The following is a 72,089-nucleotide window of genomic DNA, read 5'->3' as shown; positions in this document are numbered from 1 at the left end:
CTTAAAAACCCGCTTAGAACGAAATGCCTTCAGAGCACTTAAAAACCCACTTGCAACGAAATGACTCCAGAGCACTTAAAAACCCGCTTGCAAAGAAATGACTCCAGAGCACTTAAAAACCCGCTTGCAACGAAATGACTCCAGAGCACTTAAAAACCCGCTTGCAACGAAATGACTCCAGAGCACTTAACAACCCGCTTGCAACGAAATGACTCCAGAGCACTTAAAAACCCGCTTGCAAAGAAATGACTCCAGAGCACTTAAAAAACCTGCTCTCAGTGAAATGTCTGAGAAGTATGTAAAAACCCGCTTGAAACGAAATGACTCCAGAGCACTTAAAAACCCGCTTGCAACGAAATGACTCCAGAGCACTTAAACACCCGCTTGCAACGAAATGACTCCAGAGCACTTAAAAACCCGCTTGCAACGAAATGACTCCAGAGCACTTAAAAACCCGCTTGCAACGAAATGACTCCAGAGCACTTAAAAACCCGCTTGCAACGAAATGACTCCAGAGCACTTAAAAACCCGCTTGCAACGAAATGACTCCAGAGCACTTAAAAACCCGCTTGCAACGAAATGACTCCAGAGTACTTAAAAACCCGCTTGCAACGAAATGACTCCAGAGCACTTAAAAACCCGCTTGCAACGAAATGACTCCAGAACACTTAAAAACCCGCTTGCAACGAAATGACTCCAGAGCACTAAAAAACCCGCTTGCAACGAAATGACTCCAGAGCACTTAAAAACCCGCTGGCAACGAAATTACTCCAGAGCACTTAAAAACCCGCTTGCAACGAAATGACTCCAGAGCACTTAAAAACCCGCTTGCAACGAAATGACTCCAGAGCACTTAAAAAACCTGCTCTCATTGAAATGTCTGAGAAGTATGTAAAAACCCGCTTGCAACGAAATGACTCCAGAGCACTTAAAAACCCGCTTGCAACGAAATGACTCCAGAGCACTTAAATACCCGCTTGCAACGAAATGACTCCAGAGTACTTAAAAACCCGCTTGCAACAAAATGACTCCAGAGCACTTAAAAACCTGCTTGCAACGAAATGACTCCAGAGCACTTAAAAAACCCGCTTCCAGTGAAATGTCTGAGAAGTATGTAAAAACCCGCTTGCAACGAAATGACTCCAGAGCACTTAAAAACCCGCTTGCAACGAAATGACTCCAGAGCACTTAAATACCCGCTTGCAACGAAATGACTCCAGAGTACTTAAAAACCCGCTTGCAACGAAATGACTCCAGAGCACTTAAAAAACCCGCTTCCAGTGAAATGTCTGAGAAGTATGTAAAAACCCGCTTGCAACGAAATGACTCGAGAGCATGTAAAAAACGATGCAACGAAATGACTCCAGAGTACTTAAAAACCCGCTTGCAACGAAATGCCTACAGAGCACTTAAAAAACCCGCTTCCAGTGAAATGTCTGAGAAGTATGTTAAAACCCGCTTGCAACGAAATGACTCGAGAGCATGTAAAAAACGCTTGCAACAAAATGACTCCAGAGCACTTAAAAACCCGCTTGCAACGAAATGACTCCAGAGCACGTAAAAACCCTCTTGCAACGAAATGACTCCAGAGCACTTAAAAACCCGCTTACAACGAAATGCCTTCAGAGCACTTAAAAACCCCCTTGCAACGAAATGACTCCAGAGCACTTAAAAACCCGCTTGCAACGAAATGACTCCAGAGCACTTAAACACCCGCTTGGAACGAAATGACTCCAGAGCACTTAAAAACCAGCTTGCAACGAAATGACTCCAGAGTACTTAAAAACCCGCTTGCAACGAAATGACTCCAGAGCACTTAAAAAACCCGCTTCCAGTGAAATGTCTGAGAAGTATGTAAAAACCCGCTTGCAACGAAATGACTCCAGAGCACTTAAAAAACTCGTTTCCAGTTAAATGTCAGAGAAGTATGTAAAAACCCGCTTGCAACGAAATGACTCGAGAGCATGTAAAAAACAATGCAACGAAATGACTCCAGAGTACTTAAAAACCCGCTTGCAACGAAATGCCTACAGAGCACTTAAAAAACCCGCTTCCAGTGAAATGTCTGAGAAGTATGTAAAAACCCGCTTGCAACGAAATGACTCCAGAATACGTAAAAAACCGCTTGCAACGAAAAGACTCCAGAGCACTTAAAAACCCGCTTACAACGAAATGCCTTCAGAGCACTTAAAAACCCGCTTGCAATGAAATGACTCCAGAGTACTTAAAAACCCGCTTGCAACGAAATGACTCCAGAGCACTTAAAAACCCGCTTGCAACGAAATGAATCCAGAACACATAAAAACCCGCATGCAACGAAATGACTCCAGAGCACTTAAAAATCCGCTTGCAACGAAATGACTCCTGAGCACTTAAACACCCGCTTGCAACGAAATTACTCCAGAGCACTTAAAAACCCGCTTGAAACGAAATGACTCCAGAGCACTTAAACACCGGCTTGCAACGAAATGACTCCAGAGCACTTAAAAACCCGCTTGCAACGAAATGACTCCAGAGCACTTAAAAAACAAGCTTCCAGTGAAATGTCTGAGAAGTATGTAAAAACCCGCTTGCAACGAAATGACTCCAGAGCATGTAAAAAACGCTTGCAACGAAATGACCTCAGAGGACTTAAAAACCCGCTTGCAACGAAATGCCTACAGAGCACTTAAAAAACCCGCTTCCAGTGAAATGTCTGAGAAGTATGTAAAAACCCGCTTGCAACGAAATGACTCCAGAACACGTAAAAACCCGCTTGCAACGAAATGACTCCAGAGCACTTAAAAACACGCTTACAACGAAATGCCTTCAGAGCACTTAAAAACCCGCGTGCAACGAAATGACTCCAGAGTACTTAAAAACCCGCTTGCAACGAAATGACTCCAGAGCACTTAAAAACCCGCTTGCAACGAAATGAATCCAGAACACATAAAAACCCGCATGCAACGAAATGACTCCAGAGCACTTAAAAATCCGCTTCCAGTGAAATGTCAGAGAAGTATGTAAAAACCCGCTTGCAACGAAATGACTCCAGAGCATGTAAAAACCCGCTTGCAACGAAATGACTCCAGAGCACTTAAAAACCCGCTTACAACGAAATGCCTTCAGAGCACTTAAAAACCCGCTTGCAACGAAATGACTCCAGAGCACTTAAAAACCCGCTTGCAACGAAATGAATCCAGAACACATAAAAACCCGCTTGCAACAAAATGACTCCAGAGCACTTAAAAACCCGCTTGTAACGAAATGACTCCAGAGCACTTAAAAACCCGCTTGCAACGAAATGACTCCAGAACACTTAAAAACCCGCTTGCAACGAAATGACTCCAGAGCACTTAAAAACCCGCTTGCAACGAAATGACTCCAGAGCACTTAAAAACCCGCTTGCAACGAAATGATTCCAGAGCACTTAAAAACAGGCTTGCAACGAAATGACTCCAGAGCACTTAAAAACCTGCTTGCAACGAAATGACTCCAGAGCACTTAAAAAACCTGCTCTCAGTGAAATGTCTGAGAAGTATGTAAAAACCCGCTTGCAACGAAATGACTCCAGAGCACTTAAAATCCCGCTTGCAACGAAATGACTCCAGAGCACTTAAACACCCGCTTGAAACGAAATGACTCCAGAGCACTTAAAAACCCGCTTGCAACGAAATGACTCCAGAGTACTTAAAAACCCGCTTGCAACGAAATGACTCCAGAGCACTTAAAAACCAGCTTGCAACGAAATGAATCCAGAACACTTAAATACCCGCTTGCAACGAAATGACTCCAGAGCACTTAAAAACCCGCTTGCAACGAAGTGACTCCAGAAGACTTAAAAACCCGCTTGCAACGAAATGACTCCAGAGCACTTAAAAACCCGCTTGCAACGAAATGACTCCAGAGCACTTAAAAACCCGCTTGCAACGAAATGACTCCAGAGCACGTAAAAACCAGCTTGCAACGAAATGACTCCAGAGCACTTAAAAACCCGCTTGCAACGAAATGACTCCAGAGTACTTAAAAACCCGCTTGCAACGAAATGACTCCAGAGCACTTAAAAACCCGCTTGCAACGAAATGACTCCAGAGTACTTAAAAACCCGCTTGCAACGAAATGACAACCAGAGCACTTAAAAAACCCGCTTCCAGTGAAATGTCTGAGAAGTATGTAAAAACCCGCTTGCAACGAAATGACTCCAGAGCACGTAAAAACCAGCTTGCAACGAAATGACTCCAGAGCACTTAAAAACCCGCTTGCAACGAAATGACTCCAGAGTACTTAAAAACCCGCTTGCAACAAAATGACTCCAGAGCACTTAAAAACCTGCTTTCAACGAAATGACTCCAGAACACTTAAATACCCGCTTGCAACGAAATGACTCCAGAGCACTTAAACACCCGCTTGCAACGAAATGACTCCAGAGCACTTAAAAACCCGCTTGCAACGAAATGACTCCAGAGCACTTAAAAACCCGCTTGCAACGAAATTACTCCAGAGCACTTAAAAACCCGCTTGCAACGAAATGACTGCAGAGTACTTAAAAAACCGCTTGCAACGAAATGACTCCAGAGCACTTAAAAAACCCGCTTCCAGTGAAATGTCTGAGAAGTATGTAAAAACCCGCTTGCAACGAAATGACTCCAGAGCACTTAAAAAATTCGTTTCCACTTAAATGTCAGAGAAGTATGTAAAAACCCGCTTGCAACGAAATGACTCGAGAGCATGTAAAAAACGCTGCAACGAAATGACTCCAGAGCACTTAAAAACCCGCTTACAACGAAATGACTCCAGAGCACGTAAAAAACCACTTGCAAAGAAATGACTCCAGAGCACTTAAAAACCCGCTTACAACTAAATGCCTTCAGAGCACTTAAAAACCCCCTTGCAACGAAATGACTCCAGAGCACTTAAAAATCCGCTTGCAACGAAATGACTCCAGAGCACTTAAAAACCAGCTTGCAACGAAATGAATCCAGAACACTTAAATACCCGCTTGCAACGAAATGACTCCAGAGCACTTAAAAACCCGCTTGCAACGAAGTGACTCCAGAAGACTTAAAAACCCGCTTGCAACGAAATGACTCCAGAGCACTTAAAAACCCGCTTGCAACGAAATGACTCCAGAGCACTGAAAAACCCGCTTGCAACGAAAAGACTCCAGAACAGGTAAAAACCCGCTTGCAACGAAATGACTCCAAAGAACTTCCAAACCCGCTTACAACGAAATGCCTTCAGAGCACTTAAAAACCTGCTTGCAACGAAATGACTCCAGAGCACTTAAAAACCCGCTTGCAACGAAATGACTCCAGAGCACTTAAACACCCGCTTGCAACGAAATGACTCCAGAGCACTTAAAAACCCGCTTGCAACGAAATGACTCCAGAGCACTTAAACACCCGCTTGCAAGGAAATGACTCCAGAGCACTTAAACACCCGCTTGAAACGAATTGACTCCAGAGCACTTAAAAACCCGCTTGGAACGAAATGACTCCAGAGTACTTAAAAACCCGCTTGCAACGAAATGACTCCAGAGTACTTAAAAAACCCGCTTCCAGTGAAATGTCTGAGAAGCATGTAAAAACCCGCTTGCAATGAAATGACTCCAGAGCACATAAAAACCCGCTTGCAACGAAATGAATCCAGAGCACTTAAAATACTCGCTTCCAGTTAAATGTCAGAGAAATATGTAAAAACCCGCTTGCAACGAAATGACTCCAGAGCACGTAAAAACACACTTGCAACGAAATGACTCCAGAGTACTTACAAACCCGCTTGCAACGAAATGCCTACAGAGCACTTAAAAAACCCGCTTCCAGTGAAATGTCTGAGAAGTATGTAAAAACCCGCTTGCAACGAAATGACTCCAGAACACTTAAAAACCCGCTTGCAACGAAATGACTCCAGAACACTTAAAAACCCGCTTGCAACGAAATGACTCCAGAGCACTTAAAAACCCGCTTGCAACGAAATGACTCCAGAGCACTTAAAAACCCGCTTGCAACGAAATGACTCCAGAGCACTTAAAAACCCGCTTGCAACGAAATGACTCCAGAGCACTTAAAAACCCACTTGCAACGAAATGACTCCAGAGCAATTAAAAACCCGCTTGCAACGAAATGACTCCAGAGCACTTAAAAACCCGCTTACAACGAAATGCTTTCAGAGCACTTAAAAACCCTCTTGCAACGAAATGACTCCAGAGCACTTAAAAAACCTGCTTCCAGTGAAATGTCTGAGAAGTATGTAAAAACCCGCTTGCAACGAAATGACTCCAGAACACGTAAAAACCCGCTTGCAACGAAATGACTCCAGAGAACTTCAAAACCCGCTTACAACGAAATGCCTTCAGAGCACTTAAAAACCCGCTTGCAACGAAATGCCTTCAGAGCACTTAAAAACCCGCTTGCAACGAAATGACTCCAGAGTACTTACAAACCCGCTTGCAACGAAATGCCTACAGAGCACTTAAAAAACCCGCTTCCAGTGAAATGTCTGAGAAGTATGTAAAAACCCGCTTGCAAAGAAATGACTCCAGAGCACTTAAAAACCCGCTTGCAACGAAATGACTCCAGAACACTTAAAAAATCCGCTTGCAACGAAATGACTCCAGAGCACTTAAAAACCCGCTTGCAACGAAATGACTCCAGAGCACTTAAAAACCCGCTTGCAAAGAAATGACTCCAGAGCACTTAAAAAACCGCTTGCAACGAAATGAATCCAGAGCACTTAAAAACCCGCTTACAACGAAATGCTTTCAGAGCACTTAAAAACCCTCTTGCAACGAAATGACTCCAGAGCACTTAAAAAACCTGCTTCCAGTGAAATGTCTGAGAAGTATGTAAAAACCCGCTTGCAACGAAATGACTCCAGAACACGTAAAAACCCGCTTGCAACGAAATGACTCCAGAGAACTTCAAAACCCGCTTACAACGAAATGCCTTCAGAGCACTTAAAAACCCGCTTGCAACGAAATGACTCCAGAGCACTTAAAAACCCGCTTGCAACCAAATGACTCCAGAGCACTTAAAAACCCGCTTGCAACGAAATGACTCCAGAGCACTTAAACACCCGCTTGCAACGAAAGGACTCCAGAGCAGTTAAAAACCTGCTTGGAACGAAATGACTCCAGAGTACTTAAAAACCAGTTTGCAACGAAATGACTCCAGAGCACTTAAAAAACCCGCTTCCAGTGAAATGTCTGAGAAGCATGTAAAAACCCGCTTGTAATGAAATGACTCCAGAGCACATAAAAACCCGCTTGCAATGAAATGAATCCAGAGCACTTAAAATACTCGCTTCCAGTTAAATGTCAGAGAAATATGTAAAAACCCGCTTGCAACGAAATGACTCCAGAACACGTAAAAACCCGCTTGCAACGAAATGACTCCAGAGCACTTAAAAACCTGCTTGCAAAGAAATGACTTCAGAGTCCTTAAAAACCCGCTTGCAACAAAGTGCCTACAGAGCACTTAAAAAACCCGCTTCCAGTGAAATGTCTGAGAAGTATGTAAAAACCCGCTTGCAACGAAATGACTCCAGAACACATAAAAACACGCTTGCAACGAAAAGACTCCAGAGCACTAAAAAACCCGCTTGCAACGACATGACTCCAGAGCACTTAAAAACCCGCTTGCAACGAAATGACTCCAGAGCACTTAAAAAACCTGCTTCCAGTTAAATGTCAAAGAAGTATGTAAAAACCCGCTTGCAACGAAATGACTCCAGAGCACGTAAAAACCCGCTTGCAACGAAATGACTCCAGAGTACTTAAAAACCCGCTTGATACGAAATGCCTCCAGAGCACTTAAAAAACCCGCTTTCAGTGAAATGTCTGAGAAGTATGTAAAAACCCGCTTGCAACGAAATGACTCCAGAACACGTAAAAACCCGCTTGCAACGAAATGACTCCAGAGCACTTCAAAACCCGCTTACAACGAAATGACTTCAGAGCACTTAAAAACCCGCTTGCAACGAAATGACTCCAGAGCACTTAAAAACCCGTTTGCCACGAAATGACTCCAGAGCACTTAAAAACCCGCTTGCAACGAAATGACTCCAGAACACTTAAAAACCCGCTTGCAACGAAATGACTCCAGAGCACTTAAAAACCCGCTTAGAACGAAATGCCTTCAGAGCACTTAAAAACCCACTTGCAACGAAATGACTCCAGAGCACTTAAAAACCCGCTTGCAAAGAAATGACTCCAGAGCACTTAAAAACCCGCTTGCAACGAAATGACTCCAGAGCACTTAAAAACCCGCTTGCAACGAAATGACTCCAGAGCACTTAAAAACCCGCTTGCAACGAAATGACTCCAGAGCACTTAAAAACCCGCTTGCAAAGAAATGACTCCAGAGCACTTAAAAAACCTGCTCTCAGTGAAATGTCTGAGAAGTATGTAAAAACCCGCTTGCAACGAAATGACTCCAGAGCACTTAAAAACCCGCTTGCAACGAAATGACTCCAGAGCACTTAAACACCCGCTTGCAACGAAATGACTCCAGAGCACTTAAAAACCCGCTTGCAACGAAATGACTCCAGAGCACTTAAAAACTCGCTTGCAACGAAATGACTCCAGAGCACTTAAAAACCCGCTTGCAACGAAATGACTCCAGAGCACTTAAAAACCCGCTTGCAACGAAATGACTCCAGAGCACTTAAAAACCCGCTTGCAACGAAATGACTCCAGAGCACTTAAAAACCTGCTTGCAACGAAATGACTCCAGAGCACTTAAAAAACCCGCTTCCAGTGAAATGTCTGAGAAGTATGTAAAAACCCGCTTGCAACGAAATGACTCCAGAGCACTTAAAAACCCGCTTGCAACGAAATGACTCCAGAGCACTTAAATACCCGCTTGCAACGAAATGACTCCAGAGTACTTAAAAACCCGCTTGCAACGAAATGACTCCAGAGCACTTAAAAAACCCGCTTCCAGTGAAATGTCTGAGAAGTATGTAAAAACCCGATTGCAACGAAATGACTCGAGAGCATGTAAAAAACGATGCAACGAAATGACTCCAGAGTACTTAAAAACCCGCTTGCAACGAAATGCCTACAGAGCACTTAAAAAACCCGCTTCCAGTGAAATGTCTGAGAAGTATGTAAAAACCCGCTTGCAACGAAATGACTCCAGAGCACGTAAAAACCCACTTGCAACGAAATGACTCCAGAGCACTTAAAAACCCGCTTACAACGAAATGCCTTCAGAGCACTTAAAAACCCCCTTGCAACGAAATGACTCCAGAGCACTTAAAAACCCGCTTGCAACGAAATGACTCCAGAGCACTTAAACACCCGCTTGGAACGAAATGACTCCAGAGCACTTAAAAACCAGCTTGCAACGAAATGACTCCAGAGTACTTAAAAACCCGCTTGCAACGAAATGACTCCAGAGCACTTAAAAAACCCGCTTCCAGTGAAATGTCTGAGAAGTATGTAAAAACCCGCTTGCAACGAAATGACTCCAGAGCACTTAAAAAACTCGTTTCCAGTTAAATGTCAGAGAAGTATGTAAAAACCCGCTTGCAACGAAATGACTCGAGAGCATGTAAAAAACGATGCAACGAAATGACTCCAGAGTACTTAAAAACCCGCTTGCAACGAAATGCCTACAGAGCACTTAAAAAACCCGCTTCCAGTGAAATGTCTGAGAAGTATGTAAAAACCCGCTTGCAACGAAATGACTCCAGAATACGTAAAAACCCGCTTGCAACGAAAAGACTCCAGAGCACTTAAAAACCCGCTTACAACGAAATGCCTTCAGAGCACTTAAAAACCCGCTTGCAACGAAATGACTCCAGAGTACTTAAAAACCCGCTTGCAACGAAATGACTCCAGAGCACTTAAAAACCGCTTGCAACGAAATGAATCCAGAACACATAAAAACCCGCATGCAACGAAATGACTCCAGAGCACTTAAAAACCCGCTTGCAACGAAATGACTCCTGAGCACTTAAACACCCGCTTGCAACGAAATTACTCCAGATCACTTAAAAACCCGCTTGAAACGAAATGACTCCAGAGCACTTAAACACCGGCTTGCAACGAAATGACTCCAGAGCACTTAAAAACCCGCTTGCAACGAAATGACTCCAGAGCATGTAAAAAACGCTTGCAACGAAATGACTCCAGAGGACTTAAAAACCCGCTTGCAACGAAATGCCTACAGAGCACTTAAAAAACCCGCTTCCAGTGAAATGTCTGAGAAGTATGTAAAAACCCGCTTGCAACGAAATGACTCCAGAACACGTAAAAACCCGCTTGCAACAAAATGACTCCAAAGCACTTAAAAACCCGCTTGCAACGAAATGACTCCAGAGCACTTAAACACCCGCTTGCAACGAAATGACTCCAGAGCACTTAAAAACCCGCTTGCAACGAAATGGCTCCAGAGCACTTAAAAACCCGCTTGCAACGAAATGACTCCAGAGCACTTAAAAACCCGCTTGCAACGAAATGACTCCAGAGCACTTAAAAACCCGCTTGCAACGAAATGACTCCAGAGCACTTAAAAACCAGCTTGCAACGAAATGAATCCAGAACACTTAAATACCCGCTTGCAACGAAATGACTCCAGAGCACTTAAAAACCCGCTTGCAACGAAGTGACTCCAGAAGACTTAAAAACCCGCTTGCAACGAAATGACTCCAGAGCACTTAAAAACCCGCTTGCAACGAAATGACTCCAGAGCACTGAAAAACCCGCTTGCAACGAAATGACTCCAGAACAGGTAAAAACCCGCTTGCAACGAAATGACTCCAAAGAACTTCCAAACCCGCTTACAACGAAATGCCTTCAGAGCACTTAAAAACCTGCTTGCAACGAAATGACTCCAGAGCACTTAAAAACCCGCTTGCAACGAAATGACTCCAGAGCACTTAAACACCCGCTTGCAACGAAATGACTCCAGAGCACTTAAAAACCCGCTTGCAACGAAATGACTCCAGAGCACTTAAACACCCGCTTGCAAGGAAATGACTCCAGAGCACTTAAACACCCGCTTGAAACGAATTGACTCCAGAGCACTTAAAAACCCGCTTGGAACGAAATGACTCCAGAGTACTTAAAAACCCGCTTGCAACGAAATGACTCCAGAGTACTTAAAAAACCCGCTTCCAGTGAAATGTCTGAGAAGCATGTAAAAACCCGCTTGCAATGAAATGACTCCAGAGCACATAAAAACCCGCTTGCAACGAAATGAATCCAGAGCACTTAAAATACTCGCTTCCAGTTAAATGTCAGAGAAATATGTAAAAACCCGCTTGCAACGAAATGACTCCAGAGCACGTAAAAACACACTTGCAACGAAATGACTCCAGAGTACTTACAAACCCGCTTGCAACGAAATGCCTACAGAGCACTTAAAAAACCCGCTTCCAGTGAAATGTCTGAGAAGTATGTAAAAACCCGCTTGCAACGAAATGACTCCAGAACACTTAAAAACCCGCTTGCAACGAAATGACTCCAGAACACTTAAAAACCCGCTTGCAACGAAATGACTCCAGAGCACTTAAAAACCCGCTTGCAACGAAATGACTCCAGAGCACTTAAAAACCCGCTTGCAACGAAATGACTCCAGAGCACTTAAAAACCCGCTTGCAACGAAATGACTCCAGAGCACTTAAAAACCCACTTGCAACGAAATGACTCCAGAGCAATTAAAAACCCGCTTGCAACGAAATGACTCCAGAGCACTTAAAAACCCGCTTACAACGAAATGCTTTCAGAGCACTGAAAAACCCTCTTGCAACGAAATGACTCCAGAGCACTTAAAAAACCTGCTTCCAGTGAAATGTCTGAGAAGTATGTAAAAACCCGCTTGCAACGAAATGACTCCAGAACACGTAAAAACCCGCTTGCAACGAAATGACTCCAGAGAACTTCAAAACCCGCTTACAACGAAATGCCTTCAGAGCACTTAAAAACCCGCTTGCAACGAAATGCCTTCAGAGCACTTAAAAACCCGCTTGCAACGAAATGACTCCAGAGTACTTACAAACCCGCTTGCAACGAAATGCCTACAGAGCACTTAAAAAACCCGCTTCCAGTGAAATGTCTGAGAAGTATGTAAAAACCCGCTTGCAAAGAAATGACTCCAGAGCACTTAAAAACCCGCTTGCAACGAAATGACTCCAGAACACTTAAAAAATCCGCTTGCAACGAAATGACTCCAGAGCACTTAAAAACCCGCTTGCAACGAAATGACTCCCGAGCACTTAAAAACCCGCTTGCAACGAAATGACTCCAGAGCACTTAAAAAACCGCTTGCAACGAAATGAATCCAGAGCACTTAAAAACCCGCTTGCAACGAAATGACTCCAGAGCACTTAAAAACGCGCTTGCAACGAAATGACTCCAGAGCACTTAAAAACCCGCTTACAACGAAATGCTTTCAGAGCACTTAAAAACCCTCTTGCAACGAAATGACTCCAGAGCACTTAAAAAACCTGCTTCCAGTGAAATGTCTGAGAAGTATGTAAAAACCCGCTTGCAACGAAATGACTCCAGAACACGTAAAAACCCGCTTGCAACGAAATGACTCCAGAGAACTTCAAAACCCGCTTACAACGAAATGCCTTCAGAGCACTTAAAAACCCGCTTGCAACGAAATGACTCCAGAGCACTTAAAAACCCGCTTGCAACCAAATGACTCCAGAGCACTTAAAAACCCGCTTGCAACGAAATGACTCCAGAGCACTTAAACACCCGCTTGCAACGAAAGGACTCCAGAGCAGTTAAAAACCTGCTTGGAACGAAATGACTCCAGAGTACTTAAAAACCAGTTTGCAACGAAATGACTCCAGAGCACTTAAAAAACCCGCTTCCAGTGAAATGTCTGAGAAGCATGTAAAAACCCGCTTGTAATGAAATGACTCCAGAGCACATAAAAACCCGCTTGCAATGAAATGAATCCAGAGCACTTAAAATACTCGCTTCCAGTTAAATGTCAGAGAAATATGTAAAAACCCGCTTGCAACGAAATGACTCCAGAACACGTAAAAACCCGCTTGCAACGAAATGACTCCAGAGCACTTAAAAACCTGCTTGCAAAGAAATGACTTCAGAGTACTTAAAAACCCGCTTGCAACAAAGTGCCTACAGAGCACTTAAAAAACCCGCTTCCAGTGAAATGTCTGAGAAGTATGTAAAAACCCGCTTGCAATGAAATGACTCCAGAACACATAAAAACCCGCTTGCAACGAAAAGACTCCAGAGCACTAAAAAACCCGTTTGCAACAAAATGACTCCAGAGCACTTAAAAACCCGCTTGCAACGAAATGACTCCAGAGCACTTAAAAAACCTGCTTCCAGTTAAATGTCAGAGAAGTATGTAAAAACCCGCTTGCAACGAAATGACTCCAGAGCACGTAAAAACCTGCTTGCAACGAAATGACTCCAGAGTACTTAAAAACCCGCTTGATACGAAATGCCTCCAGAGCACTTAAAAAACCCGCTTTCAGTGAAATGTCTGAGAAGTATGTAAAAACCCGCTTGCAACGAAATGACTCCAGAACACGTAAAAACCCGCTTGCAACGAAATGACTCCAGAGCACTTCAAAACCCGCTTACAACGAAATGCCTTCAGAGCACTTAAAAACCCGCTTGCAACGAAATGACTCCAGAGCACTTAAAAACCCGTTTGCCACGAAATGACTCCAGAGCACTTAAAAACCCGCTTGCAACGAAATGACTCCAGAACACTTAAAAACCCGCTTGCAACGAAATGACTCCAGAGCACTTAAACACCCGCTTGCAACGAAATGACTCCAGAGCACTTAAAAACCCGCTTGCAACGAAATGACTCCAGAGCACTTAAAAACCCGCTTGCAACGAAATGACTCCAGAGCACTTAAAAACCCGCTTGCAACGAAATGACTCCCGAGCACTTAAAAACCCGCTTGCAACGAAATGACTCCAGAGCACTTAAAAACCAGCTTGCAACGAAATGAATCCAGAACACTTAAATACCCGCTTGCAACGAAATGACTCCAGAGCACTTAAAAACCCGCTTGCAACGAAGTGACTCCAGAAGACTTAAAAACCCGCTTGCAACGAAATGACTCCAGAGCACTTAAAAACCCGCTTGCAACGAAATGACTCCAGAGCACTGAAAAACCCGCTTGCAACGAAATGACTCCAGAACAGGTAAAAACCCGCTTGCAACGAAATGACTCCAAAGAACTTCCAAACCCGCTTACAACGAAATGCCTTCAGAGCACTTAAAAACCTGCTTGCAACGAAATGACTCCAGAGCACTTAAAAACCCGCTTGCAACGAAATGACTCCAGAGCACTTAAACACCCGCTTGCAACGAAATGACTCCAGAGCACTTAAAAACCCGCTTGCAACGAAATGACTCCAGAGCACTTAAACACCCGCTTGCAAGGAAATGACTCCAGAGCACTTAAACACCCGCTTGAAACGAATTGACTCCAGAGCACTTAAAAACCCGCTTGGAACGAAATGACTCCAGAGTACTTAAAAACCCGCTTGCAACGAAATGACTCCAGAGTACTTAAAAAACCCGCTTCCAGTGAAATGTCTGAGAAGCATGTAAAAACCCGCTTGCAATGAAATGACTCCAGAGCACATAAAAACCCGCTTGCAACGAAATGAATCCAGAGCACTTAAAATACTCGCTTCCAGTTAAATGTCAGAGAAATATGTAAAAACCCGCTTGCAACGAAATGACTCCAGAGCACGTAAAAACACACTTGCAACGAAATGACTCCAGAGTACTTACAAACCCGCTTGCAACGAAATGCCTACAGAGCACTTAAAAAACCCGCTTCCAGTGAAATGTCTGAGAAGTATGTAAAAACCCGTTTGCAACGAAATGACTCCAGAACACTTAAAAACCCGCTTGCAACGAAATGACTCCAGAACACTTAAAAACCCGCTTGCAACGAAATGACTCCAGAGCACTTAAAAACCCGCTTGCAACGAAATGACTCCAGAGCACTTAAAAACCCGCTTGCAACGAAATGACTCCAGAGCACTTAAAAACCCGCTTGCAACGAAATGACTCCAGAGCACTTAAAAACCCACTTGCAACGAAATGACTCCAGAGCAATTAAAAACCCGCTTGCAACGAAATGACTCCAGAGCACTTAAAAACCCGCTTACAACGAAATGCTTTCAGAGCACTGAAAAACCCTCTTGCAACGAAATGACTCCAGAGCACTTAAAAAACCTGCTTCCAGTGAAATGTCTGAGAAGTATGTAAAAACCCGCTTGCAACGAAATAACTCCAGAACACGTAAAAACCCGCTTGCAACGAAATGACTCCAGAGAACTTCAAAACCCGCTTACAACGAAATGCCTTCAGAGCACTTAAAAACCCGCTTGCAACGAAATGCCTTCAGAGCACTTAAAAACCCGCTTGCAACGAAATGACTCCAGAGTACTTACAAACCCGCTTGCAACGAAATGCCTACAGAGCACTTAAAAAACCCGCTTCCAGTGAAATGTCTGAGAAGTATGTAAAAACCCGCTTGCAAAGAAATGACTCCAGAGCACTTAAAAACCCGCTTGCAACGAAATGACTCCAGAACACTTAAAAAATCCGCTTGCAACGAAATGACTCCAGAGCACTTAAAAACCCGCTTGCAACGAAATGACTCCAGAGCACTTAAAAACCCGCTTGCAACGAAATGACTCCAGAGCACTTAAAAAACCGCTTGCAACGAAATGAATCCAGAGCACTTAAAAACCCGCTTGCAACGAAATGACTCCAGAGCACTTAAAAACGCGCTTGCAACGAAATGACTCCAGAGCACTTAAAAACCCGCTTACAACGAAATGCTTTCAGAGCACTTAAAAACCCTCTTGCAACGAAATGACTCCAGAGCACTTAAAAAACCTGCTTCCAGTGAAATGTCTGAGAAGTATGTAAAAACCCGCTTGCAACGAAATGACTCCAGAACACGTAAAAACCCGCTTGCAACGAAATGACTCCAGAGAACTTCAAAACCCGCTTACAACGAAATGCCTTCAGAGCACTTAAAAACCCGCTTGCAACGAAATGACTCCAGAGCACTTAAAAACCCGCTTGCAACCAAATGACTCCAGAGCACTTAAAAACCCGCTTGCAACGAAATGACTCCAGAGCACTTAAACACCCGCTTGCAACGAAAGGACTCCAGAGCAGTTAAAAACCTGCTTGGAACGAAATGACTCCAGAGTACTTAAAAACCAGTTTGCAACGAAATGACTCCAGAGCACTTAAAAAACCCGCTTCCAGTGAAATGTCTGAGAAGTATGTAAAAACCCGCTTGCAATGAAATGACTCCAGAACACATAAAAACCCGCTTGCAACGAAAAGACTCCAGAGCACTAAAAAACCCGTTTGCAACGAAATGACTCCAGAGCACTTAAAAACCCGCTTGCAACGAAATGACTCCAGAGCACTTAAAAAACCTGCTTCCAGTTAAATGTCAGAGAAGTATGTAAAAACCCGCTTGCAACGAAATGACTCCAGAGCACGTAAAAACCCGCTTGCAACGAAATGACTCCAGAGTACTTAAAAACCCGCTTGATACGAAATGCCTCCAGAGCACTTAAAAAACCCGCTTTCAGTGAAATGTCTGAGAAGTATGTAAAAACCCGCTTGCAACGAAATGACTCCAGAACACGTAAAAACCCGCTTGCAACGAAATGACTCCAGAGCACTTCAAAACCCGCTTACAACGAAATGCCTTCAGAGCACTTAAAAACCCGCTTGCAACGAAATGACTCCAGAGCACTTAAAAACCCGTTTGCCACGAAATGACTCCAGAGCACTTAAAAACCCGCTTGCAACGAAATGACTCCAGAACACTTAAAAACCCGCTTGCAACGAAATGACTCCAGAGCACTTAAAAACCCGCTTAGAAAGAAATGCCTTCAGAGCACTTAAAAACCCACTTGCAACGAAATGACTCCAGAGCACTTAAAAACCCGCTTGCAAAGAAATGACTCCAGAGCACTTAAAAACCCGCTTGCAACGAAATGACTCCAGAGCACTTAAAAACCAGCTTGCAACGAAATGACTCCAGAGCACTTAAAAACCCGCTTGCAACGAAATGACTCCAGAGCACTTAAAAACCCGCTTGCAAAGAAATGACTCCAGAGCACTTAAAAAACCTGCTCTCAGTGAAATGTCTGAGAAGTATGTAAAAACCCGCTTGCAACGAAATGACTCCAGAGCACTTAAAAACCCGCTTGCAACGAAATGACTCCAGAGCACTTAAACACCCGCTTGCAACGAAATGACTCCAGAGCACTTAAAAACCCGCTTGCAACGAAATGACTCCAGAGCACTTAAAAACTCGCTTGCAACGAAATGACTCCAGAGCACTTAAAAACCCGCTTGCAACGAAATGACTCCAGAGCACTTAAAAACCCGCTTGCAACGAAATGACTCCAGAGCACTTAAAAACCCGCTTGCAACGAAATGACTCCAGAGTACTTAAAAACCCGCTTGCAACGAAATGACTCCAGAGCACTTAAAAACCCGCTTGCAACGAAATGACTCCAGAACACTTAAAAACCCGCTTGCAACGAAATGACTCCAGAGCACTAAAAAACCCGCTTGCAACGAAATGACTCCAGAGCACTTAAAAACCCGCTGGCAACGAAATTACTCCAGAGCACTTAAAAACCCGCTTGCAACGAAATGACTCCAGAGCACTTAAAAACCCGCTTGCAACGAAATGACTCCAGAGCACTTAAAAAACCTGCTCTCATTGAAATGTCTGAGAAGTATGTAAAAACCCGCTTGCAACGAAATGACTCCAGAGCACTTAAAAACCCGCTTGCAACGAAATGACTCCAGAGCACTTAAATACCCGCTTGCAACGAAATGACTCCAGAGTACTTAAAAACCCGCTTGCAACAAAATGACTCCAGAGCACTTAAAAACCTGCTTGCAACGAAATGACTCCAGAGCACTTAAAAAACCCGCTTCCAGTGAAATGTCTGAGAAGTATGTAAAAACCCGCTTGCAACAAAATGACTCCAGAGCACTTAAAAACCCGCTTGCAACGAAATGACTCCAGAGCACTTAAATACCCGCTTGCAACGAAATGACTCCAGAGTACTTAAAAACCCGCTTGCAACGAAATGACTCCAGAGCACTTAAAAAACCCGCTTCCAGTGAAATGTCTGAGAAGTATGTAAAAACCCGCTTGCAACGAAATGACTCGAGAGCATGTAAAAAACGATGCAACGAAATGACTCCAGAGTACTTAAAAACCCGCTTGCAACGAAATGCCTACAGAGCTCTTAAAAAACCCGCTTCCAGTGAAATGTCTGAGAAGTATGTAAAAACCCGCTTGCAACGAAATGACTCGAGAGCATGTAAAAAACGCTTGCAACGAAATGACTCCAGAGCACTTAAAAACCCGCTTGCAACGAAATGACTCCAGAGCACGTAAAAACCCACTTGCAACGAAATGACTCCAGAGCACTTAAAAACCCGCTTACAACGAAATGCCTTCAGAGCACTTAAAAACCCCCTTGCAACGAAATGACTCCAGAGCACTTAAAAACCCGCTTGCAACGAAATGACTCCAGAGCACTTAAACACCCGCTTGGAACGAAATGACTCCAGAGCACTTAAAAACCAGCTTGCAACGAAATGACTCCAGAGTACTTAAAAACCCGCTTGCAACGAAATGACTCCAGAGCACTTAAAAAACCCGCTTCCAGTGAAATGTCTGAGAAGTATGTAAAAACCCGCTTGCAACGAAATGACTCCAGAATACGTAAAAACCCGCTTGCAACGAAAAGACTCCAGAGCACTTAAAAACCCGCTTACAATGAAATGCCTTCAGAGCACTTAAAAACCCGCTTGCAACGAAATGACTCCAGAGTACTTAAAAACCCGCTTGCAACGAAATGACTCCAGAGCACTTAAAAACCGCTTGCAACGAAATGAATCCAGAACACATAAAAACCCGCATGCAACGAAATGACTCCAGAGCACTTAAAAACCCGCTTGCAACGAAATGACTCCTGAGCACTTAAACACCCGCTTGCAACGAAATTACTCCAGATCACTTAAAAACCCGCTTGAAACGAAATGACTCCAGAGCACTTAAACACCGGCTTGCAACGAAATGACTCCAGAGCACTTAAAAACCCGCTTGCAACGAAATGACTCCAGAGCACTTAAAAAACAAGCTTCCAGTGAAATGTCTGAGAAGTATGTAAAAACCCGCTTGCAACGAAATGACTCCAGAGCATGTAAAAAACGCTTGCAACGAAATGACTCCAGAGGACTTAAAAACCCGCTTGCAACGAAATGCCTACAGAGCACTTAAAAAACCCGCTTCCAGTGAAATGTCTGAGAAGTATGTAAAAACCCGCTTGCAACGAAATGACTCCAGAACACGTAAAAACCCGCTTGCAACAAAATGACTCCAGAGCACTTAAAAACCCGCTTGCAACGAAATGACTCCAGAGCACTTAAACACCCGCTTGCAACGAAATGACTCCAGAGCACTTAAAAACCCGCTTGCAACGAAATGACTCCAGAGCACTTAAAAACCCGCTTGCAACGAAATGACTCCAGAGCACTTAAAAACCCGCTTGCAACGAAATGACTCCAGAGCACTTAAAAACCCGCTTGCAACGAAATGACTCCAGAGCACTTAAAAACCCGCTTGCAACGAAATGACTCCAGAGTACTTAAAAACCCGCTTGCAACGAAATGACTCCAGAGCACTTAAAAACCCGCTTGCAACGAAATGACTCCAGAACACTTAAAAACCCGCTTGCAACGAAATGACTCCAGAGCACTAAAAAACCCGCTTGCAACGAAATGACTCCAGAGCACTTAAAAATCCGCTGGCAACGAAATTACTCCAGAGCACTTAAAAACCCGCTTGCAACGAAATGACTCCAGAGCACTTAAAAACCCGCTTGCAACGAAATGACTCCAGAGCACTTAAAAAACCTGCTCTCATTGAAATGTCTGAGAAGTATGTAAAAACCCGCTTGCAACGAAATGACTCCAGAGCACTTAAAAACCCGCTTGCAACGAAATGACTCCAGAGCACTTAAATACCCGCTTGCAACGAAATGACTCCAGAGTACTTAAAAACCCGCTTGCAACAAAATGACTCAAGAACACTTAAAAACCTGCTTGCAACGAAATGACTCCAGAGCACTTAAAAAACCCGCTTCCAGTGAAATGTCTGAGAAGTATGTAAAAACCCGCTTGCAACGAAATGACTCCAGAGCACTTAAAAACCCGCTTGCAACGAAATGACTCCAGAGCACTTAAATACCCGCTTGCAACGAAATGACTCCAGAGTACTTAAAAACCCGCTTGCAACGAAATGACTCCAGAGCACTTAAAAAACCCGCTTCCAGTGAAATGTCTGAGAAGTATGTAAAAACCCGCTTGCAACGAAATGACTCGAGAGCATATAAAAAACGATGCAACGAAATGACTCCAGAGTACTTAAAAACCCGCTTGCAACGAAATGCCTACAGAGCACTTAAAAAACCCGCTTCCAGTGAAATGTCTGAGAAGTATGTAAAAACCCGCTTGCAACGAAATGACTCGAGAGCATGTAAAAAACGCTTGCAACGAAATGACTCCAGAGTACTTAAAAACCCGCTTGCAACGAAATGACTCCAGAGCACGTAAAAACCCACTTGCAACGAAATGACTCCAGAGCACTTAAAAACCCGCTTACAACGAAATGCCTTCAGAGCACTTAAAAACCCCCTTGCAACGAAATGACTCCAGAGCACTTAAAAACCCGCTTGCAACGAAATGACTCCAGAGCACTTAAACACCCGCTTGGAACGAAATGACTCCAGAGCACTTAAAAACCAGCTTGCAACGAAATGACTCCAGAGTACTTAAAAACCCGCTTGCAACGAAATGACTCCAGAGCACTTAAAAAACCCGCTTCCAGTGAAATGTCTGAGAAGTATGTAAAAACCCGCTTGCAACGAAATGACTCCAGAGCACTTAAAAAACTCGTTTCCAGTTAAATGTCAGAGAAGTATGTAAAAACCCGCTTGCAACGAAATGACTCGAGAGCATGTAAAAAACGATGCAACGAAATGACTCCAGAGTACTTAAAAACCCGCTTGCAACGAAATGCCCACAGAGGACTTAAAAAACCCGCTTCCAGTGAAATGTCTGAGAAGTATGTAAAAACCCGCTTGCAACGAAATGACTCCAGAATACGTAAAAACCCGCTTGCAACGAAAAGACTCCAGAGCACTTAAAAACCCGCTTACAACGAAATGCCTTCAGAGCACTTAAAAACCCGCTTGCAACGAAATGACTCCAGAGTACTTAAAAACCCGCTTGCAACGAAATGACTCCAGAGCACTTAAAAACCCGCTTGCAAAGAAATGAATCCAGAACACATAAAAACCCGCATGCAACGAAATGACTCCAGAGCACTTAAAAACCCGCTTGCAACGAAATGACTCCTGAGCACTTAAACACCCGCTTGCAACGAAATTACTCCAGAGCACTTAAAAACCCGCTTGAAACGAAATGACTCCAGAGCACTTAAACACCGGCTTGCAACGAAATGACTCCAGAGCACTTAAAAACCCGCTTGCAACGAAATGACTCCAGAGCACTTAAAAAACAAGCTTCCAGTGAAATGTCTGAGAAGTATGTAAAAACCCGCTTGCAACGAAATGACTCCAGAGCATGTAAAAAACGCTTGCAACGAAATGACTCCAGAGGACTTAAAAACCCGCTTGCAACGAAATGCCTACAGAGCACTTAAAAAACCCGCTTCCAGTGAAATGTATGAGAAGTATGTAAAAACCCGCTTGCAACGAAATGACTCCAGAACACGTAAAAACCCGCTTGCAACGAAATGACTCCAGAGCACTTAAAAACACGCTTACAACGAAATGCCTTCAGAGCACTTAAAAACCCGCGTGCAACGAAATGACTCCAGAGTACTTAAAAACCCGCTTGCAACGAAATGACTCCAGAGCACTTAAAAACCCGCTTGCAACGAAATGAATCCAGAACACATAAAAACCCGCATGCAACGAAATGACTCCAGAGCACTTAAAAATCCGCTTCCAGTGAAATGTCAGAGAAGTATGTAAAAACCCGCTTGCAACGAAATGACTCCAGAATACGTAAAAACCCGCTTGCAACGAAAAGACTCCAGAGCACTTAAAAACCCGCTTACAATGAAATGCCTTCAGAGCACTTAAAAACCCGCTTGCAACGAAATGACTCCAGAGTACTTAAAAACCCGCTTGCAACGAAATGACTCCAGAGCACTTAAAAACCGCTTGCAACGAAATGAATCCAGAACACATAAAAACCCGCATGCAACGAAATGACTCCAGAGCACTTAAAAACCCGCTTGCAACGAAATGACTCCTGAGCACTTAAACACCCGCTTGCAACGAAATTACTCCAGATCACTTAAAAACCCGCTTGAAACGAAATGACTCCAGAGCACTTAAACACCGGCTTGCAACGAAATGACTCCAGAGCACTTAAAAACCCGCTTGCAACGAAATGACTCCAGAGCACTTAAAAAACAAGCTTCCAGTGAAATGTCTGAGAAGTATGTAAAAACCCGCTTGCAACGAAATGACTCCAGAGCATGTAAAAAACGCTTGCAACGAAATGACTCCAGAGGACTTAAAAACCCGCTTGCAACGAAATGCCTACAGAGCACTTAAAAAACCCGCTTCCAGTGAAATGTCTGAGAAGTATGTAAAAACCCGCTTGCAACGAAATGACTCCAGAACACGTAAAAACCCGCTTGCAACAAAATGACTCCAGAGCACTTAAAAACCCGCTTGCAACGAAATGACTCCAGAGCACTTAAACACCCGCTTGGAACGAAATGACTCCAGAGCACTTAAAAACCCGCTTGCAACGAAATGACTCCAGAGCACTTAAAAACCCGCTTGCAACGAAATGACTCCAGAGCACTTAAAAACCCGCTTGCAACGAAATGACTCCAGAGCACTTAAAAACCCGCTTGCAACGAAATGACTCCAGAGCACTTAAAAACCCGCTTGCAACGAAATGACTCCAGAGTACTTAAAAACCCGCTTGCAACGAAATGACTCCAGAGCACTTAAAAACCCGCTTGCAACGAAATGACTCCAGAACACTTAAAAACCCGCTTGCAACGAAATGACTCCAGAGCACTAAAAAACCCGCTTGCAACGAAATGACTCCAGAGCACTTAAAAATCCGCTGGCAACGAAATTACTCCAGAGCACTTAAAAACCCGCTTGCAACGAAATGACTCCAGAGCACTTAAAAACCCGCTTGCAACGAAATGACTCCAGAGCACTTAAAAAACCTGCTCTCATTGAAATGTCTGAGAAGTATGTAAAAACCCGCTTGCAACGAAATGACTCCAGAGCACTTAAAAACCCGCTTGCAACGAAATGACTCCAGAGCACTTAAATACCCGCTTGCAACGAAATGACTCCAGAGTACTTAAAAACCCGCTTGCAACAAAATGACTCCAGAACACTTAAAAACCTGCTTGCAACGAAATGACTCCAGAGCACTTAAAAAACCCGCTTCCAGTGAAATGTCTGAGAAGTATGTAAAAACCCGCTTGCAACGAAATGACTCCAGAGCACTTAAAAACCCGCTTGCAACGAAATGACTCCAGAGCACTTAAATACCCGCTTGCAACGAAATGACTCCAGAGTACTTAAAAACCCGCTTGCAACGAAATGACTCCAGAGCACTTAAAAAACCCGCTTCCAGTGAAATGTCTGAGAAGTATGTAAAAACCCGCTTGCAACGAAATGACTCGAGAGCATATAAAAAACGATGCAACGAAATGACTCCAGAGTACTTAAAAACCCGCTTGCAACGAAATGCCTACAGAGCACTTAAAAAACCCGCTTCCAGTGAAATGTCTGAGAAGTATGTAAAAACCCGCTTTCAACGAAATGACTCGAGAGCATGTAAAAAACGCTTGCAACGAAATGACTCCAGAGCACTTAAAAACCCGCTTGCAACGAAATGACTCCAGAGCACGTAAAAACCCACTTGCAACGAAATGACTCCAGAGCACTTAAAAACCCGCTTACAACGAAATGCCTTCAGAGCACTTAAAAACCCCCTTGCAACGAAATGACTCCAGAGCACTTAAAAACCCGCTTGCAACGAAATGACTCCAGAGCACTTAAACACTCGCTTGGAACGAAATGACTCCAGAGCACTTAAAAACCAGCTTGCAACGAAATGACTCCAGAGTACTTAAAAACCCGCTTGCAACGAAATGACTCCAGAGCACTTAAAAAACCCGCTTCCAGTGAAATGTCTGAGAAGTATGTAAAAACCCGCTTGCAACGAAATGACTCCAGAGCACTTAAAAAACTCGTTTCCAGTTAAATGTCAGAGAAGTATGTAAAAACCCGCTTGCAACGAAATGACTCGAGAGCATGTAAAAAACGATGCAACGAAATGACTCCAGAGTACTTAAAAACCCACTTGCAACGAAATGCCTACAGAGCACTTAAAAAACCCGCTTCCAGTGAAATGTCTGAGAAGTATGTAAAAACCCGCTTGCAACGAAATGACTCCAGAATACGTAAAAACCCGCTTGCAACGAAAAGACTCCAGAGCACTTAAAAACCCGCTTACAACAAAATGCCTTCAGAGCACTTAAAAACCCGCTTGCAACGAAATGACTCCAGAGTACTTAAAAACCCGCTTGCAACGAAATGACTCCAGAGCACTTAAAAACCCGCTTGCAACGAAATGAATCCAGAACACATAAAAACCCGCATGCAACGAAATGACTCCAGAGCACTTAAAAACCCGCTTGCAACGAAATGACTCCTGAGCACTTAAACACCCGCTTGCAACGAAATTACTCCAGAGCACTTAAAAACCCGCTTGAAACGAAATGACTCCAGAGCACTTAAACACCGGCTTGCAACGAAATGACTCCAGAGCACTTAAAAACCCGCTTGCAACGAAATGACTCCAGAGCACTTAAAAAACAAGCTTCCAGTGAAATGTCTGAGAAGTATGTAAAAACCCGCTTGCAACGAAATGACTCCAGAGGACTTAAAAACCCGCTTGCAACGAAATGCCTACAGAGCACTTAAAAAACCCGCTTCCAGTGAAATGTATGAGAAGTATGTAAAAACCCGCTTGCAACGAAATGACTCCAGAACACGTAAAAACCCGCTTGCAACGAAATGACTCCAGAGCACTTAAAAACACGCTTACAACGAAATGCCTTCAGAGCACTTAAAAACCCGCGTGCAACGAAATGACTCCAGAGTACTTAAAAACCCGCTTGCAACGAAATGACTCCAGAGCACTTAAAAACCCGCTTGCAACGAAATGAATCCAGAACACATAAAAACCCGCATGCAACGAAATGACTCCAGAGCACTTAAAAATCCGCTTCCAGTGAAATGTCAGAGAAGTATGTAAAAACCCGCTTGCAACGAAATGACTCCAGAATACGTAAAAACCCGCTTGCAACGAAAAGACTCCAGAGCACTTAAAAACCCGCTTACAATGAAATGCCTTCAGAGCACTTAAAAACCCGCTTGCAATGAAATGACTCCAGAGTACTTAAAAACCCGCTTGCAACGAAATGACTCCAGAGCACTTAAAAACCGCTTGCAACGAAATGAATCCAGAACACATAAAAACCCGCATGCAACGAAATGACTCCAGAGCACTTAAAAACCCGCTTGCAACGAAATGACTCCTGAGCACTTAAACACCCGCTTGCAACGAAATTACTCCAGATCACTTAAAAACCCGCTTGAAACGAAATGACTCCAGAGCACTTAAACACCGGCTTGCAACGAAATGACTCCAGAGCACTTAAAAACCCGCTTGCAACGAAATGACTCCAGAGCACTGAAAAACCCGCTTGCAACGAAAAGACTCCAGAACAGGTAAAAACCCGCTTGTAACGAAATGACTCCAAAGAACTTCCAAACCCACTTACAACGAAATGCCTTCAGAGCACTTAAAAACCTGCTTGCAACGAAATGACTCCAGAGCACTTAAAAACCCGCTTGCAACGAAATGACTCCAGAGCACTTAAACACCCGCTTGCAACGAAATGACTCCAGAGCACTTAAAAACCCGCTTGCAACGAAATGACTCCAGAGCACTTAAACACCCGCTTGCAAGGAAATGACTCCAGAGCACTTAAACACCCGCTTGAAACGAATTGACTCCAGAGCACTTAAAAACCCGCTTGGAACGAAATGACTCCAGAGTACTTAAAAACCCGCTTGCAACGAAATGACTCCAGAGTACTTAAAAAACCCGCTTCCAGTGAAATGTCTGAGAAGCATGTAAAAACCCGCTTGCAATGAAATGACTCCAGAGCACATAAAAACCCGCTTGCAACGAAATGAATCCAGAGCACTTAAAATACTCGCTTCCAGTTAAATGTCAGAGAAATATGTAAAAACCCGCTTGCAACGAAATGACTCCAGAGCACGTAAAAACACACTTGCAACGAAATGACTCCAGAGTACTTACAAACCCGCTTGCAACGAAATGCCTACAGAGCACTTAAAAAACCCGCTTCCAGTGAAATGTCTGAGAAGTATGTAAAAACCCGCTTGCAACGAAATGACTCCAGAACACTTAAAAACCCGCTTGCAACGAAATGACTCCAGAACACTTAAAAACCCGCTTGCAACGAAATGACTCCAGAGCACTTAAAAACCCGCTTGCAACGAAATGACTCCAGAGCACTTAAAAACCCGCTTGCAACGAAATGACTCCAGAGCACTTAAAAACCCGCTTGCAACGAAATGACTCCAGAGCACTTAAAAACCCACTTGCAACGAAATGACTCCAGAGCAATTAAAAACCCGCTTGCAACGAAATGACTCCAGAGCACTTAAAAACCCGCTTACAACGAAATGCTTTCAGAGCACTTAAAAACCCTCTTGCAACGAAATGACTCCAGAGCACTTAAAAAACCTGCTTCCAGTGAAATGTCTGAGAAGTATGTAAAAACCCGCTTGCAACGAAATGACTCCAGAACACGTAAAAACCCGCTTGCAACGAAATGACTCCAGAGAACTTCAAAACCCGCTTACAACGAAATGCCTTCAGAGCACTTAAAAACCCGCTTGCAACGAAATGCCTTCAGAGCACTTAAAAACCCGCTTGCAACGAAATGACTCCAGAGTACTTACAAACCCGCTTGCAACGAAATGCCTACAGAGCACTTAAAAAACCCGCTTCCAGTGAAATGTCTGAGAAGTATGTAAAAACCCGCTTGCAAAGAAATGACTCCAGAGCACTTAAAAACCCGCTTGCAACGAAATGACTCCAGAACACTTAAAAAATCCGCTTGCAACGAAATGACTCCAGAGCACTTAAAAACCCGCTTGCAACGAAATGACTCCAGAGCACTTAAAAACCCGCTTGCAAAGAAATGACTCCAGAGCACTTAAAAAACCGCTTGCAACGAAATGAATCCAGAGCACTTAAAAACCCGCTTACAACGAAATGCTTTCAGAGCACTTAAAAACCCTCTTGCAACGAAATGACTCCAGAGCACTTAAAAAACCTGCTTCCAGTGAAATGTCTGAGAAGTATGTAAAAACCCGCTTGCAACGAAATGACTCCAGAACACGTAAAAACCCGCTTGCAACGAAATGACTCCAGAGAACTTCAAAACCCGCTTACAACGAAATGCCTTCAGAGCACTTAAAAACCCGCTTGCAACGAAATGACTCCAGAGCACTTAAAAACCCGCTTGCAACCAAATGACTCCAGAGCACTTAAAAACCCGCTTGCAACGAAATGACTCCAGAGCACTTAAACACCCGCTTGCAACGAAAGGACTCCAGAGCAGTTAAAAACCTGCTTGGAACGAAATGACTCCAGAGTACTTAAAAACCAGTTTGCAACGAAATGACTCCAGAGCACTTAAAAAACCCGCTTCCAGTGAAATGTCTGAGAAGCATGTAAAAACCCGCTTGTAATGAAATGACTCCAGAGCACATAAAAACCCGCTTGCAATGAAATGAATCCAGAGCACTTAAAATACTCGCTTCCAGTTAAATGTCAGAGAAATATGTAAAAACCCGCTTGCAACGAAATGACTCCAGAACACGTAAAAACCCGCTTGCAACGAAATGACTCCAGAGCACTTAAAAACCTGCTTGCAAAGAAATGACTTCAGAGTCCTTAAAAACCCGCTTGCAACAAAGTGCCTACAGAGCACTTAAAAAACCCGCTTCCAGTGAAATGTCTGAGAAGTATGTAAAAACCCGCTTGCAACGAAATGACTCCAGAACACATAAAAACCCGCTTGCAACGAAAAGACTCCAGAGCACTAAAAAACCCGCTTGCAACGACATGACTCCAGAGCACTTAAAAACCCGCTTGCAACGAAATGACTCCAGAGCACTTAAAAAACCTGCTTCCAGTTAAATGTCAAAGAAGTATGTAAAAACCCGCTTGCAACGAAATGACTCCAGAGCACGTAAAAACCCGCTTGCAACGAAATGACTCCAGAGTACTTAAAAACCCGCTTGATACGAAATGCCTCCAGAGCACTTAAAAAACCCGCTTTCAGTGAAATGTCTGAGAAGTATGTAAAAACCCGCTTGCAACGAAATGACTCCAGAACACGTAAAAACCCGCTTGCAACGAAATGACTCCTGAGCACTTAAACACCCGCTTGCAACGAAATTACTCCAGAGCACTTAAAAACCCGCTTGAAACGAAATGACTCCAGAGCACTTAAACACCGGCTTGCAACGAAATGACTCCAGAGCACTTAAAAACCCGCTTGCAACGAAATGACTCCAGAGCACTTAAAAAACAAGCTTCCAGTGAAATGTCTGAGAAGTATGTAAAAACCCGCTTGCAACGAAATGACTCCAGAGGACTTAAAAACCCGCTTGCAACGAAATGCCTACAGAGCACTTAAAAAACCCGCTTCCAGTGAAATGTATGAGAAGTATGTAAAAACCCGCTTGCAACGAAATGACTCCAGAACACGTAAAAACCCGCTTGCAACGAAATGACTCCAGAGCACTTAAAAACACGCTTACAACGAAATGCCTTCAGAGCACTTAAAAACCCGCGTGCAACGAAATGACTCCAGAGTACTTAAAAACCCGCTTGCAACGAAATGACTCCAGAGCACTTAAAAACCCGCTTGCAACGAAATGAATCCAGAACACATAAAAACCCGCATGCAACGAAATGACTCCAGAGCACTTAAAAATCCGCTTCCAGTGAAATGTCAGAGAAGTATGTAAAAACCCGCTTGCAACGAAATGACTCCAGAATACGTAAAAACCCGCTTGCAACGAAAAGACTCCAGAGCACTTAAAAACCCGCTTACAATGAAATGCCTTCAGAGCACTTAAAAACCCGCTTGCAATGAAATGACTCCAGAGTACTTAAAAACCCGCTTGCAACGAAATGACTCCAGAGCACTTAAAAACCGCTTGCAACGAAATGAATCCAGAACACATAAAAACCCGCATGCAACGAAATGACTCCAGAGCACTTAAAAACCCGCTTGCAACGAAATGACTCCTGAGCACTTAAACACCCGCTTGCAACGAAATTACTCCAGATCACTTAAAAACCCGCTTGAAACGAAATGACTCCAGAGCACTTAAACACCGGCTTGCAACGAAATGACTCCAGAGCACTTAAAAACCCGCTTGCAACGAAATGACTCCAGAGCACTGAAAAACCCGCTTGCAACGAAAAGACTCCAGAACAGGTAAAAACCCGCTTGTAACGAAATGACTCCAAAGAACTTCCAAACCCGCTTACAACGAAATGCCTTCAGAGCACTTAAAAACCTGCTTGCAACGAAATGACTCCAGAGCACTTAAAAACCCGCTTGCAACGAAATGACTCCAGAGCACTTAAACACCCGCTTGCAACGAAATGACTCCAGAGCACTTAAAAACCCGCTTGCAACGAAATGACTCCAGAGCACTTAAACACCCGCTTGCAAGGAAATGACTCCAGAGCACTTAAACACCCGCTTGAAACGAATTGACTCCAGAGCACTTAAAAACCCGCTTGGAACGAAATGACTCCAGAGTACTTAAAAACCCGCTTGCAACGAAATGACTCCAGAGTACTTAAAAAACCCGCTTCCAGTGAAATGTCTGAGAAGCATGTAAAAACCCGCTTGCAATGAAATGACTCCAGAGCACATAAAAACCCGCTTGCAACGAAATGAATCCAGAGCACTTAAAATACTCGCTTCCAGTTAAATGTCAGAGAAATATGTAAAAACCCGCTTGCAACGAAATGACTCCAGAGCACGTAAAAACACACTTGCAACGAAATGACTCCAGAGTACTTACAAACCCGCTTGCAACGAAATGCCTACAGAGCACTTAAAAAACCCGCTTCCAGTGAAATGTCTGAGAAGTATGTAAAAACCCGCTTGCAACGAAATGACTCCAGAACACTTAAAAACCCGCTTGCAACGAAATGACTCCAGAACACTTAAAAACCCGCTTGCAACGAAATGACTCCAGAGCACTTAAAAACCCGCTTGCAACGAAATGACTCCAGAGCACTTAAAAACCCGCTTGCAACGAAATGACTCCAGAGCACTTAAAAACCCGCTTGCAACGAAATGACTCCAGAGCACTTAAAAACCCACTTGCAACGAAATGACTCCAGAGCAATTAAAAACCCGCTTGCAACGAAATGACTCCAGAGCACTTAAAAACCCGCTTACAACGAAATGCTTTCAGAGCACTTAAAAACCCTCTTGCAACGAAATGACTCCAGAGCACTTAAAAAACCTGCTTCCAGTGAAATGTCTGAGAAGTATGTAAAAACCCGCTTGCAACGAAATGACTCCAGAACACGTAAAAACCCGCTTGCAACGAAATGACTCCAGAGAACTTCAAAACCCGCTTACAACGAAATGCCTTCAGAGCACTTAAAAACCCGCTTGCAACGAAATGCCTTCAGAGAACTTAAAAACCCGCTTGCAACGAAATGACTCCAGAGTACTTACAAACCCGCTTGCAACGAAATGCCTACAGAGCACTTAAAAAACCCGCTTCCAGTGAAATGTCTGAGAAGTATGTAAAAACCCGCTTGCAAAGAAATGACTCCAGAGCACTTAAAAACCCGCTTGCAACGAAATGACTCCAGAACACTTAAAAAATCCGCTTGCAACGAAATGACTCCAGAGCACTTAAAAACCCGCTTGCAACGAAATGACTCCAGAGCACTTAAAAACCCGCTTGCAAAGAAATGACTCCAGAGCACTTAAAAAACCGCTTGCAACGAAATGAATCCAGAGCACTTAAAAACCCGCTTACAACGAAATGCTTTCAGAGCACTTAAAAACCCTCTTGCAACGAAATGACTCCAGAGCACTTAAAAAACCTGCTTCCAGTGAAATGTCTGAGAAGTATGTAAAAACCCGCTTGCAACGAAATGACTCCAGAACACGTAAAAACCCGCTTGCAACGAAATGACTCCAGAGAACTTCAAAACCCGCTTACAACGAAATGCCTTCAGAGCACTTAAAAACCCGCTTGCAACGAAATGACTCCAGAGCACTTAAAAACCCGCTTGCAACCAAATGACTCCAGAGCACTTAAAAACCCGCTTGCAACGAAATGACTCCAGAGCACTTAAACACCCGCTTGCAACGAAAGGACTCCAGAGCAGTTAAAAACCTGCTTGGAACGAAATGACTCCAGAGTACTTAAAAACCAGTTTGCAACGAAATGACTCCAGAGCACTTAAAAAACCCGCTTCCAGTGAAATGTCTGAGAAGCATGTAAAAACCCGCTTGTAATGAAATGACTCCAGAGCACATAAAAACCCGCTTGCAATGAAATGAATCCAGAGCACTTAAAATACTCGCTTCCAGTTAAATGTCAGAGAAATATGTAAAAACCCGCTTGCAACGAAATGACTCCAGAACACGTAAAAACCCGCTTGCAACGAAATGACTCCAGAGCACTTAAAAACCTGCTTGCAAAGAAATGACTTCAGAGTCCTTAAAAACCCGCTTGCAACAAAGTGCCTACAGAGCACTTAAAAAACCCGCTTCCAGTGAAATGTCTGAGAAGTATGTAAAAACCCGCTTGCAACGAAATGACTCCAGAACACATAAAAACCCGCTTGCAACGAAAAGACTCCAGAGCACTAAAAAACCCGCTTGCAACGACATGACTCCAGAGCACTTAAAAACCCGCTTGCAACGAAATGACTCCAGAGCACTTAAAAAACCTGCTTCCAGTTAAATGTCAAAGAAGTATGTAAAAACCCGCTTGCAACGAAATGACTCCAGAGCACGTAAAAACCCGCTTGCAACGAAATGACTCCAGAGTACTTAAAAACCCGCTTGATACGAAATGCCTCCAGAGCACTTAAAAAACCCGCTTTCAGTGAAATGTCTGAGAAGTATGTAAAAACCCGCTTGCAACGAAATGACTCCAGAACACGTAAAAACCCGCTTGCAACGAAATGACTCCAGAGCACTTCAAAACCCGCTTACAACGAAATGACTTCAGAGCACTTAAAAACCCGCTTGCAACGAAATGACTCCAGAGCACTTAAAAACCCGTTTGCCACGAAATGACTCCAGAGCACTTAAAAACCCGCTTGCAACGAAATGACTCCAGAACACTTAAAAACCCGCTTGCAACGAAATGACTCCAGAGCACTTAAAAACCCGCTTAGAACGAAATGCCTTCAGAGCACTTAAAAACCCACTTGCAACGAAATGACTCCAGAGCACTTAAAAACCCGCTTGCAAAGAAATGACTCCAGAGCACTTAAAAACCCGCTTGCAACGAAATGACTCCAGAGCACTTAAAAACCCGCTTGCAACGAAATGACTCCAGAGCACTTAAAAACCCGCTTACAACGAAATGACTCCAGAGCACTTAAAAACCCGCTTGCAAAGAAATGACTCCAGAGCACTTAAAAAACCTGCTCTCAGTGAAATGTCTGAGAAGTATGTAAAAACCCGCTTGCAACGAAATGACTCCAGAGCACTTAAAAACCCGCTTGCAACGAAATGACTCCAGAGCACTTAAACACCCGCTTGCAACGAAATGACTCCAGAGCACTTAAAAACCCGCTTGCAACGAAATGACTCCAGAGCACTTAAAAACTCGCTTGCAACGAAATGACTCCAGAGCACTTAAAAACCCGCTTGCAACGAAATGACTCCAGAGCACTTAAAAACCCGCTTGCAACGAAATGACTCCAGAGCACTTAAAAACCCGCTTGCAACGAAATGACTCCAGAGTACTTAAAAACCCGCTTGCAACGAAATGACTCCAGAGCACTTAAAAACCCGCTTGCAACGAAATGACTCCAGAACACTTAAAAACCCGCTTGCAACGAAATGACTCCAGAGCACTAAAAAACCCGCGTGCAACGAAATGACTCCAGAGCACTTAAAAACCCGCTGGCAACGAAATTACTCCAGAGCACTTAAAAACCCACTTGCAACGAAATGACTCCAGAGCACTTAAAAACCCGCTTGCAACGAAATGACTCCAGAGCACTTAAAAAACCTGCTCTCATTGAAATGTCTGAGAAGTATGTAAAAACCCGCTTGCAACGAAATGACTCCAGAGCACTTAAAAACCCGCTTGCAACGAAATGACTCCAGAGCACTTAAAAACCCGCTTGCAACGAAATGACTCCAGAGCACTTAAAAAACAAGCTTCCAGTGAAATGTCTGAGAAGTATGTAAAAACCCGCTTGCAACGAAATGACTCCAGAGGACTTAAAAACCCGCTTGCAACGAAATGCCTACAGAGCACTTAAAAAACCCGCTTCCAGTGAAATGTATGAGAAGTATGTAAAAACCCGCTTGCAACGAAATGACTCCAGAACACGTAAAAACCCGCTTGCAACGAAATGACTCCAGAGCACTTAAAAACACGCTTACAACGAAATGCCTTCAGAGCACTTAAAAACCCGCGTGCAACGAAATGACTCCAGAGTACTTAAAAACCCGCTTGCAACGAAATGACTCCAGAGCACTTAAAAACCCGCTTGCAACGAAATGAATCCAGAACACATAAAAACCCGCATGCAACGAAATGACTCCAGAGCACTTAAAAATCCGCTTCCAGTGAAATGTCAGAGAAGTATGTAAAAACCCGCTTGCAACGAAATGACTCCAGAATACGTAAAAACCCGCTTGCAACGAAAAGACTCCAGAGCACTTAAAAACCCGCTTACAATGAAATGCCTTCAGAGCACTTAAAAACCCGCTTGCAATGAAATGACTCCAGAGTACTTAAAAACCCGCTTGCAACGAAATGACTCCAGAGCACTTAAAAACCGCTTGCAACGAAATGAATCCAGAACACATAAAAACCCGCATGCAACGAAATGACTCCAGAGCACTTAAAAACCCGCTTGCAACGAAATGACTCCTGAGCACTTAAACACCCGCTTGCAACGAAATTACTCCAGATCACTTAAAAACCCGCTTGAAACGAAATGACTCCAGAGCACTTAAACACCGGCTTGCAACGAAATGACTCCAGAGCACTTAAAAACCCGCTTGCAACGAAATGACTCCAGAGCACTGAAAAACCCGCTTGCAACGAAAAGACTCCAGAACAGGTAAAAACCCGCTTGTAACGAAATGACTCCAAAGAACTTCCAAACCCGCTTACAACGAAATGCCTTCAGAGCACTTAAAAACCTGCTTGCAACGAAATGACTCCAGAGCACTTAAAAACCCGCTTGCAACGAAATGACTCCAGAGCACTTAAACACCCGCTTGCAACGAAATGACTCCAGAGCACTTAAAAACCCGCTTGCAACGAAATGACTCCAGAGCACTTAAACACCCGCTTGCAAGGAAATGACTCCAGAGCACTTAAACACCCGCTTGAAACGAATTGACTCCAGAGCACTTAAAAACCCGCTTGGAACGAAATGACTCCAGAGTACTTAAAAACCCGCTTGCAACGAAATGACTCCAGAGTACTTAAAAAACCCGCTTCCAGTGAAATGTCTGAGAAGCATGTAAAAACCCGCTTGCAATGAAATGACTCCAGAGCACATAAAAACCCGCTTGCAACGAAATGAATCCAGAGCACTTAAAATACTCGCTTCCAGTTAAATGTCAGAGAAATATGTAAAAACCCGCTTGCAACGAAATGACTCCAGAGCACGTAAAAACACACTTGCAACGAAATGACTCCAGAGTACTTACAAACCCGCTTGCAACGAAATGCCTACAGAGCACTTAAAAAACCCGCTTCCAGTGAAATGTCTGAGAAGTATGTAAAAACCCGCTTGCAACGAAATGACTCCAGAACACTTAAAAACCCGCTTGCAACGAAATGACTCCAGAACACTTAAAAACCCGCTTGCAACGAAATGACTCCAGAGCACTTAAAAACCCGCTTGCAACGAAATGACTCCAGAGCACTTAAAAACCCGCTTGCAACGAAATGACTCCAGAGCACTTAAAAACCCGCTTGCAACGAAATGACTCCAGAGCACTTAAAAACCCACTTGCAACGAAATGACTCCAGAGCAATTAAAAACCCGCTTGCAACGAAATGACTCCAGAGCACTTAAAAACCCGCTTACAACGAAATGCTTTCAGAGCACTTAAAAACCCTCTTGCAACGAAATGACTCCAGAGCACTTAAAAAACCTGCTTCCAGTGAAATGTCTGAGAAGTATGTAAAAACCCGCTTGCAACGAAATGACTCCAGAACACGTAAAAACCCGCTTGCAACGAAATGACTCCAGAGAACTTCAAAACCCGCTTACAACGAAATGCCTTCAGAGCACTTAAAAACCCGCTTGCAACGAAATGCCTTCAGAGAACTTAAAAACCCGCTTGCAACGAAATGACTCCAGAGTACTTACAAACCCGCTTGCAACGAAATGCCTACAGAGCACTTAAAAAACCCGCTTCCAGTGAAATGTCTGAGAAGTATGTAAAAACCCGCTTGCAAAGAAATGACTCCAGAGCACTTAAAAACCCGCTTGCAACGAAATGACTCCAGAACACTTAAAAAATCCGCTTGCAACGAAATGACTCCAGAGCACTTAAAAACCCGCTTGCAACGAAATGACTCCAGAGCACTTAAAAACCCGCTTGCAAAGAAATGACTCCAGAGCACTTAAAAAACCGCTTGCAACGAAATGAATCCAGAGCACTTAAAAACCCGCTTACAACGAAATGCTTTCAGAGCACTTAAAAACCCTCTTGCAACGAAATGACTCCAGAGCACTTAAAAAACCTGCTTCCAGTGAAATGTCTGAGAAGTATGTAAAAACCCGCTTGCAACGAAATGACTCCAGAACACGTAAAAACCCGCTTGCAACGAAATGACTCCAGAGAACTTCAAAACCCGCTTACAACGAAATGCCTTCAGAGCACTTAAAAACCCGCTTGCAACGAAATGACTCCAGAGCACTTAAAAACCCGCTTGCAACCAAATGACTCCAGAGCACTTAAAAACCCGCTTGCAACGAAATGACTCCAGAGCACTTAAACACCCGCTTGCAACGAAAGGACTCCAGAGCAGTTAAAAACCTGCTTGGAACGAAATGACTCCAGAGTACTTAAAAACCAGTTTGCAACGAAATGACTCCAGAGCACTTAAAAAACCCGCTTCCAGTGAAATGTCTGAGAAGCATGTAAAAACCCGCTTGTAATGAAATGACTCCAGAGCACATAAAAACCCGCTTGCAATGAAATGAATCCAGAGCACTTAAAATACTCGCTTCCAGTTAAATGTCAGAGAAATATGTAAAAACCCGCTTGCAACGAAATGACTCCAGAACACGTAAAAACCCGCTTGCAACGAAATGACTCCAGAGCACTTAAAAACCTGCTTGCAAAGAAATGACTTCAGAGTCCTTAAAAACCCGCTTGCAACAAAGTGCCTACAGAGCACTTAAAAAACCCGCTTCCAGTGAAATGTCTGAGAAGTATGTAAAAACCCGCTTGCAACGAAATGACTCCAGAACACATAAAAACCCGCTTGCAACGAAAAGACTCCAGAGCACTAAAAAACCCGCTTGCAACGACATGACTCCAGAGCACTTAAAAACCCGCTTGCAACGAAATGACTCCAGAGCACTTAAAAAACCTGCTTCCAGTTAAATGTCAAAGAAGTATGTAAAAACCCGCTTGCAACGAAATGACTCCAGAGCACGTAAAAACCCGCTTGCAACGAAATGACTCCAGAGTACTTAAAAACCCGCTTGATACGAAATGCCTCCAGAGCACTTAAAAAACCCGCTTTCAGTGAAATGTCTGAGAAGTATGTAAAAACCCGCTTGCAACGAAATGACTCCAGAACACGTAAAAACCCGCTTGCAACGAAATGACTCCAGAGCACTTCAAAACCCGCTTACAACGAAATGACTTCAGAGCACTTAAAAACCCGCTTGCAACGAAATGACTCCAGAGCACTTAAAAACCCGTTTGCCACGAAATGACTCCAGAGCACTTAAAAACCCGCTTGCAACGAAATGACTCCAGAACACTTAAAAACCCGCTTGCAACGAAATGACTCCAGAGCACTTAAAAACCCGCTTAGAACGAAATGCCTTCAGAGCACTTAAAAACCCACTTGCAACGAAATGACTCCAGAGCACTTAAAAACCCGCTTGCAAAGAAATGACTCCAGAGCACTTAAAAACCCGCTTGCAACGAAATGACTCCAGAGCACTTAAAAACCCGCTTGCAACGAAATGACTCCAGAGCACTTAAAAACCCGCTTACAACGAAATGACTCCAGAGCACTTAAAAACCCGCTTGCAAAGAAATGACTCCAGAGCACTTAAAAAACCTGCTCTCAGTGAAATGTCTGAGAAGTATGTAAAAACCCGCTTGCAACGAAATGACTCCAGAGCACTTAAAAACCCGCTTGCAACGAAATGACTCCAGAGCACTTAAACACCCGCTTGCAACGAAATGACTCCAGAGCACTTAAAAACCCGCTTGCAACGAAATGACTCCAGAGCACTTAAAAACCCGCTTGCAACGAAATGACTCCAGAGCACTTAAAAACCCGCTTGCAACGAAATGACTCCAGAGCACTTAAAAACCCGCTTGCAACGAAATGACTCCAGAGCACTTAAAAACCCGCTTGCAACGAAATGACTCCAGAGTACTTAAAAACCCGCTTGCAACGAAATGACTCCAGAGCACTTAAAAACCCGCTTGCAACGAAATGACTCCAGAACACTTAAAAACCCGCTTGCAACGAAATGACTCCAGAGCACTAAAAAACCCGCGTGCAACGAAATGACTCCAGAGCACTTAAAAACCCGCTGGCAACGAAATTACTCCAGAGCACTTAAAAACCCACTTGCAACGAAATGACTCCAGAGCACTTAAAAACCCGCTTGCAACGAAATGACTCCAGAGCACTTAAAAAACCTGCTCTCATTGAAATGTCTGAGAAGTATGTAAAAACCCGCTTGCAACGAAATGACTCCAGAGCACTTAAAAACCCGCTTGCAACGAAATGACTCCAGAGCACTTAAATACCCGCTTGCAACGAAATGACTCCAGAGTACTTAAAAACCCGCTTGCAACAAAATGACTCCAGAGCACTTAAAAACCTGCTTGCAACGAAATGACTCCAGAGCACTTAAAAAACCCGCTTCCAGTGAAATGTCTGAGAAGTATGTAAAAACCCGCTTGCAACGAAATGACTCCAGAGCACTTAAAAACCCGCTTGCAACGAAATGACTCCAGAGCACTTAAATACCCGCTTGCAACGAAATGACTCCAGAGTACTTAAAAACCCGCTTGCAACGAAATGACTCCAGAGCACTTAAAAAACCCGCTTCCAGTGAAATGTCTGAGAAGTATGTAAAAACCCGCTTGCAACGAAATGACTCGAGAGCATGTAAAAAACGATGCAACGAAATGACTCCAGAGTACTTAAAAACCCGCTTGCAACGAAATGCCTACAGAGCACTTAAAAAACCCGCTTCCAGTGAAATGTTTGAGAAGTATGTAAAAACCCGCTTGCAACGAAATGACTCGAGAGCATGTAAAAAACGCTTGCAACGAAATGACTCCAGAGCACTTAAAAACCCGCTTGCAACGAAATGACTCCAGAGCACGTAAAAACCAACTTGCAACGAAATGACTCCAGAGCACTTAAAAACCCGCTTACAACGAAATGCCTTCAGAGCACTTAAAAACCCCCTTGCAACGAAATGACTCCAGAGCACTTAAAAACCCGCTTGCAACGAAATGACTCCAGAGCACTTAAAAACCCGCTTGCAACGAAATGACTCCAGAGCACTTAAATACCCGCTCGCAACGAAATGCCTAAAGTGCACTTAAAAAACTCGCTTCCAGTGAAATGTCTGAGAAGTATGTAAAAACCCGCTTGCAACGAAATGACCCCAGAACACGTAAAAACCCGCTTGCAACGAAATGACTCCAGAGTACTTAAAAACCCGCTCGCAACGAAATGCCTAAAGTGCACTTAAAAAACTCGCTTCCAGTGAAATGTCTGAGAAGTATGTAAAAACCCGCTTGCAACGAAATGACCCCAGAACACGTAAAAACCCGCTTGCAACGAAATGACTCCAGAGCACTTAAAAACCCGCTTGCAACGAAATGACTCCAGAGCACTAAAAACCCGCTTGCAACGAAATGACTCAAGAGAACTTAAAAACCCGCTTGCAACGAAATGACTCCAGAGCACTTAAAAACCCGCTTGCAACGAAATGACTCCAGAGCACTTAAAAACCCGATTGCAACGAAATGACTCCAGAGCACTTAAAAAACCCGCTTGCAACGAAATGACTCCAGAGCACTTAAAATACTCGCTTCCAGTTAAATGTCACAGAAATATGTAAAAACCCGCTTGCAACGAAATGACTCCAGAGTACTTAAAAACCTGCTCGCAACGAAATGCCTCCAGTGCACTTAAAAAACCCGCTTCCAGTGAAATGTCTGAGAAGTATGTAAAAACCCGCTTGCAACGAAATGACCCCAGAACACGTAAAAACCCGCTTGCAACGAAATGACACCAGAGCAATTAAAAACCCGCTTGCAACGAAATGACTCCAGAACATTTAAAAACCCGCTTGCAACGAAATGACTCCAGAGCACTTAAAAACCCGCTTGCAACGAAATGTCTCCAGAGCACTTAAAAACCCGCTTACAACGAAATGACTCCAGAGCACTTAAAAAACCCGCTCTCAGTGAAATGTCTGAGAAGTATGTAAAAAACCGCTTGCAACGAAATGACTCCAGAACACGTAAAAACCTGCTTGCAACGATATGACTCCAGAGCACTTAAAAACCCGCTTACAACGAAATGCCTTCAGAGCACTTAAAAACCCGCTTGCAACGAAATGACTCCAGAGCACTTAAACACCCGCTTGCAACGAAATGACTCCAGAGCACTTAAACACCCGCTTGCAACGAAATGACTCCAGAGCACTTAAAAACCCGCTTGCAACGAAATGACTCCAGAGTACTTAAAAACCCGCTTGCAACGAAATGCCTACAGAGCACTTAAAAAACCCGCTTCCAGTGAAATGTCTGAGAAGTATGTAAAAACCCGCTTGCAACGAAATGACTCCAGAACACGTAAAAACCCGCTTGCAACGAAAAGACTTTAGAGCACTTAAAAACCCGCTTACAACGAAATGCCTTCAGAGCACGTAAAAACCCGCTTGCAATGAAATGACTCCAGAGCACTTAAAAACCCGCTTGCAACGAAATGACTCCAGAGCACTTAAAAACCCGCTTGCAACGAAATAACTCCAGAGCACTTAAAAACCCGCTTGCAACGAAATGACTCCAGAGCACTTAAAAACCCGCTTACAACGAAATGCCTTCAGAGCACTTAAAAACCCGCTTGCAACGAAATGACTCCAGAGCACTTAAAAACCCGCTTGCAACGAAATGACTCCAGAGCACTTAAACACCCGCTTGCAAAGAAATTACTCCAGAGTACTTAAAAACCTGCTTGCAACGAAATGACTCCAGAGCACTTAAAAACCCGCTTGCAACGAAATTACTCCAGAACACATAAAAACCCGCATGCAACGAAATGACTCCAGAGCACTTTAAACCCGCATGCAACGAAATGACTCCAGAGCACTTAAAAACCCGCTTGCAACGAAATGACTCCAGAGTACTTAAAAACCCGCTTGCAACGAAATGCCTACAGAACACTTAAAAAACCCGCTTCCAGTGAAATGTCTGAGAAGTATGTAAAAACCCGCTTGCAACGAAATGACTCCAGAACACGTAAAAACCCGCTTGCAACGAAATGACTCCAGAGCACTTCAAAACCCGCTTACAACGAAATGCCTTCAGAGCACTTAAAAACCCGCTTGCAACGAAATGACTCCAGAGCACTTAAAAACCCGCTTGCAACGAAATTACTCCAGAACACTTAAAAACCCGCTTGCAATGAAATGACTCCAGAGCACTTAAAAACCCGCTTGCAAAGAAATGACTCCAGAGCACTTAAAAACCAGCTTGCAACGAAATGACTCCAGAGCACGTAAAAACCCGCTTGCAACGAAATGACTCCAGAACACTTAAAAACCCGCTTACAACGAAATGCCTTCAGAGCACTTAAAAACCCGCTTGCAACGAAATGACTCCAGAGCACTTAAAAACCCGCTTGCAACGAAATGACTCCAGAGCACTTAAAAAACCAGCTCTCAGTGAAATGTCTGAGAAGTATGTAAAAACCCGCTTGCAACGAAATGACTCCAGAACACGTAAAAACCTGCTTGCAACGAAATGACTCCCGAGCACTTAATAACCCGCTTACAACGAAATGCCTTCAGAGCACTTAAAAACCCGCTTGCAACGAAATGACTCCAGAGCACTTAAAAACCCGCTTGCAACGAAATGACTCCAGAGCACTTAAACAGCCGCTTGAAACGAAATGACTCTAGAGCACTTAAAAACCCGCTTGCAACAAAATGAATCCAGAGCACTTAAAAACCCGCTTGCAACGAAATGACTCCAGAACACATAAATACCCGCTTGCAACGAAATGACTCCAGAGCACTTAAAAACCCGCTTGCAACGAAATGACTCCAGACCACTTAAAAACCCGCTTGCAACGAAATGACTCCAGAGCACTTAAAAACCCGCTTGCAACGAAATGACTCCAGAGCACTTAAACACCCGCTTGCAACGAAATGACTCCAGAGCACTTAAACACCCGCTTGCAACGAAATGACTACAGAGCACTTAAAAACCCGCTTGCAACGAAATGACTCCAGAGCACTTAAAAACCTGCTTGCAACAAAATGACTCCAGAGCACTTAAAAACCCGCTTGCAACGAAATGACTCCAGAGCACTTAAAAACCTGCTTACAACGAAATGCCTTCAGAGCACTTAAAAACCCGCTTGCAACGAAATGACTCCAGAGCACTTAAAAACCCGCTTGCAACGAAATGACTCCAGAGCACTTAAACACCCGCTTGCAACGAAATGACTCCAGAGCACTTAAACACCCGCTTGCAACGAAATGACTACAGAGCACTTAAAAACCCGCTTGCAACGAAATGACTCCAGAGCACTTAAAAACCTGCTTGCAACAAAATGACTCCAGAGCACTTAAAAACCCGCTTGCAACGAAATGACTCCAGAGCACTTAAAAACCCGCTTGCAACGAAATGACTCCAGAGTACTTAAAAACCCGCTTGCAACGAAATGACTCCAGAGCACTTTAAACCCGCTTGCAACGAAATGACTCCAGAGCACTTAAAAACCCGCTTGCAACGAAATTACTCCAGAGTACTTAAAAACCTGCTTGCAACGAAATGACTCCAGAGCACTTAAAAACCCGCTTGCAACGAAATTACTCAAGAACACATAAAAACCCGCATGCAATGAAATGACACCAGAGCACTTTAAACCCGCTTGCAACGAAATGACTCCAGAGCACTTAAAAACCCGCTTGCAACGAAATTACTCCAGAGTATTTAAAAACCTGCTTGCAACGAAATGACTCCAGAGCACTTAAAAACCCGCTTGCAAAGAAATTACTCCAGAACACATAAAAACCCGCATGCAACGAAATGACTCCAGAGCACTTAAAAACCCGCTTACAACGAAATGCCTTCAGAGCACGTAAAAACCCGCTTGCAACGAAATGACTCCAGAGCACTTAAAACCCGCTTGCAACGAAATGTCTCCAGAGCACTTAAAAACCCGCTTACAACGAAATGACTCCAGAGCACTTAAAAAACCCGCACTCAGTGAAATGTCTGAGAAGTATGTAAAAAACCGCTTGCAACGAAATGACTCCAGAACACGTAAAAACCTGCTTGCAACGATATGACTCCAGAGCACTTAAAAACCCGCTTACAACGAAATGCCTTCAGAGCACTTAAAAACCCGCTTGCAACGAAATGACTCCAGAGCACTTAAAAACCCGCTTGCAACGAAATGACTCCAGAGCACTTAAACACCCGCTTGCAACGAAATGACTCCAGAGCACTTAAAAACCCGCTTGCAACGAAATGACTCCAGAGTACTTAAAAACCCGCTTGCAACGAAATGCCTACAGAGCACTTAAAAAACCCGCTTCCAGTGAAATGTCTGAGAAGTATGTAAAAACCCGCTTGCAACGAAATGACTCCAGAACACGTAAAAACCCGCTTGCAACGAAAAGACTTTAGAGCACTTAAAAACCCGCTTACAACGAAATGCCTTCAGAGCACGTAAAAACCCGCTTGCAATGAAATGACTCCAGAGCACTTAAAAACCCACTTGCAACGAAATGACTCCAGAGCACTTAAAAACCCGCTTGCAACGAAATTACTCCAGAGCACTTAAAAACCCGCTTGCAACGAAATGACTCCAGAGCACTTAAAAACCCGCTTACAACGAAATGCCTTCAGAGCACTTAAAAACCCGCTTGCAACGAAATGACTCCAGAGCACTTAAAAACCCGCTTGCATCGAAATGACTCCAGAGCACTTAAACACTTGCTTGCAACGAAATTACTCCAGAGTACTTAAAAACCTGCTTGCAACGAAATGACTCCAGAGCACTTAAAAACCCGCTTGCAACGAAATTACTCCAGAACACATAAAAACCCGCATGCAACGAAATGACTCCAGAGCACTTTAAACCCGCATGCAACGAAATGACTCCAGAGCACTTAAAAACCCGCTTGCAACGAAATGACTCCAGAGTACTTAAAAACCCGCTTGCAACGAAATGCCTACAGAACACTTAAAAAACCCGCTTCCAGTGAAATGTCTGAGAAGTATGTAAAAACCCGCTTGCAACGAAATGACTCCAGAACACGTAAAAACCCGCTTGCAACGAAATGACTCCAGAGCACTTCAAAACCCGCTTACAACGAAATGCCTTCAGAGCACGTAAAAACCCGCTTGCAATGAAATGACTCCAGAGCACTTAAAAACCCGCTTGCAACGAAATTACTCCAGAACACTTAAAAACCCGCTTGCAACGAAATGACTCCAGAGCACTTAAAAACCCGCTTGCAAAGAAATGACTCCAGAGCACTTAAAAACCAGCTTGCAACGAAATGACTCCAGAGCACGTAAAAACCCGCTTGCAACGAAATGACTCCAGAACACTTAAAAACCCGCTTACAACGAAATGCCTTCAGAGCACTTAAAATCCCGCTTGCAACGAAATGACTCCAGAGCACTTAAAAACCCGCTTGCAACGAAATGACTCCAGAGCACTTAAAAAACCCACTCTCAGTGAAATGTCTGAGAAGTATGTAAAAACCCGCTTGCAACGAAATGACTCCAGAACACGTAAAAACCTGCTTGCAACGAAATGACTCCCGAGCACTTAATAACCCGCTTACAACGAAATGCCTTCAGAGCACTTAAAAACCCGCTTGCAACGAAATGACTCCAGAGCACTTAAAAACCCGCTCGCAACGAAATGACTCCAGAGCACTTAAACAGCCGCTTGAAACGAAATGACTCTAGAGCACTTAAAATCCCGCTTGCAACAAAATGAATCCAGAGTACTTAAAAACCCGCTTGCAACGAAATGACTCCAGAACACTTAAATACCCGCTTGGAACGAAATGACTCCAGAGCACTTAAAAACCCGCTTGCAACGAAATGACTCCAGACCACTTAAAAACCCGCTTGCAACGAAATGATTCCAGAGCACTTAAAAACCCGCTTGCAACGAAATGACTCCAGAGCACTTAAAAACCCGCTTGCAACGAAATGACTCCAGAGTACTTAAAAACCCGCTTGCAACGAAATGACTCCAGAGCACTTAAAAAACAAGCTTCCAGTGAAATGTCTGAGAAGTATGTAAAAACCCGCTTGCAACGAAATGACTCCAGAGCACTTAAAAAACTCGCTTCCAGTTAAATGTCAGAGAAGTATGTAAAAACCCACTTGCAACGAAATGACTCCAGAGCATGTAAAAAACGCTTGCAACGAAATGACTCTAGAATACTTAAAAACCCGCTTGCAACGAAAAGACTTTAGAGCCCTTAAAAACCCGCTTGCAACGAAATTACTCCAGAGTACTTAAATACCCGCTTGCAACGAAATGACTCCAGAGCACTTAAGAACCCGCTTGCAACGAAATGACTCCAGAGCACTTTAGAACCTGCTTACAATGAAATGCCTTCAGAGCACGTAAAAACCCGCTTGCAACGAAATGACTCCAGAGCACTTAAAAACCCGCTTGCAACGAAATGACTCCAGAGTACTTAAAAACCCGCTTGCAACGAAATGACTCCAGAGCACTTAAAAACCCGCTTGCAACGAAATGACTCCAGAGCACTTAAATACCCGCTTGCAACGAAATGACTCCAGAGCACTTAAGAACCCGCTTGCAACGAAATGACTCCAGAGCACTTTAGAACCTGCTTACAATGAAATGCCTTCAGAGCACGTAAAAACCCGCTTGCAACGAAATGACTCCAGAGCACTTAAAAACCCGCCTGCAACGAAATGACTCCAGAGCACTTAAAAACCCGCTTGCAACGAAATTACTCCAGAGTACTTAAAAACCCGCTTGCAACGAAATGCCTACAGAGCACTTAAAAAACCCGCTTCCAGTGAAATGTCTGAGAAGTATGTAAAAACCCGCTTGCAACGAAATGACTCCAGAACACGTAAAAACCCGCTTGCAACAAAATGAAACCAGAGCACTTAAAAACCCGCGTACAACGAAATGCCTTCAGAGCACTTAAAAACCCGCTTGCAACAAAATGACTCCAGAGTACTTAAAAACCCGCTTGCAGCGAAATGACTCCAGAGCACTTAAAAACCCGCTTGCAATGAAATGACTCCAGAGCACTTAAAAACCCGCTTGCAACGAAATGACTCCAGAGCACTTAAAAACCCGCTTGCAACGAAATTACTCCAGAGCACTTAAAAACCCGCTTGCAACGAAATGACTCCAGAGCACTTAAAAACCCGCTTACAACGAAATGCCTTCAGAGCACTTAAAAACCCGCTTGCAACGAAATGACTCCAGAGCACTTAAAAACCCGCTTGCAACGAAATGACTCCAGAGCACTTAAACACCCGCTTGCAACGAAATTACTCCAGAGTACTTAAAAACCTGCTTGCAACGAAATGACTCCAGAGCACTTAAAAACCCGCTTGCAACGAAATTACTCCAGAACACATAAAAACCCGCATGCAACGAAATGACTCCAGAGCACTTTAAACCCGCTTGCAACAAAATGACTCCAGAGCACTTAAAAACCCGCTTGCAACGAAATTACTCCAGAGTACTTAAACACCCGCTTGCAACGAAATGACTCCAGAGCACTTAAAAACCCGCTTGCAACGAAATGACTCCAGAGTACTTAAAAACCCGCTTGCAACGAAATGCCTACAGAGCACTTAAAAAACCCGCTTCCAGTGAAATGTCTGAGAAGTATGTAAAAACCCGCTTGCAATGAAATGACTCCAGAACACGTAAAAACCCGCTTGCAACGAAAAGACTTTAGAGCACTTAAAAACCCGCTTACAACGAAATGCCTTCAGAGCACGTAAAAACCCGCTTGCAATGAAATGACTCCAGAGCACTTAAAAACCCGCTTGCAATGAAATGACTCCAGAGCACTTAAAAACCCGCTTGCAACGAAATTACTCCAGAGCACTTAAAAACCCGCTTGCAACGAAATGACTCCAGAGCACTTAAAAACCCGCTTACAACGAAATGCCTTCAGAGCACTTAAAAACCCGCTTGCAACGAAATGACTCCAGAGCACTTAAAAACCCGCTTGCAACGAAATGACTCCAGAGCACTTAAACACCCGCTTGCAACGAAATGACTACAGAGCACTTAAACACCCGCTTGCAACGAAATGACTACAGAGCACTTAAAAACCCGCTTGCAACGAAATGACTCCAGAGCACTTAAAAACACGCTTGCAACGAAATGACTCCAGAGCACTTAAAAACCCGCTTGCAACGAAATGACTCCAGAACACTTAAAAACCCGCTTGCAACGAAATGACTCCAGAGCACTTAAAAACCCGCTTGCAACGAAATGACTCCAGAGCACTTAAAAACCCGCTTGCAACGAAATGACTCCAGAGTACTTAAAAACCCGCTTGCAAAGAAATGACTCCAGAGCACTTAAAAAACCCGCTTCCAGTGAAATGTCTGAGAAGTATGTAAAAGCCCTCTTGCAACGAAATGACTCCAGAGCACTTAAAAAACTCGGTTCCAGTTAAATGTCAGAGAAGTATGTAAAAACCCGCTTACAACGAAATGACTCCAGAGCATGTAAAACCCGCTTGCAACGAAATGACTCCAGAGTACTTAAAAACCCGCTTGCAACGAAATGCCTACAGAACACTTAAAAAACCCGCTTCCAGTGAAATGTCTGAGAATTATGTAAAAACCCGCTTGCAACGAAATGACTCCAGAACCCGTAAAAACCCGCTTGCAACGAAATGACTCCAGAGTACTTAAAAACCCTCTTACAACGAAATGCCTTCAGAGCACTTAAAAACCCGCTTGCAACGAAATGACTCCAGAGCACTTAAAAACCTGCTTGCAAAGAAATTACTCCAGAGCACTTAAAAACCCGCTTGAAACGAAATGACTCCAGAGCGCTTACAAACCCGCTTGCAAAGAAATGACTCCAGAGCACTTAAAAACCATCTTGCAACGAAATGACTCCAGAGCACGTAAAAACACGCTTGCAACGAAATGACTCCAGAACACTTAAAAACCCGCTTACAACGAAATGCCTTCAGAGCACTTAAAAACCCGCTTGCAACGAAATGACTCCAGAGCACTTAAAAACCCGCTTGCAACGAAATGACTCCAGAGCACTTAAAAAACCGCTCTCAGTGAAATGTCTGAGAAGTATGTAAAAACCTGCTTGCAACGAAATGACTCCAGAACACGTAAAAACCTGCTTGCAACGAAATGACTCCCGAGCACTTAATAACCCGCTTACAACGAAATGCCTTCAGAGCACTTAAAAACCCGCTTGCAACGAAATGACTCCAGAGCACTTAAAAACCCGCTTGCAACGAAATGACTCCAGAGCACTTAAACACCCGCTTGAAACGAAATGACTCCAGAGCACTTAAAAACTCGCTTGCAACGAAATGACTCCAGAGTACTTAAAAACCCGCTTGCAACGAAATGACTCCAGAGCACTTAAAAACCCGCTTGCAACGAAATGACTCCAGAACACTTAAATACCCGCTTGCAACGAAATGACTCCAGAGCACTTAAGAACCCGCTTGCAACGAAATGACTCCAGAGCACTTTAGAACCTGCTTACAATGAAATGCCTTCAGAGCACGTAAAAACCCGCTTGTAACGAAATGACTCCAGAGCACTTAAAAACCCGCCTGCAACGAAATGACTCCAGAGCACTTAAAAACCCGCTTGCAACGAAATGACTGCAGAGTACTTAAAAACCCGCTTGCAACGAAATGTCTCCAGAGCACTTAAAAACCCGCTTACAACGAAATGACTCCAGAGCACTTAAAAAACCCGCTCTCAGTGAAATGTCTGAGAAGTATGTAAAAAACCGCTTGCAACGAAATGACTCCAGAACACGTAAAAACCTGCTTGCAACGATATGACTCCAGAGCACTTAAAAACCCGCTTACAACGAAATGCCTTCAGAGCACTTAAAAACCCGCTTGCAACGAAATGACTCCAGAGCACTTAAAAACCCGCTTGCAACGAAATGACTCCAGAGCACTTAAACACCCGCTTGCAACGAAATGACTCCAGAGCACTTAAAAACCCGCTTGCAACGAAATTACTCCAGAGCACTTAAAAACCCGCTTGAAACGAAATGACTCCAGAGCACTTAAAAACCCGCTTGCAAAGAAATGACTCCAGAGCACTTAAAAACCATCTTGCAACGAAATGACTCCAGAGCACGTAAAAACCCGCTTGCAACGAAATGACTCCAGAACACTTAAAAACCCGCTTACAACGAAATGCCTTCAGATCACTTAAAAACCCGCTTGCAACGAAATGACTCCAGAGCACTTAAAAACCCGCTTGCAACGAAATGACTCCAGAGCACTTAAAAAACCCGCTCTCAGTGAAATGTCTGAGAAGTATGTAAAAACCCGCTTGCAACGAAATGACTCCAGAACACGTAAAAACCTGCTTGCAACGAAATGACTCCCGAGCACTTAATAACCCGCTTACAACGAAATGCCTTCAGAGCACTTAAAAACCCGCTTGCAACGAAATGACTCCAGAGCATGTAAAACCCGCTTGCAACGAAATGACTCCAGAGTACTTAAACACCCGCTTGAAACGAAATGACTCCAGAGCACTTAAAAACCCGCTTGCAACGAAATGACTCCAGAGTACTTAAAAACCCGCTTGCAACGAAATGACTCCAGAGCACTTAAAAACCCGCTTGCAACGAAATGACTCCAGAACACTTAAAAACCCGCCTGCAACGAAATGACTCCAGAGCACTTAAAAACCCGCTTGCAACGAAATGACTGCAGAGTACTTAAAAACCCGCTTGCAAAGAAATGACTCCAGAGCACTTAAAAAATCCGCTTCCAGTGAAATGTCAGAGAAGTATGTAAAAACCCGCTTACAACGAAATGACTCCAGAGCATGTAAAACCCGCTTGCAACGAAATGACTCCAGAGTACTTAAAAACCCGCTTGCAACGAAATGCCTACAGAACACTTAAAAAACCCGCTTCCAGTGAAATGTCTGAGAAGTATGTAAAAAAACGCTTGCAACGAAATGACTCCAGAACACGTAAAAACCCGCTTGCAACGAAATGCCTTCAGAGCACTTAAAAACCCGCTTGCAACGAAATGACTCCAGAGCACTTAAAAACCCGCTTGCAACGAAATGACTCCAGAGCACTTAAAAACCCGCTTGAAACGAAATGACTCCAGAGCACTTAAAAACCCGCTTGCAAAGAAATGACTCCAGAGCACTTAAAAACCAGCTTGCAACGAAATGACTCCAGAGCACGTAAAAACCCGCTTGCAACGAAATGACTCCAGAACACTTAAAAACCCGCTTACAACGAAATGCCTTCAGAGCACTTAAAAACCCGCTTGTAACGAAATGACTCCAGAGCACTTAAAAACCCGCTTGCAACGAAATGACTCCAGAGCACTTAAAAACCCGCTTGCAACGAAATGACTTCAGAGCACTTAAAAACCCGCTTGCAACGAAATGATTCCAGAGTACTTAAAAACCCGCTTGCAACGAAATGACTCCAGAGCACTTAAAAAACAAGCTTCCAGTGAAATGTCTGAGAAGTATGTAAAAACCCGCTTGCAACGAAATGACTCCAGAGCACTTAAAAAACTCGCATCCAGTTAAATGTCAGAGAAGTATGTAAAAACCCGCTTGCAACGAAATGACTCCAGAGCATGTAAAAAACGCTTGCAACGAAATGACTCCAGAGTACTTAAAAACCCGCTTACAACGAAATGCCTACAGAGCACTTAAAAAACTCGCTTCCAGTGAAATGTCTGAGAAGTATGTAAAAACCCGCTTGCAACGAAATGACTCCAGAACACGTAAAAACCCGCTTGCAACGAAATGACTCCAGAGCACTTAAACACCCGCTTGCAACGAAATGACTCCATAGCACTTAAAAAACCCGCTCTCAGTGAAATGTCTGAGAAGTATGTAAAAACCCGCTTGCAACGAAATGACTCCAGAGCACTTAAAAACCCGCCTGCAACGAAATGACTCCAGAGCACTTAAAAACCCGCTTGCAACGAAATGACTCCAGAGTACTTAAAAACCCGCTTGCAACGAAATGACTCCAGAGCACTTAAAAAACCCGCTTCCAGTGAAATGTCTGAGAAGTATGCAAAAACCCGCTTGCAACGAAATGACTCCAGAGCACTTAAAAAACTCGCTTCCAGTTAAATGTCAGAGAAGTATGTAAAAACCCGCTTACAACGAAATGACTCCAGAGCATGTAAAACCCGCTTGCAACGAAATGACTCCAGAGTACTTAAAAACCCGCTTGCAACGAAATGCCTACAGAACACTTAAAAAACCCGCTTCCAGTGAAATGTCTGAGAAGTATGTAAAAACCCGCTTGCAACGAAATGACTCCAGAACACGTAAAAACCCGCTTGCAACGAAATGACTCCAGAGCACTTCAAAACCCGCTTATAACGAAATGCCTTCAGAGCACTTAAAAACCCGCTTGCAACGAAATGACTCCAGAGCACTTAAAAACCCACTTGCAACGAAATTACTCCAGAACACTTAAAAACCCGCTTGCAACGAAATGACTCCAGAGCACTTAAAAACCCGCTTGCAAAGAAATGACTCCAGAGCACTTAAAAACCAGCTTGCAACGAAATGACTCCAGAGCACGTAAAAACCCGCTTGCAACGAAATGCCTCCAGAACACTTAAAAACCCGCTTACAACGAAATGCCTTCAGAGCACTTAAAAACCCGCTTGCAACGAAATGACTCCAGAGCACTTAAAAACCCGCTTGCAACGAAATGACTCCAGAGCACTTAAAAAACCCGCTCTCAGTGAAATGTCTGTGAAGTATGTAAAAACCCGCTTGCAACGAAATGACTCCAGAACACGTAAAAACCTGCTTGCAACGAAATGACTCCCGAGCACTTAATAACCCGCTTACAACGAAATGCCTTCAGAGCACTTAAAAACCCGCTTGCAACGAAATGACTCCAGAGCACTTAAAAACCCGCTTGCAACGAAATGACTCCAGAGCACTTAAACAGACGCTTGAAACGAAATGACTCTAGAGCACTTAAAAACCCGCTTGCAACAAAATGAATCCAGAGTACTTAAAAACCCGCTTGCAACGAAATGACTCCAGAGCACTTAAAAACCCGCTTGCAATGAAATGACTCCAGAACACTTAAATACCCGCTTGCAACGAAATGACTCCAGAGCACTTAAAAACCCGCTTGCAACGAAATGACTCCAGACCACTTAAAAACCCGCTTGCAACGAAATGATTCCAGAGCACTTAAAAACCCGCTTGCAACGAAATGACTCCAGAGCACTTAAAAACCCGCTTGCAACGAAATGACTCCAGAGTACTTAAAAACCCCCTTGCAACGAAATGACTCCAGAGCACTTAAAAAACAAGCTTCCAGTGAAATGTCTGAGAAGTATGTAAAAACCCGCTTGCAACGAAATGACTCCAGAGCACTTAAAAAACTCGCTTCCAGTTAAATGTCAGAGAAGTATGTAAAAACCCGCTTGCAACAAAATGACTCCAGAGCACTTAAAAACCCGCGTACAACGAAATGCCTTCAGAGCACTTAAAAACCCGCTTGCAACGAAATGACTCCAGAGTACTTAAAAACCCGCTTGCAGCGAAATGACTCCAGAGCACTTAAAACTCGCTTGCAACGAAATTACTCCAGAACACATAAAAACCCGCATTCAACGAAATGACTCCAGATCACTTTAAACCCGCTTGCAACGAAATGACTCCAGAGCACTTAAAAACCCGCTTGCAACGAAATTACTCCAGAGTACTTAAAAACCCGCTTTCAACAAAATGACTTCAGAGCACTTAAAAACCCGCTTACAACGAAATGCCTTCAGAGCACTTAAAAACCAGCTTGCAACGAAATGACTCCAGAGCACTTAAAAACCCGCTCTCAGTGAAATGTCTGAGAAGTATGTAAAAACCCGCTTGCAACGAAATGACTCCAGAGCACTTAAAAACCCGCTTGCAACGAAATGACTCCAGAGCACTTAAACACCCGCTTGCAACGAAATGACTCCAGAGCACTTAAAAAACCCGCTCTCAGTGAAATGTCTGAGAAGTATGTAAAAACCCGCTTGCAACGAAATGACTCCAGAGCACTTAAAAACCCGCTTGCAACGAAATGACTCCAGAGCACTTAAACACCCGCTTGCAACGAAATGACTCCAGAGCACTTAAAAACCCGCTTGCAACGAAATGACTCCAGAGTACTTAAAAACCCGCTTGCAACGAAATGACTCCAGAGCACTTAAAAACCCGCTTGCAACGAAATGACTCCAGAACACTTAAATACCCGCTTGCAACGAAATGACTCCAGAGCACTTAAAAACCCGCTTGCAACGAAATGACTCCAGAGCACTTAAAAACCCGCTTGCAACGAAATGACTCCAGAGAAATTAAAAACCCGCTTGCAACGAAATGACTCCAGAGCATGTAAAAAACGCTTGCAATGAAATGACTCCAGAGTACTTAAAAACCCGCTTGCAACGAAATGACTCCAGAGCACTTAAAAAACCGCTTGCAACGAAATGACTCCAGAGCACTTAAATACCCGCTTGCAACGAAATGACTCCAGAGCACTTAAGAACCCGCTTGCAACGAAATGACTCCAGAGTACTTAAAAACCCGCTTGCAACGAAATGACTCCAGAGCACTTAAAAACCCGCTTGCAACGAAATGACTCCAGAGCACTTAAATACCCGCTTGCAACGAAATGACTCCAGAGCACTTAAAAACCCGCCTGCAACGAAATGACTCCAGAGCACTTAAAAACCCGCTTGCAACGAAATTACTCCAGAGTACTTAAAAACCCGCTTGCAACGAAATGCCTACAGGGCACTTAAAAAACCCGCTTCCAGTGAAATGTCTGAGAAGTATGTAAAAACCCGCTTGCAACGAAATGACTCCAGAACACGTAAAAACCCGCTTGCAACAAAATGACTCCAGAGCACTTAAAAACCCGTTTGCAACGAAATGACTCCAGAGTACTTAAAAACCCGCTTGCAGCGAAATGACTCCAGAGCACTTAAAACTCGCTTGCAACGAAATTACTCCAGAATACTTAAAAACCCGCATTCAACGAAATGACTCCAGATCACTTTAAACCCGCTTGCAACGAAATGACTCCAGAGCACTTAAAAACCCGCTTGCAACGAAATTACTCCAGAGTATTTAAAAACCCGCTTGCAACAAAATGACTCCAGAGCACTTAAAAACCCGCTTACAACGAAATGCCTTCAGAGCACTTAAAAACCAGCTTGTAACGAAATGACTCCAGAGCACTTAAAAACCCGCTCTCAGTGAAATGTCTGAGAAGTATGTAAAAACCCGCTTGCAACAAAATGACTCCAGAGCACTTAAAAACCCGCTTGCAACGAAATGACTCCAGAGCACTTAAACACCCGCTTGCAACGAAATGACTCCAGAGCACTTAAAAAACCCGCTCTCAGTGAAATGTCTGAGAAGTATGTAAAAACCCGCTTGCAACGAAATGACTCCAGAGCACTTTAAACCCGCTTGCAACGAAATGACTCCAGAGCACTTAAAAACCCGCTTGCAACGAAATTACTCCAGAGTACTTAAAAACCCGCTTTCAACAAAATGACTTCAGAGCACTTAAAAACCCGCTTACAACGAAATGCCTTCAGAGCACTTAAAAACCAGCTTGCAACGAAATGACTCCAGAGCACTTAAAAACCCGCTCTCAGTGAAATGTCTGAGAAGTATGTAAAAACCCGCTTGCAACGAAATGACTCCAGAGCACTTAAAAACCCGCTTGCAACGAAATGACTCCAGAGCACTTAAACACCCGCTTGCAACGAAATGACTCCAGAGCACTTAAAAAACCCGCTCTCAGTGAAATGTCTGAGAAGTATGTAAAAACCCGCTTGCAACGAAATGACTCCAGAGCACTTAAAAACCCGCTTGCAACGAAATGACTCCAGAGCACTTAAACACCCGCTTGCAACGAAATGACTCCAGAGCACTTAAAAACCCGCTTGCAACGAAATGACTCCAGAGTACTTAAAAACCCGCTTGCAACGAAATGACTCCAGAGCACTTAAAAACCCGCTTGCAACGAAATGACTCCAGAACACTTAAATACCCGCTTGCAACGAAATGACTCCAGAGCACTTAAAAACCCGCTTGCAACGAAATGACTCCAGAGCACTTAAAAACCCGCTTGCAACGAAATGACTCCAGAGAAATTAAAAACCCGCTTGCAACGAAATGACTCCAGAGCATGTAAAAAACGCTTGCAATGAAATGACTCCAGAGTACTTAAAAACCCGCTTGCAACGAAATGACTCCAGAGCACTTAAAAAACCGCTTGCAACGAAATGACTCCAGAGCACTTAAATACCCGCTTGCAACGAAATGACTCCAGAGCACTTAAGAACCCGCTTGCAACGAAATGACTCCAGAGTACTTAAAAACCCGCTTGCAACGAAATGACTCCAGAGCACTTAAAAACCCGCTTGCAACGAAATGACTCCAGAGCACTTAAATACCCGCTTGCAACGAAATGACTCCAGAGCACTTAAAAACCCGCCTGCAACGAAATGACTCCAGAGCACTTAAAAACCCGCTTGCAACGAAATTACTCCAGAGTACTTAAAAACCCGCTTGCAACGAAATGCCTACAGGGCACTTAAAAAACCCGCTTCCAGTGAAATGTCTGAGAAGTATGTAAAAACCCGCTTGCAACGAAATGACTCCAGAACACGTAAAAACCCGCTTGCAACAAAATGACTCCAGAGCACTTAAAAACCCGTTTGCAACGAAATGACTCCAGAGTACTTAAAAACCCGCTTGCAGCGAAATGACTCCAGAGCACTTAAAACTCGCTTGCAACGAAATTACTCCAGAATACTTAAAAACCCGCATTCAACGAAATGACTCCAGATCACTTTAAACCCGCTTGCAACGAAATGACTCCAGAGCACTTAAAAACCCGCTTGCAACGAAATTACTCCAGAGTATTTAAAAACCCGCTTGCAACAAAATGACTCCAGAGCACTTAAAAACCCGCTTACAACGAAATGCCTTCAGAGCACTTAAAAACCAGCTTGTAACGAAATGACTCCAGAGCACTTAAAAACCCGCTCTCAGTGAAATGTCTGAGAAGTATGTAAAAACCCGCTTGCAACAAAATGACTCCAGAGCACTTAAAAACCCGCTTGCAACGAAATGACTCCAGAGCACTTAAACACCCGCTTGCAACGAAATGACTCCAGAGCACTTAAAAAACCCGCTCTCAGTGAAATGTCTGAGAAGTATGTAAAAACCTGCTTGCAACGAAATGACTCCAGAGCACTTAAAAACCCGCTTGCAACGAAATGACTCCAGAGCACTTAAACACCCGCTTGCAACGAAATGACTCCAGAGTACTTAAAAACCCGCTTGCAACGAAATGACTCCAGAGTACTTAAAAACCCGCTTGCAACGAAATGACTCCAGAGCACTTAAAAACCCACTTGCAACGAAATGACTCCAGAGCACTTAAAAAACTCATTTCTAGTTAAATGTCAGAGAAGTATTTAAAAACCCGCTTGCAACGAAATGACTCCAGAGCATGTAAAAAACGCTTGCAACGAAATGACTCCAGAGTACTTAAAAACCCGCTTGCAACGAAATGCTACAGAGAACTTAAAAAACCCGCTTCCAGTGAAATGTCTGAGAAGTATGTAAAAACCCGCTTGCAACGAAATGACTCCAGAACACGTAAAAACCCGCTTGCAACAAAATGACTCCAGAGCACTTAAAAACCCGCTTGCAAGGAAATGACTCCAGAACACATAAAAACCCGCATGCAACGAAATGACTCCAGAGCACTTTAAACCCGCTTGCAACGAAATGACTCCAGAGCACTTAAACACCCGCTTGCAACGAAATGACTCCAGAGCACTTAAAAACCCGCTTGCAACGAAATGACTCCAGAGTACTTAAAAACCCGCTTGCAACGAAATGCCTACAGAGCACTTAAAAAACCCGCTTCCAGTGAAATGTCTGAGAAGTATGTAAAAACCCGCTTGCAACGAAATGACTCCAGAACACGTAAAAACCCGCTTGCAACGAAAAGACTTTAGAGCACTTAAAAACCCGCTTGCAACGAAATGCCTACAGAGCACTTAAAAAACCCGCTTCCAGTGAAATGTCTGAGAAGTATGTAAAAACCCGCTTGCAACGAAATGACTCCAGAACACGTAAAAACCCGCTTGCAACGAAATTACTCCAGAGTACTTAAAAACCCGCTTGCAACGAAATGACTCCAGAGCACTTAAAAACCCGCTTGCAACGAAATGCCTTCAGAGCACTTAAAAACCCGCTTGCAACGAAATGACTCCAGAGCACTTAAAAACCCGCTTGCAACGAAATGACTCCAGAGCACTTAAACACCCGCTTGCAACGAAATGACTACAGAGCACTTAAAAACCCGCTTGCAACGAAATGACTACAGAGCACTTAAAAACCCGCTTGCAACGAAATGACTCCAGAGTACTTAAAAACCCGCTTGCAACGAAATGACTCCAGAGTACTTAAAAACCCGCTTGCAAAGAAATGACTCCAGAGCACTTAAAAAACCCGCTTCCAGTGAAATGTCTGAGAAGTATGTAAAAGCCCTCTTGCAACGAAATGACTCCAGAGCACTTAAAAAACTCGCTTCCAGTTAAATGTCAGAGAAGTATGTAAAAACCCGCTTACAACGAAATGACTCCAGAGCATGTAAAACCCGCTTGCAACGAAATGACTCCAGAGTACTTAAAAACCCGCTTGCAACGAAATGCCTACAGAACACTTAAAAAACCCGCTTCCAGTGAAATGTCTGAGAAGTATGTAAAAACCCGCTTGCAACGAAATGACTCCAGAACACGTAAAAACCCGCTTGCAACGAAATGACTCCAGAGCACTTAAAAACCCTCTTACAACGAAATGCCTTCAGAGCACTTAAAAACCCGCTTGCAACGAAATGACTCCAGAGCACTTAAAAACCCGCTTGCAACGAAATTACTCCAGAGCACTTAAAAACCTGCTTGAAACGAAATGACTCCAGAGCACTTAAAAACCCGCTTGCAAAGAAATGACTCCAGAGCACTTAAAAACCATCTTGGAACGAAATGACTCCAGAGCACGTAAAAACCCGCTTGCAACGAAATGACTCCAGAACACTTAAAAACCCGCTTACAACGAAATGCCTTCAGAGCACTTAAAAACCCGCTTGCAACGAAATGACTCCAGAGCACTTAAAAACCCGCTTGCAACGAAATGACTCCAGAGCACTCAAAAAACCCGCTCTCAGTGAAATGTCTGAGAAGTATGTAAAAACCCGCTTGCAACGAAATGACTCCAGAGCACTTAAAAACCCGCTTGCAACGAAATGACTCCAGAGCACTTAAACACCCGCTTGAAACGAAGTGAATCCAGAGCACTTAAAAACCCGCTTGCAACGAAATGACTCCAGAGTACTTAAAAACCCGCTTGCAACGCAATGACTCCAGAGCACTTAAAAACCCGCTTGCAACGAAATGACTCCAGAACACTTAAATACCCGCTTGCAACGAAATGACTCCAGAGCACTTAAAAACCCGCTTGCAACGAAATGACTCCAGAGCACTTAAAAACCCGCTTGCAACGAAATGACTCCAGAGCACTTAAAAACCCGCTTGCAACGAAATGACTTCAGAGCACTTAAAGACCCGCTTGCAACGAAATGATTCCAGAGTACTTAAAAACCCGCTTGCAACGAAATGACTCCAGAGCACTTAAAAAACAAGCTTCCAGTGAAATGTCTGAGAAGTATGTAAAAACCCGCTTGCAACGAAATGACTCCAGAGCACTTAAAAAACTCGCTTCCAGTTAAATGTCAGAGAAGTATGTAAAAACCCGCTTGCAACGAAATGACTCCAGAGCATGTAAAACCCGCTTGCAACGAAATGACTCCAGAGTACTTAAAAACCCGCTTGCAACGAAATGCCTACAGAACACTTAAAAAACCCGCTTCCAGTGAAATGTCTGAGAAGTATGTAAAAACCCGCTTGCAACGAAATGACTCCAGAACACGTAAAAACCCGCTTGCAACGAAATGACTCCAGAGCACTTAAAAACCCTCTTACAACGAAATGCCTTCAGAGCACTTAAAAACCCGCTTGCAACGAAATGACTCCAGAGCACTTAAAAACCCGCTTGCAACGAAATTACTCCAGAGCACTTAAAAACCCGCTTGAAACGAAATGACTCCAGAGCACTTAAAAACCCGCTTGCAAAGAAATGACTCCAGAGCACTTAAAAACCATCTTGGAACGAAATGACTCCAGAGCACGTAAAAACCCGCTTGCAACGAAATGACTCCAGAACACTTAAAAACCCGCTTACAACGAAATGCCTTCAGAGCACTTAAAAACCCGCTTGCAACGAAATGACTCCAGAGCACTTAAAAACCCGCTTGCAACGAAATGACTCCAGAGCACTCAAAAAACCCGCTCTCAGTGAAATGTCTGAGAAGTATGTAAAAACCCGCTTGCAACGAAATGACTCCAGAACACGTAAAAACCTGCTTGCAACGAAATGACTCCCGAGCACTTAATAACCTGCTTACAACGAAATGCCTTCAGAGCACTTAAAAACCCGCTTGCAACCAAATGACTCCAGAGCACTTAAAAACCCGCTTGCAACGAAATGACTCCAGAGCACTTAAACACCCGCTTGAAAGGAAATGAATCCAGAGCACTTAAAAACCCGCTTGCAACGAAATGACTCCAGAGCACTTAAAAAACAAGCTTCCAGTGAAATGTCTGAGAAGTATGTAAAAACCCGCTTGCAACGAAATGACTCCAGAGCACTTAAAAAACTCGCTTCCAGTTAAATGTCAGAGAAGTATGTAAAAACCCGCTTGCAACGAAATGACTCCAGAGCATGTAAAAAACGCTTGCAACGAAATGACTCCAGAGTACTTAAAAACCCGCTTGCAACGAAATGCCCACAGAGCACTTAAAAAACTCGCATTCAGTGAAATGTCTGAGAAGTATGTAAAAACCCGCTTGCAACGAAATGACTCCAGAACACGTAAAAACCCGCTTGCAACGAAATGACTCCAGAGCACTTAAAAACCCGCTTACAACGAAATGCCTTCAGAGCACTTAAACACCCGCTTGCAACGAAATGACTCCAGAGTACTTAAAAACCCGCTTGCAACGAAATGACTCCAGAGCATGTAAAAAACGCTTGCAACGAAATGACTCCAGAGTACTTAAAAACCCGCTTGCAACGAAATGCCTACAGAGCACTTAAAAAACCCGCTTCCAGTGAAATGTCTGAGAAGTATGTAAAAACCCGCTTGCAACGAAATGACTCCAGAACACGTAAAAACCCGCTTGCAACAAAATGACTCCAGAGCACTTAAAAACTCGCGTACAACGAAATGCCTTCAGAGCACTTAAAAACCCGCTTGCAACGAAATGACTCCAGAGTACTTAAAAACCCGCTTGCAGCGAAATGACTCCAGAGCACTTAAAACTCGCTTGCAACGAAATTATTCCAGAACACATAAAAACCCGCATTCAACGAAATGACTCCAGATCACTTTAAACCCGCTTGCAACGAAATGACTCCAGAGCACTTAAGAACGCGCTTGCAACGAAATTACTCCAGAGTACTTAAAAACCCGCTTGCAACAAAATGACTCCAGAGCACTTAAAAACCCGCTTACAACGAAATGCCTTCAGAGCACTTAAAAACCAGCTTGTAACGAAATGACTCCAGAGCACTTCAAAACCCGCTCTCAGTGAAATGTCTGAGAAGTATGTAAAAACCCGCTTGCAACGAAATGACTCAAGAGCACTTAAAAACCCGCTTGCAACGAAATGACTCCAGAGCACTTAAACACCCGCTTGCAACGAAATGACTCCAGAGCACTTAAAAAACCCGCTCTCAGTGAAATGTCTGAGAAGTATGTAAAAACCCGCTTGCAACGAAATGACTCCAGAGCACTTAAAAACCCGCTTGCAACGAAATGACTCCAGAGCACTTAAACACCCGCTTGCAACGAAATGACTCCAGAGCACTTAAAAACCCGCTTGCAACGAAATGACTCCAGAGTACTTAAAAACCCGCTTGCAACGAAATGACTCCAGAGCACTTAAAAACCCGCTTGCAACGAAATGACTCCAGAACACTTAAATACCCGCTTGCAACCAAATGACTCCAGAGCACTTAAAAACCCGCTTGCAACGAAATGACTCCAGAGCACTTAAAAACCCGCTTGCAACGAAATGACTCCAGAGCACTTAAAAAACGGCTTGCAACGAAATGCCTCCAGAGCACTTAAAAACCCGCTTGCAACGAAATGACTCCAGAGCACTTAAAAAACTCATTTCTAGTTAAATGTCAGAGAAGTATTTAAAAACCCGCTTGCAACGAAATGACTCCAGAGCATGTAAAAAACGCTTGCAACGAAATGACTCCAGAGTACTTAAAAACCCGCTTGCAACGAAATGCCTACAGAGCACTTAAAAAACCCGCTTCCAGTGAAATGTCTGAGAAGTATGTAAAAGCCCTCTTGCAACGAAATGACTCCAGAGCACTTAAAAAACTCGCTTCCAGTTAAATGTCAGAGAAGTATGTAAAAACCCGCTTACAACGAAATGACTCCAGAGCATGTAAAACCCGCTTGCAACGAAATGACTCCAGAGTACTTAAAAACCCGCTTGCAACGAAATGCCTACAGAACACTTAAAAAACCCGCTTCCAGTGAAATGTCTGAGAAGTATGTAAAAACCCGCTTGCAACGAAATGACTCCAGAACACGTAAAAACCCGCTTGCAACGAAATGACTCCAGAGCACTTAAAAACCCTCTTACAACGAAATGCCTTCAGAGCACTTAAAAACCCGCTTGCAACGAAATGACTCCAGAGCACTTAAAAACCCGCTTGCAACGAAATTACTCCAGAGCACTTAAAAACCCGCTTGAAACGAAATGACTCCAGAGCACTTAAAAACCCGCTTGCAAAGAAATGACTCCAGAGCACTTAAAAACCATCTTGGAACGAAATGACTCCAGAGCACGTAAAAACCCGCTTGCAACGAAATGACTCCAGAACACTTAAAAACCCGCTTACAACGAAATGCCTTCAGAGCAATTAAAAACCCGCTTGCAACGAAATGACTCCAGAGCACTTAAAAACCCGCTTGCAACGAAATGACTCCAGAGCACTCAAAAAACCCGCTCTCAGTGAAATGTCTGAGAAGTATGTAAAAACCCGCTTGCAACGAAATGACTCCAGAACACGTAAAAACCTGCTTGCAACGAAATGACTCCCGAGCACTTAATAACCTGCTTACAACGAAATGCCTTCAGAGCACTTAAAAACCCGCTTGCAACGAAATGACTCCAGAGCACTTAAAAACCCGCTTGCAACGAAATGACTCCAGAGCACTTAAACACCCGCTTGAAACGAAATGAATCCAGAGCACTTAAAAACCCGCTTGCAACGAAATGACTCCAGAGCACTTAAAAACCCGCTTGCAACGAAATGACTTCAGAGCACTTAAAGACCCGCTTGCAACGAAATGATTCCAGAGTACTTAAAAACCCGCTTGCAACGAAATGACTCCAGAGCACTTAAAAAACAAGCTTCCAGTGAAATGTCTGAGAAGTATGTAAAAACCCGCTTGCAACGAAATGACTCCAGAGCACTTAAAAAACTCGCTTCGAGTTAAATGTCAGAGAAGTATGTAAAAACCCGCTTGCAACGAAATGACTCCAGAGCATGTAAAAAACGCTTGCAACGAAATGACTCCAGAGTACTTAAAAACCCGCTTGCAACGAAATGCCCACAGAGCACTTAAAAAACTCGCTTTCAGTGAAATGTCTGAGAAGTATGTAAAAACCCGCTTGCAACGAAATGACTCCAGAACACGTAAAAACCCGCTTGCAACGAAATGACTCCAGAGCACTTAAAAACCCGCTTACAACGAAATGCCTTCAGAGCACTTAAAAACCCGCTTGCAACGAAATGACTCCAGAGTACTTAAAAACCCGCTTGCAACGAAATGACTCCAGAGCATGTAAAAAACGCTTGCAAGGAAATGACTCCAGAGTACTTAAAAACCCGCTTGCAACGAAATGCCTACAGAGCACTTAAAAAACCCGCTTCCAGTGAAATGTCTGAGAAGTATGTAAAAACCCGCTTGCAACGAAATGACTCCAGAACACGTAAAAACCCGCTTGCAACAACATGACTCCAGAGCACTTAAAAACTCGCGTACAACGAAATGCCTTCAGAGCACTTAAAAACCCGCTTGCAACGAAATGACTCCAGAGTACTTAAAAACCCGCTTGCAGCGAAATGACTCCAGAGCACTTAAACTCGCTTGCAACGAAATTATTCCAGAACACATAAAAACCCGCATTCAACGAAATGACTCCAGATCACTTTAAACCCGCTTGCAACGAAATGACTCCAGAGCACTTAAAAACGCGCTTGCAACGAAATTACTCCAGAGTACTTAAAAACCCGCTTGCAACAAAATGACTCCAGAGCACTTAAAAACCCGCTTACAACGAAATGCCTTCAGAGCACTTAAAAACCAGCTTGTAACGAAATGACTCCAGAGCACTTCAAAACCCGCTCTCAGTGAAATGTCTGAGAAGTATGTAAAAACCCGCTTGCAACGAAATGACTCCAGAGCACTTAAAAACCCGCTTGCAACGAAATGACTCCAGAGCACTTAAACACCCGCTTGCAACGAAATGACTCCAGAGCACTTAAAAAACCCGCTCTCAGTGAAATGTCTGAGAAGTATGTAAAAACCCGCTTGCAACGAAATGACTCCAGAGCACTTAAAAACCCGCTTGCAACGAAATGACTCCAGAGCACTTAAACACCCGCTTGCAACGAAATGACTCCAGAGCACTTAAAAACCCGCTTGCAATGAAATGACTCCAGAGTACTTAAAAACCCGCTTGCAACGAAATGACTCCAGAGCACTTAAAAACCCGCTTGCAACGAAATGACTCCAGAACACTTAAATACCCGCTTGCAACCAAATGACTCCAGAGCACTTAAAAACCCGCTTGCAACGAAATGACTCCAGAGCACTTAAAAACCCGCTTGCAACGAAATGACTCCAGAGCACTTAAAAACCCGCTTGCAACGAAATGACTCCAGAGCACTTAAAAAACTCATTTCTAGTTAAATGTCAGAGAAGTATTTAAAAACCCGCTTGCAACGAAATGACTCCAGAGCATGTAAAAAACGCTTGCAACGAAATGACTCCAGAGTACTTAAAAACCCGCTTGCAACGAAATGCCTACAGAGCACTTAAAAAACCCGCTTCCAGTGAAATGTCTGAGAAGTATGTAAAAACCCGCTTGCAACGAAATGACTCCAGAACACGTAAAAACCCGCTTGCAACAAAATGACTACAGAGCACTTAAAAACCCGCTTGCAACGAAATGACTCCAGAGCACTTAAAAACCCGCTTACAACGAAATGACTCCAGAGTACTTAAAAACGCGCTTGCAGCGAAATGACTCCAGAGCACTTAAAAACCCGCTTGCAACGAAATTACTCCAGAACACATAAAAACCCGCATGCAACGAAATGACTCCAGAGCACTTTAAACCCGCTTGCAACGAAATGACTCCAGAGCACTTAAAAACCCTCTTACAACGAAATGCCTTCAGAGCACTTAAAAACCCGCTTGCAACGAAATGACTCCAGAGCACTTAAAAACCCGCTTGCAACGAAATTACTCCAGAGCACTTAAAAACCCGCTTGAAACGAAATGACTCCAGAGCACTTAAAAACCCGCTTGCAAAGAAATGACTCCAGAGCACTTAAAAACCATCTTGGAACGAAATGACTCCAGAGCACGTAAAAACCCGCTTGCAACGAAATGACTCCAGAACACTTAAAAACCCGCTTACAACGAAATGCCTTCAGAGCACTTAAAAACCCGCTTGCAACGAAATGACTCCAGAGCACTTAAAAACCCGCTTGCAACGAAATGACTCCAGAGCACTCAAAAAACCCGCTCTCAGTGAAATGTCTGAGAAGTATGTAAAAACCCGCTTGCAACGAAATGACTCCAGAACACGTAAAAACCTGCTTGCAACGAAATGACTCCCGAGCACTTAATAACCTGCTTACAACGAAATGCCTTCAGAGCACTTAAAAACCCGCTTGCAACCAAATGACTCCAGAGCACTTAAAAACCCGCTTGCAACGAAATGACTCCAGAGCACTTAAACACCCGCTTGAAAGGAAATGAATCCAGAGCACTTAAAAACCCGCTTGCAACGAAATGACTCCAGAGCACTTAAAAAACAAGCTTCCAGTGAAATGTCTGAGAAGTATGTAAAAACCCGCTTGCAACGAAATGACTCCAGAGCACTTAAAAAACTCGCTTCCAGTTAAATGTCAGAGAAGTATGTAAAAACCCGCTTGCAACGAAATGACTCCAGAGCATGTAAAAAACGCTTGCAACGAAATGACTCCAGAGTACTTAAAAACCCGCTTGCAACGAAATGCCCACAGAGCACTTAAAAAACTCGCATTCAGTGAAATGTCTGAGAAGTATGTAAAAACCCGCTTGCAACGAAATGACTCCAGAACACGTAAAAACCCGCTTGCAACGAAATGACTCCAGAGCACTTAAAAACCAGCTTACAACGAAATGCCTTCAGAGCACTTAAAAACCCGCTTGCAACGAAATGACTCCAGAGTACTTAAAAACCCGCTTGCAACGAAATGACTCCAGAGCATGTAAAAAACGCTTGCAACGAAATGACTCCAGAGTACTTAAAAACCCGCTTGCAACGAAATGCCTACAGAGCGCTTAAAAAACCCGCTTCCAGTGAAATGTCTGAGAAGTATGTAAAAACCCGCTTGCAACGAAATGACTCCAGAACACGTAAAAACCCGCTTGCAACAAAATGACTCCAGAGCACTTAAAAACTCGCGTACAACGAAATGCCTTCAGAGCACTTAAAAACCCGCTTGCAACGAAATGACTCCAGAGTACTTAAAAACCCGCTTGCAGCGAAATGACTCCAGAGCACTTAAAACTCGCTTGCAACGAAATTATTCCAGAACACATAAAAACCCGCATTCAACGAAATGACTCCAGATCACTTTAAACCCGCTTGCAACGAAATGACTCCAGAGCACTTAAGAACGCGCTTGCAACGAAATTACTCCAGAGTACTTAAAAACCCGCTTGCAACAAAATGACTCCAGAGCACTTAAAAACCCGCTTACAACGAAATGCCTTCAGAGCACTTAAAAACCAGCTTGTAACGAAATGACTCCAGAGCACTTCAAAACCCGCTCTCAGTGAAATGTCTGAGAAGTATGTAAAAACCCGCTTGCAACGAAATGACTCCAGAGCACTTAAAAACCCGCTTGCAACGAAATGACTCCAGAGCACTTAAACACCCGCTTGCAACGAAATGACTCCAGAGCACTTAAAAAACCCGCTCTCAGTGAAATGTCTGAGAAGTATGTAAAAACCCGCTTGCAACGAAATGACTCCAGAGCACTTAAAAACCCGCTTGCAACGAAATGACTCCAGAGCACTTAAACACCCGCTTGCAACGAAATGACTCCAGAGCACTTAAAAACCCTCTTGCAACGAAATGACTCCAGAGTACTTAAAAACCCGCTTGCAACGAAATGACTCCAGAGCACTTAAAAACCCGCTTGCAACGAAATGACTCCAGAACACTTAAATACCCGCTTGCAACCAAATGACTCCAGAGCACTTAAAAACCCGCTTGCAACGAAATGACTCCAGAGCACTTAAAAACCCGCTTGCAACGAAATGACTCCAGAGCACTTAAAAAACGGCTTGCAACGAAATGCCTCCAGAGCACTTAAAAACCCGCTTGCAACGAAATGACTCCAGAGCACTTAAAAAACTCATTTCTAGTTAAATGTCAGAGAAGTATTTAAAAACCCGCTTGCAACGAAATGACTCCAGAGCATGTAAAAAACGCTTGCAACGAAATGACTCCAGAGTACTTAAAAACCCGTTTGCAACGAAATGCCTACAGAGCACTTAAAAAACCCGCTTCCAGTGAAATGTCTGAGAAGTATGTAAAAGCCCTCTTGCAACGAAATGACTCCAGAGCACTTAAAAAACTCGCTTCCAGTTAAATGTCAGAGAAGTATTTAAAAACCCGCTTACAACGAAATGACTCCAGAGCATGTAAAACCCGCTTGCAACGAAATGACTCCAGAGTACTTAAAAACCCGCTTGCAACGAAATGCCTACAGAACACTTAAAAAACCCGCTTCCAGTGAAATGTCTGAGAAGTATGTAAAAACCCGCTTGCAACGAAATGACTCCAGAACACGTAAAAACCCGCTTGCAACGAAATGACTCCAGAGCACTTAAAAACCCTCTTACAACGAAATGCCTTCAGAGCACTTAAAAACCCGCTTGCAACGAAATGACTCCAGAGCACTTAAAAACCCGCTTGCAACGAAATTACTCCAGAGCACTTAAAAACCCGCTTGAAACGAAATGACTCCAGAGCACTTAAAAACCCGCTTGCAAAGAAATGACTCCAGAGCACTTAAAAACCATCTTGGAACGAAATGACTCCAGAGCACGTAAAAACCCGCTTGCAACGAAATTACTCCAGAACACTTAAAAACCCGCTTACAACGAAATGCCTTCAGAGCACTTAAAAACCCGCTTGCAACGAAATGACTCCAGAGCACTTAAAAACCCGCTTGCAACGAAATGACTCCAGAGCACTCAAAAAACCCGCTCTCAGTGAAATGTCTGAGAAGTATGTAAAAACCCGCTTGCAACGAAATGACTCCAGAACACGTAAAAACCTGCTTGCAACGAAATGACTCCCGAGCACTTAATAACCTGCTTACAACGAAATGCCTTCAGAGCACTTAAAAACCCGCTTGCAACGAAATGACTCCAGAGCACTTAAAAACCCGCTTGCAACGAAATGACTCCAGAGCACTTAAACACCCGCTTGAAACGAAATGAATCCAGAGCACTTAAAAACCCGCTTGCAACGAAATGACTCCAGAGCACTTAAAAACCCGCTTGCAACGAAATGACTTCAGAGCACTTAAAGACCCGCTTGCAACGAAATGATTCCAGAATACTTAAAAACCCGCTTGCAACGAAATGACTCCAGAGCACTTAAAAAACAAGCTTCCAGTGAAATGTCTGAGAAGTATGTAAAAACCCGCTTGCAACGAAATGACTCCAGAGCACTTAAAAAACTCGCTTCCAGTTAAATGTCAGAGAAGTATGTAAAAACCCGCTTGCAACGAAATGACTCCAGAGCATGTAAAAAACGCTTGCAACGAAATGACTCCAGAGTACTTAAAAACCCGCTTGCAACGAAATGCCCACAGAGCACTTAAAAAACTCGCTTTCAGTGAAATGTCTGAGAAGTATGTAAAAACCCGCTTGCAACGAAATGACTCCAGAACACGTAAAAACCCGCTTGCAACGAAATGACTCCAGAGCACTTAAAAACCCGCTTACAACGAAATGCCTTCAGAGCACTTAAAAACCCGCTTGCAACGAAATGACTCCAGAGTACTTAAAAACCCGCTTGCAACGAAATGACTCCAGAGCATGTAAAAAACGCTTGCAAGGAAATGACTCCAGAGTACTTAAAAACCCGCTTGCAACGAAATGCCTACAGAGCACTTAAAAAACCCGCTTCCAGTGAAATGTCTGAGAAGTATGTAAAAACCCGCTTGCAACGAAATGACTCCAGAACACGTAAAAACCCGCTTGCAACAACATGACTCCAGAGCACTTAAAAACTCGCGTACAACGAAATGCCTTCAGAGCACTTAAAAACCCGCTTGCAACGAAATGACTCCAGAGTACTTAAAAACCCGCTTGCAGCGAAATGACTCCAGAGCACTTAAAACTCGCTTGCAACGAAATTATTCCAGAACACATAAAAACCCGCATTCAACGAAATGACTCCAGATCACTTTAAACCCGCTTGCAACGAAATGACTCCAGAGCACTTAAAAACGCGCTTGCAACGAAATTACTCCAGAGTACTTAAAAACCCGCTTGCAACAAAATGACTCCAGAGCACTTAAAAACCCGCTTACAACGAAATGCCTTCAGAGCACTTAAAAACCAGCTTGTAACGAAATGACTCCAGAGCACTTCAAAACCCGCTCTCAGTGAAATGTCTGAGAAGTATGTAAAAACCCGCTTGCAACGAAATGACTCCAGAGCACTTAAAAACCCGCTTGCAACGAAATGACTCCAGAGCACTTAAAAAACCCGCTCTCAGTGAAATGTCTGAGAAGTATGTAAAAACCCGCTTGCAACGAAATGACTCCAGAGCACTTAAAAACCCGCTTGCAACGAAATGACTCCAGAGCACTTAAACACCCGCTTGCAACGAAATGACTCCAGAGCACTTAAAAACCCGCTTGCAACGAAATGACTCCAGAGTACTTAAAAACCCGCTTGCAACGAAATGACTCCAGAGCACTTAAAAACCCGCTTGCAACGAAATGACTCCAGAACACTTAAATACCCGCTTGCAACCAAATGACTCCAGAGCACTTAAAAACCCGCTTGCAACGAAATGACTCCAGAGCACTTAAAAACCCGCTTGCAACGAAATGACTCCAGAGCACTTAAAAAACGGCTTGCAACGAAATGCCTCCAGAACACTTAAAAACCCGCTTGCAACGAAATGACTCCAGAGCACTTAAAAAACTCATTTCTAGTTAAATGTCAGAGAAGTATTTAAAAACCCGCTTGCAACGAAATGACTCCAGAGCATGTAAAAAACGCTTGCAACGAAATGACTCCAGAGTACTTAAAAACCCGCTTGCAACGAAATGCCTACAGAGCACTTAAAAAACCCGCTTCCAGTGAAATGTCTGAGAAGTATGTAAAAACCCGCTTGCAACGAAATGACTCCAGAACACGTAAAAACCCGCTTGCAACAAAATGACTCCAGAGCACTTAAAAACCCGCTTGCAACGAAATGACTCCAGAGCACTTAAAAACCCGCTTGCAACGAAATGACTCCAGAGCACTTAAACACCCGCTTGCAACGAAATGACTCCAGAGCACTTAAAAAACCCGCTCTCAGTGAAATGTCTGAGAAGTATGTAAAAACCCGCTTGCAACGAAATGACTCCAGAGCACTTAAAAACCCGCTTGCAACGAAATGACTCCAGAGCACTTAAACACCCGCTTGCAACGAAATGACTCCAGAGCACTTAAAAACCCGCTTGCAATGAAATGACTCCAGAGTACTTAAAAACCCGCTTGCAACGAAATGACTCCAGAGCACTTAAAAACCCGCTTGCAACGAAATGACTCCAGAACACTTAAATACCCGCTTGCAACCAAATGACTCCAGAGCACTTAAAAACCCGCTTGCAACGAAATGACTCCAGAGCACTTAAAAACCCGCTTGCAACGAAATGACTCCAGAGCACTTAAAAACCCGCTTGCAACGAAATGACTCCAGAGCACTTAAAAAACTCATTTCTAGTTAAATGTCAGAGAAGTATTTAAAAACCCGCTTGCAACGAAATGACTCCAGAGCATGTAAAAAACGCTTGCAACGAAATGACTCCAGAGTACTTAAAAACCCGCTTGCAACGAAATGCCTACAGAGCACTTAAAAAACCCGCTTCCAGTGAAATGTCTGAGAAGTATGTAAAAACCCGCTTGCAACGAAATGACTCCAGAACACGTAAAAACCCGCTTGCAACAAAATGACTACAGAGCACTTAAAAACCCGCTTGCAACGAAATGACTCCAGAGCACTTAAAAACCCGCTTACAACGAAATGACTCCAGAGTACTTAAAAACGCGCTTGCAGCGAAATGACTCCAGAGCACTTAAAAACCCGCTTGCAACGAAATTACTCCAGAACACATAAAAACCCGCATGCAACGAAATGACTCCAGAGCACTTTAAACCCGCTTGCAACGAAATGACTCCAGAGCACTTAAAAACCCGCTTGCAACGAAATTACTCCAGAGTACTTAAAAACCTGCTTGCAACGAGATGACTCCAGAGCACTTAAAACTCGCTTGCAACGAAATTACTCCAGAACACATAAAAACCCGCATTCAACGAAATGACTCCAGATCACTTTAAACCTGCTTGCAACGAAATGACTCCAGAGCACTTAAAAACCCGCTTGCAACGAAATTACTCCAGAGTACTTAAAAACCCGCTTGCAACAAAATGACTCCAGAGCACTTAAAAACCCGCTTACAACGAAATGCCTCCAGAGCACTTAAAAACCAGCTTGTAACGAAATGACTCCAGAGCACTTAAAAACCCGCTCTCAGTGAAATGTCTGAGAAGTATGTAAAAACCCGCTTGCAACGAAATGACTCCAGAGCACTTAAAAACCCGCTTGCAACGAAATGACTCCAGAGCACTTAAACACCCGCTTGCAACGAAATGACTCCAGAGCACTTAAAAAACCCGCACTCAGTGAAATGTCTGAGAAGTATGTAAAAACCCGCTTGCAACGAAATGACTCCAGAGCACTTAAAAACCCGCTTGCAACGAAATGACTCCAGAGCACTTAAACACCCGCTTGCAACGAAATGACTCCAGAGCACTTAAAAACCCGCTTGCAACGAAATGACTCCAGAGTACTTAAAAACCCGCTTGCAACGAAATGACTCCAGAGCACTTAAAAACCCGCTTGCAACGAAATGACTCCAGAACACTTAAATACCCGCTTGCAACCAAATGACTCCAGAGCACTTAAAAACCCGCTTGCAACGAAATGACTCCAGAGCACTTAAAAACCCGCTTGCAACGAAATGACTCCAGAGCACTTAAAAAACTCATTTCTAGTTAAATGTCAGAGAAGTATTTAAAAACCCGCTTGCAACGAAATGACTCCAGAGCATGTAAAAAACGCTTGCAACGAAATGACTCC

The sequence above is a fragment of the Meriones unguiculatus genome (genome assembly GCF_030254825.1).
Source record: "Meriones unguiculatus strain TT.TT164.6M chromosome 13 unlocalized genomic scaffold, Bangor_MerUng_6.1 Chr13_unordered_Scaffold_34, whole genome shotgun sequence".
NCBI lineage: Eukaryota > Metazoa > Chordata > Mammalia > Rodentia > Muridae > Meriones > Meriones unguiculatus.
Note: the sequence above shows the minus strand (reverse complement) of the source record.